The sequence below is a fragment of the Arachis hypogaea genome, chromosome 13 (assembly GCF_003086295.3).
Source record: "Arachis hypogaea cultivar Tifrunner chromosome 13, arahy.Tifrunner.gnm2.J5K5, whole genome shotgun sequence".
NCBI lineage: Eukaryota > Viridiplantae > Streptophyta > Magnoliopsida > Fabales > Fabaceae > Arachis > Arachis hypogaea.
In genome coordinates, this window is record NC_092048.1 from 86,739,815 (window position 1) to 86,805,813 (window position 65,999).

Genomic DNA, 65,999 nt, shown 5'->3' on the forward strand with positions numbered 1-65,999 from the left:
GGTTAAACTTGATGCTTAACTTAAACATGTTTGATGCCGGTAGACTAGATATCAATCATGTGTTTTTTGGTGCATTTATAAGCAGTCATTCCAACAAGTTAAAATCTATTTCTGATAATTTAGTACTTCATGTTTCAGGCTCGTAGAATTAGAAACTATTCACATCAAATACTCAAATTTATCCATCAATACATTATATTCTTAGAAGTATTACACAACAGAGTTAGTAATTAGAGAGATATACTTTTAATGGCTTCTAAAACATAGAAAACTATAAAATACATTGAAAGAGAGTGAATCTGTTATAAAAACAATGACTCATGTTATTGAGGATCAACTGAAAAGCATGCATTTAAAATAATAAGCATTCTAGAATTTTTTAGTTTGGGCACACAAACCATTATTCTTCAATATTATTTGTTCATACAAATATAAGCACCAAGAAATGAAAATAAATATTAAAAATTATCACACAGTTTCTTCAAAATCATTTTCATCAAGTCAACAAGATGCACCTTTTAGGACAGATATTAGACAGAAAATGAAGTGCTTTTCCTCAAATCAGTTTTCAAGATTCGTGCACTCACACAATCCACAGATTATGGTTTCTTTGTAGTATTTGTACTTGAAAGGAGATACTGACAAGTTTCAAAGATATAAAGACATGACAGAAATTTCAATACACAGAAAAGGGAGGCTTAATCCTTTGTATAAAACAAATATATGGCAATAGCGAACAACAGAAAATTTAAGCAACTTTCTTAAAGATATTCCTAACTAACAAGGGGCAAATTCAAAATGAAGCTCCTTTTGTACTCTATGCCTTCTTTCTTCTACTTCTTTTTTTATTATTACTGCAAGCAATTGGGTAAGAGTCCTAAAAATTGACCATCAATGATGATTCACAAGAGTGCTTCAAATGCAATCAAACTTGAACCGTGGAACAGAATGTGCTTTCTTTGCAATTTCATTACAAAAAAGTTTCACCAATTTCCATTTGATAATCACAAAAAGATTTATAAATAAAACAATAATCACACATTTCATAAAAAAAATTAAATAAAAAAGTTAATAAAGTTATAATAATCCCTCAACATAACAAAAAAAATTATAAAAAAAAAAGTTGAATAGAAATTTATCTCTGGTGGTGGGGGCAAGGCGGTGGTGAATAGGGTAGGGAGTAAAATCCGTTTCAGTAAAATAGGGTTTAGGGTTTTTTTTTTTTTTTTTTTGCAAAAAATAAACAAAATGGAAAAACTGCTTACCTCTGACGTGGTGTGGACCTCGGCGGCAACGACACAATGACGGTGGTAGGTGGAGACGCGGCAGAGTTAGGCTCCTAGACTCCCACAGCATTGCCGAACACCTTTTACAATGCGACAGCGACAGAAGAGGGTTTCAGCAACCACCAATGTGAGAGAGAGAGAGAGAGATATTGAGAGAGAGAGAGAGAATTTCCAAAATGCGGGGGAAGGAACTCATGTTTTAAATTTATCCCAAATTTACCATCGAATTTATTTGCGAAAAACTCCGACAGTAAAGATATGATGGTTACTAAAATGACGCATTTTATTTTTTGGCGTTACCATCGGATTTTTTCACTGGTAAATCTGACAAGGTATTGTTGGCGCCATAAAATTCTCCACTCGCGCCAAAATTTACGGTTGGATTTTGGACAGACGGTAATATTTTGGCTAGACAAAATATCATAGTAATCCCACATAAACTTCGATGTTAAATTAGCCAAAAACGTCCCACGCAAAATTTGACGGTAATCAGCAAGTTTCATGTAGTGTAAATTTTGCCCAAATTAGTTGCCTTCTTCCCTGGATGAATTCTTCATATATAACTTTTCAAACAGGGTTGATATCATCTTTAATGATATTCTTCTCATTATTGTTGTTTTACACAATACAAACTCACTAATTTGGTCATCCCTAATTTTTTCCAAAGATAGTAGGTTATATTTCATTAATTATTGAAAAATAAAATACAAAGATGTCCAAAAGTAGAACAGCATAATAAAAGGTGGAAATTTTTCAAAACAATACACTGAAGGTATTCATCCAACGGTGCATGGTCGAAAAACGAAGAAAAATATTAAAGAAGAAAGAATGATAAACCAAATTGAATGAAACTAAGAGATTGCCTCATGGAGATGACGATCTAAACTGGGAGTTCTTTGGATTTCACGGAGCAACTTGACAGAGCTTGCTAGAATGGCAGCGGCATTGAAGTAGAACCTTAAAAAATTAACTGGTTGCGAGCTTTCCAGCAGTTCCAGCAAATGATGGCAAGCAATTGAGGATTATGGTCAGCATTCTTCAACGGGTTAAGCATCTCTGTAGATGCAGTCCACCATGTCCAAAAGTCGTTACGGCTTTGAGGGGGAAGACAGTCACGAAGATAACGCGCAGACCATACTTCTTTGATTCTAGAGCAATCGATCAAACAATGAGTGATGGTTTCTATTGCTTCATGGCAGCAGGGGCATATTGGCGATATAGATGGGATGCGGTGGTGAATCTGAGCAAGCACCGGAAGCCGACCATGGAGAGCTTTCCAGATAAATAGCTTAATTTTGTGAGGCAAGTTCAACTTCCATAGATCAATCCACGGCTTTTTCTGCTGCATATAATTAGGGCAAAGCTTTGGAGATGGATGGTGAAATACATAGCCAATTCTAGAACCTGAAGCTATATCATATTACTTGGATTTGTTCAAATCTCATTGCAATTTATCGCTACTTTGCTGAATTTTAACTGACAAAATCTTGTCTGCAACATCTTGGAGAAATAATTCTTGAATGAGATTCTTATTCCAATTCCTATTTTCAGTAATTAGGTCTTTAACTCTTTGAACCAACTCAGAAATAGCCTGTCTGTTTGGCATGTCAGAAATCATTAAAGAATATGGAGGAGGCAGCCAAGGATCCTCAAAGGTTCAGATATTTTCTCCAGTACCCACAGCCCAGTTAAGACCTTTTTCAACAATCTTTTGGCCTTCCAATATGCTCCTCCATCCCCAAGAAGGTAAGACTCCAATTTCTGCAGTTATAGCATTACCATTGCTAAAGTATTTACCTCTTAAGATTTTGGATAATAGGGAAGTAGCCTGTATTACGAATCGCCAAAACTGTTTTCCTAAAATTGCTAGGTTTTTTATTTTGAGACCTTTAAATCTAAGGCCTCCTTCTCTTCATGGGTGAGTCATAGTGTCCCAGATAATCCAAGTCATACGCCTTTTAGAACCTGTTTGTCCCCACCAGAACTGAGAAAGTAGAGAGTAAATTTCTGAAATTAAACTATCAGACAACTTGAAGCAAAACAATGTATAAATAGGACTAGCTTTTCTCACTACTTTAGGCAATATCTGTCTACCACCCGATGATAGAAGATTGCGCTCCCACCCTTGGATTCTTTTTTGAACCTTCTCTTTGATCATACTAAAAGAAGCCTTTTAGATTTAGAGACTGTAGAAGGAAAATCAAGGTATCTATCCTGGGCCCAATATGATTAATATTCATAGAGTTAGTCAGTAGTGTACGAGTAATGGAGGAGTGTTGTGGCTAAATAATACAGCAGATTTATTAAGATTTACCCTCTGGCCACTGATGCTTTCATAAGAATTCAATAAATGTAGGATGTTTGAACATGCTTTAGGATTAGCCTTACATTGACTTAACAAAATATATATATATATATATATATATATATATATATATATATATATATATATATATATATATATATATATATAGGATTTTTCACTGAAATAAAAAAATGTATTATTTTCCAAAACTCTATTTTTTAACTTTAATTTTTCAAATACGATTTATTTTTTATCTAGAACAAGTTCGCCGCACCCCCGGCGAACTCTATATTTTTTATAGAGTTCGTCTCACCCCGGTGAACTTCACTTCAAAATTCAAAAAAAAAATAGCTAACTCAAATTCTTAAGCTTCACAACAGACAATGGTAACAATTATCATCGTCTCCAGAGTATATAAGAATACACAAGAGTACACAAGAATAAGTTATATTTTTATTGGAGAAATAATGGTTTTTTTAAATTTATAATGAGAAAAAATGCTTGTTAAATATGACTTATTTCTGTGTATCTAGGTATAATAATGGTTTCCATTTCCACCAACAATGTTGAAGAATTCGTAGTTGTTGTCTGTGTATTTTTGTATACTCCTATGTACTTTTAAAGACGATGATAATGGCTTAAAAATGTTTCGTGGATTTTGAAAAAAAATTGAAGTGAAGTTCACCAGGGGTTAGGCGAACTCTATAATTTTTATAGAGTTCGCCGACGGGTTAGGTGAACTCTATAAAAAATAAAGAGTTTGCCGGGGAATGTGGCTAACTCGCCCTAAATCCAAAGAAAAAAAACGTATTTGAAAAATTAAAGTTAAAAAATCAGGGATAGAAAAATAATTATTTTTGTTATTTTATTTCTGAAAAAAATTCTATTATATTGTGGTGGATCTAGGTCGAATATTGGTCTCAAAAAACTTTGAGAGGCAAGTTGATATCTCAAAAATAACTCTTGGAAGCCAACAACTTTTAGTATTTTGGCCATCATTTTGGCCAACCCAAAATTCTAAATTATCATTTTACTAATTTATGTGTGTAAATTCTTAAAAACGTGGATATAAATTGATTTATGGGTACAAACAGTATTGGTTCATATGTTCAAAATTCTAATAAATATATATATGTAAATTATATACTTTTTGTGTGCAAAATATTTGAAAATATAGGTGCAAATTATTACTAGCTAAGTGCTTGCCAAAAATGATAATATTTACTGGACATGTACCATTGCTTATCTCAAAATGTTTCAAAAACAAACCAACTTAAGTTGATGTAGTGGTTAGCTCACTAGCTCCTTTAAGCAAATGTTAAAAAATTTGAATCTCGCCTTATGTATAAAATTCCTCTAGGGGTGGCAATAGGGCAGGAAATGATGGATTTTTGCCCTACCCGATCTCGTCCCGCCCTATAATAATACGCATAGAACTCGCCCCGTTCTTATATGTGGATACTAAAAAATTGAATCCTAATCCGTCTCCGCGAGTACCCACCCTGCCCCTATCGGCCCCTATAACTGTTAAAATACAACAAATAAAATTAAATTTCATAATTTACATAACTATCATCAAATACATAATATAAATTAAAGTAAAACTTAAAAATGATACAATATTATTAATAATTTTATTAATTATTATATATATATTATATAAAATCCGACCCCACCCTGTAACACCCTTACCACACAGAACCCTACGCTCGAGTTGTAAAGCATAGGTGGTGAGGTATTACGACTTTTAAAAAATAAAATATATACATAGTAATAGTTGGAAGAAATTTTATAACAAGGAGCCTTTGAAGGAAAATTTAAAACAAAGGGCGCAACGCTCACGTAAACGGAAAACTTGCGTAAAAAAAATGTAATATATATATATATATATATATGAATAATAAAAAGAAAGTGTTAAAAGATACAAAATATTCAAGCTCCAGGCTCAATCTGCGAAGCCAAGGTTGGCCGAAGAATATTTGCATAAATATACATAACCCAAGACAGACAAAACAATAACCTGTTTCTCCACATCGACCTCTAAGAGGGACAAAGTACAATTAAACATACAGAAGAGAATCTAAGTATAGAATACTAAATGTAAGCTCAAAACACAGAGTCCCAAATATAACACTTCGCTTGCAGGATGAACTCCAGACGCTTACTGAGGTGCCTCTCGACCTTCATCTGAAAATAACAACATATATATGGTATGAGAACCAGAGGTTCTCAGCATGGTAACAATGCCCACATAACTAACATATAAGATCCCAGGAAAGCCGAAGGCAATCCTAAAACTTTCGACAAGGATTCAAACTTAAAACTATTCTTTACAACCATAAATAAGCCATAAACAAAGTGGGGTAGTTAAGGGTTCAAAAATTCTAACTCAACCAAACTTGATTCCTTAGCTTCACGCCTTCCTCCGTTCCTGCCTAACTCCAAAGCACAGACAACCAAAATACAGACAAAGCAAACACAAGTAGAATATAATTACAACAGGTAGCAAGTTTAGTGAGTAAGCATAATAATCACATAGGCAAGTCCAATTAATGCAAAATCAAACAAGACACACAAATGCATATGATGCAAGCCTGTCCTATGGATGATGATATCATCTGTCAGTTATATAGCTAACTCGACACATCCTGGTAGCTAACCATGGACAAAAACACCCATTGCAGAGTGGTGCACGAATCTCCACGCTTCGTACAACTGAACCAGCAAGTGCACTGGGTCATCCAAGTAATACCTGAGCGAGTCAGGGTCGATTCCACGAGGATTGTGGTTTGAAGCAAGCTATGGTTATCTTGCAGGTCTTAGTCAGGCGGATAGAAGAGTTGTTGGATTTGTTTAAATGCAGTTTGATTGTTTAAAGGTAAATAAAGAAAAAGCATAATCAAAACTCAGAAGTCATGTAAACTATGATAAGAAGGTGGTTAAGACTTGGAGATGCTTTGTCCTTCTGGATTAACTCTGGTATTAATGTCTTCTTCAAATGTGAATGAATGACAGGCTGTATGTGATTGACGCTGGTTTGAGTAGCCGCCAATACTCCTCCAGAGCTGAACACCAGGGTTAGTGCGCATCCAGTCTGATTGAGGGTGAAGTTTCGACAGTCCATTCTCCTTAATGATCCTACTCAAAATGCCACTGATGGGGGATTTTTGTCGGTATAGAATTTCACAATAAATTCTCGTTGCAAGTATAGTTCTAAACCAACAATGAATCCTCACATCAAATTTAATATGGTTGTCACTAGTTCAATTCCTAATAAAATAACCGAGAGTATTAATCACGGGTCATTCTCCCTAGGAATTACAATGAAGTACTTTATTATTGACTATGAAGGAATGTTTTGAGGTTTTTATAATAAGGGGAAAGAAATGTAAATAGCAAAAGAAATAAGCTAAATACTAAGAAAGCTCTTGGAAAGGAATGAGAATTATAAGTCCTATCCTCATTATCATCATCAATTGTGACAAGAATTGTCCATTGCTCCACTTAGTTAACCTCTAACTATGAAGGTAAGTCAAGTGGATATAATCAACTTGAGTCCACAAGTCCTAGTCAAATCCTAAGAAAAGACTAGCTTTAGTGGCATTCAAATCAACTAGCAACTTCCAATTATCAATCAACAAAAGAGTTTGATAACTCAAGAGTCTCCAATTACTCAACTCAAGCCAAGAGGAGAAAAATCTACTCTAAAATCTAACCAAGCATTTTATCAAACATTTGGAAGGCATAAAAGGGAAGCACAATAAAATGACAAGAAATATAAAATCTAACACTACCAAATGCAAGGAAATAACACTAACAAAGCAATTAAACAATAAAGGAACATAAAACATGAAATTGTATTAAAAGAAATTAAAATCAACAAAGTGCTCATAGATATGAAGGTAGCAAAATAGAAGAAATTAACAAGAAGAACTAAAAGAACAAAGATGTAGCAACAAGAAATTGAAAGGAAAAGTAGATGAAAACAAGAATTAAAATATAGATCTAAGAAGAAATTTAAATCTAATCTAACCTAATTCTAGAGAGAAGAGGGAGCTTCTCTCTCTAGAATCCTAACCTAAAACATAATGAAAAATTAAAAACTATCACTACTTGATTCATTCCCCTTCAATTCCTGGGTTCAATAGCATCAGAAATGAGTTGGATTGGGCCCAAAATGAGCTAGAAATTGCTAGCCACGAGTTGCTAAAAATGGCTCACGCTGATCCTGCGATGCGCACACATGGGCAACGCATGTGCGTCGCCTAAGGGCAAGGCAAATATGACAAAATGCATATTATTTTGAAGCCCCAGATGTTAGCTTTCCAACGCAACTAAAACCGCCTCATTTGGACCTCTGTAGCTCAAGTTATGATCATTTTAGTATGAAGAGGTCAGGATTGACAACTTCGCAATTCCTTCATTTCTTCATGAGTTCTCCATTTTTACATGCTTTTTCTTCATTCCTTCAATCCAATCTTTGCCTTCTAATCCTGAAATCACTTAACAAACATATCAAGGTATCGAATGGAATTAAAGTGAATTAAATTTATCAATTTTTGGGTCTAAAAAGCATGTTTTCACTCTAAAGCACAATTTAAGGAGAATTTAGAAAACCATACTATTTTAGTGAATAAATGTAGGAAAAGTTGATAAAATCCCCTAAATTAAGCACAAGATAAACCACAAAATTGGGGTTTATCAGCCACAAACAAGGTCGAATCTTCCGAATCAGAGAATGCTGCTCCTTTGGGTTCTAGCCTCTACCACAGAGACCCTATTCTCCCCATACCTCGGCTAAACTGGTGTCTCGAGAAGTCCCCAACAAAGTCGTGGATTAGTCGTCTGAGAGATGTATAATCAAGCTGGCGGTTCGACGCTTTCCAGTCATGTATTCACACGAACCCAAGTAGACACGGGTGGTTCTCAAGCACGCGGTCTTAGTATGAAGAACGGAGCTGATTGTCACGGATCATCCTATCCATCATGTTGAAGAACGAATATACATCTTAGAATTAAATCAAACACAGATTGAAGAGAAACAGTAATACTTTTATTAATTCATAGAACTCAGCAGAGCTCCTCCCTTCAACCTAGGAGGTTTAGAAACTCATACTGATAGGAAATACAATGATGGAATTCGAAATATGCTAGAAAAGATCCTAAACAAGTGTGATCTTCTCCCTTAAATATTAAACTAATGACTAATAAGGGTAAAATAGTCTTTTTAGTGTTAAAATCCACCTCTGGGGCCCACTTGGTGAACGTTTGGGCTAAGCTTTGATGAGATCCACATGCTAGGAGGCCTCTAGGGCGTTGAACGCTGGCTAGGGGGTCCTCTCTAGGCGTTTGGACGCTGGTCTCTTCTCCTTGGGCGCTGGACGCCTGAAAGGGGGCAGGAGGCTGGCGTTAGACGCCAGTTTTGGGCTTTCTAATCTAAAGCAAAGTATGGACTATTAAACATTGTTGAAAAGCTCTGGAAGTCATCTTTCCACGGCCATTAAGAACGCTCCATTTGGACTTCTAAAGCTCCAGAAAAGCTCTTCCGAGTGCAAGGAGGTCAGATCCGGACAGCATCTGCAGTGCTTTCTCTGTCTCTGAATCAGACTTTTACTCCAGTTCCTCAATTTCAGCCAGAAATTATCTAAAATTGCATAAAAACGTGCAAACTCAAAGTAGAATCCAAAAAATGTGAATTTAACACTAAAACCTATGAAAACTTAATGAAAACTAAACAAAACATGCTAAAAGCTATATAAAAATGATGCCAAAAAGCGTATAAAATATCCGCTCATCACAACACCAAACTTAAACTGTTGCTTGTCCCTAAGCAACTGAAAACACAGTAGGATAAAAAGAAGATTTAGATACAATAAATCTCAGAGTTTCTAATGAAGCTCAGTTTCAATTAGATGAGCGGGACTTAGTAGCTTTTTGCTTCTGAATAGTTTTGGCATCTCACTATCCATTGAAACTCAAAAATGTTGGTCTCTTTAGGAACTTAGAATCCAGATGATATTATTGACTCTCCTAGTTCAGTTCTTTTTTATTCTTGAACACATCTTTTAGAGTCTTGGCCGTAACCCTAAGCACTTTATTTTCCAGTATTACCACCGGATACATAAATGCCACAGACACTTTAACTAGGTGAACCCTTTCGGATTGTGATTAAGCTTTGTTAGAATCCCTAGATAGAGGTGTCCAGAGTTCTTAATCACACTCTGTTTGCTTTGGACCACGACTTTAACTGCTCAGTCTCAAACTTTTCACTTGACACCTTCACACCACAAGCACATGGTTAGGGACAGCTTGGTTGAGCCGCTTAGGCCAGAATTTTATTTCTTGTAGGCCCTCCTAATCACTAATGCTCAAAGCCTTAGATTCTTTTACCCTCATCTTTTGGTTTAAAGGGTTACTGGCTTTTTGCTCTTGCCTTTTAGTTTAAAGAGCTATTAGCTTTTTCTGCTTTTTATTTTTTTCATTTTTTTTGCCATTATTTTTTCTTTTTTTCTCTCTTTTTTTTGCACGCATATATTATTTTTTTCTTTTGCAATATGCTTTTTCTTTTTCTTTTTGCTGCTTTTTCTTACTTCAAGAATTAATTTTTTTTTTCAGATTACCAATAATACTTTTCCTTTTTCATCATTCTTTCAAGAGTCAACATTCTAAAATTCTAACTTCAAATATGCACTGTTTATTCATACATTCAGAAAACAAAAGCAATGCCACCACATTAAAATAATTGAACTACTCTTATTATAAACTTGAAGTTCATGTATCTCTTAATTCCTTTCAATTAAATTTTTTTTTTAAGCAAGGTGAGAGATATATGAAACATTTTATAGCCTTAAGACATAAATGCAAATGATCATGCAACAAGAACAAGAGAACAAACAATACAACATAACAGAAAATAGAAAAATACAAAAGAAAAAGAGATAAAGAGAACGAATCCACCTTTAATGGTGGCGGCTAGTGCTCCTCCTTGAGGATCCAATGTGGTGCTTGATCACTTTAATGTCACTCCTTTGCCTTTGTTGTTCTTCCCTCATAGCCCTTTGATCTTCTCTAATGGATCTTTGGTCTTCCCGTATTTCATTGAGGATAGTGAAATGCTCTTGATGCTCCATCCTCAACTGATTCATGTTGGAGCTCAATTCTCCTATAGAAGTATGCCATTGATTCCAATAGCTTTAAGGAGGAAAATACATCCCTTGAGGTATCTCAGGGATCTCATGATGAAGCAGCTGCACAGGCTCTTGTGCATGCTCTCTTGTTTGCTCCATCCTCTTCTTAGTGATGGGCTTGTCCTCCCCAATGGAGATATCTCCTTCTATGACAATTTCAGCTGAATTGCATAGATGACAGACGAGGTGTGGAAATGCCAACTTTGTATTGGTGGAAGGCTTCTCAGTTATCTTGTACAATTCTTGAGGAATCACCTCATGTACTTCCACCTCACTTCCAATCATGATGCAACGGATCATGATGGCTTTGTCAATGGTCACTTCTAACCAATTGCTAATAGGAATGATAGAGCATTGGATGAATTCCAACCATCTTCTAGCTATGGGCTTGAGGTCACGCCTTCTTAGTTGAATGGGCTTGCCTTGGGAATCCCTTTTCCACTGTGCTCCTTCCACACAGATGTCTGAGAGCACTTGATCCAGTCTCTGATCAAAGTTGACTCTTCTAGTGTAAGGATGTGGGTCTCCTTGCATCAGAGGCAAGTTGAATGCCAATCTCACACTTTCTGGGCTGAACTCTAAGATTCTCCCTCGGACCATGGTGCTCCAATTCTTTGGATTTGGGTTCACACTAGTGTCATAGTTTTTAGTAACCCATGCATTAGCATAGAACTCTTGCACCATTAAGATCTCAACCTCTTGGATGGGATTGGTTAGGACTTCCCAACCTCTTCTCCGGATCTCTCTTCGGATTTTCGGATACTCATTCTTCTTGAGCTTGAAAGGGACCTCAGAGATCACTTTCTTCTCTGCCATTACTTTATAGAAGTGGTCTTGGTGGGTTTTAGTGATGAATCTCTCCATCTCCCAAGATTCAGAGGTGGCAGCTACTGTCTTTCCTTTCCTCTTTCTCGAGGATTCTCCAACCTTGGATGCCATAAGTGGTAATGGAAAGCAAAAAGCAACACTTTTCCCACACTAAAGTTAAAAGCATTGCTCGTCCTCGAGCAAAAATAAAGAAAAGAGAAGAATGGAGTAGAAGAAGAAGAAAATAGAAGGAAATAGAGGGAGGGAGAGAGAGCTCGGCCAAATGGGTTTTGAGAGTGTATAAGAGGTGTGTGTATGAAGGGTGATGAAGAAGGGGTATTTATAGGTGGGGGTAGGGTTGGGTTCGGCCATTGGTGGGTAATTGGAAGGGAAATTTGATTTTGAAGTGGGTAGGGATTGGTGGGAGTTATGATGGTTTTGGAGAATTGATATGGATATGATTCGGCTAGGGTTTATAGGGAAGTGTGTATGGGAAAGTGTGAAAGAGAGAAAGAAAAAGTGGGGTAGGTAAAGATGTTGTGGGACCCACTAGTCCTGAGAGGCTAGGAAATTCAGATTTTCTACCCTCTGTACTGGCGTTTGAACGCCCAGGGTCTACTCCCTAGCTGGCGTTCAACGCCAGCTATGCTGCCCATTGTGAGCGTTGAACGCCCAGGGTCTGCTCCCGGGCTGGCGTTCAACTTCAACAACACTCCATCCAGAGTGTTCTGTTTCCACTACTTAACAGTTCTGTCTCTGTTCTGACTGCTGCACATGATCATGAACCTAAAATAACTTGAAAAAAAAACAAAATGAAAGAAAATAACAATAATTAATTAAGGTTGGGTTGCCTCCCAACAAGCACTTTTTTAACGTCATTAGCTTGACGGTTAGCTCCTTACGGAGGTGAGTATGGGCTCAGAATTTCACCCCTTACAGTGAATTTTCTTCCTGTCTTTTCATGAATGAGCTCCACATGCTCTAAAGACAGGACACGACTCACTGTATGTGGTATGACTGGCTTTTTGGTGAAGACAACTCTCATGCCAAGTGAGAGGTCTTTAGTGGGGACTTTCTTGTACCTCCAGCCTTTAGGTACTTTCTTCCGAGTACCTTTGTTTTCAGTGCTTGTTAATGGCTGCCCATCAGCAAACTTAGAATTGATGTTTGGGGGCTTAGTAAAGTGATAAACCACTATTTTATGGTTTATCTTGTGCTCAATTGAGTGAATTTTATCAACTCTTCACCCACTTATTCATACTATTTGCATGGTTTTACATTTGCCTTCCTAATTATGTGCTTTGATTGAAAACATGCTTCTTTACCATTAAGTTCCCTATGTTTAATCCTCTCCTATTACCATGCCTTGATATGTGTGTTAAGTGATCTCAGAGATTACAGGGCATGAATGGCTCAGAGGATAGAAAGGAAGCATGCAAAAGTGGAAGGAATACAATAAGTTGGAGAAATTGCCAAGCTATCCAACCTGACCTCTTCACACTCAAACAGCTATAACTTTAGCTACGAAGGTCCAAACGATGCGGTTCTAGTTGCGTTGGAAAGCTAACGTCCGGGGCTTCGATTTTATATATAATATACCATAGTTTCTCTGATTCTAAGTGATGCGAACGCGTCACCCATGCGGCCGCATCGCAGTGGCAAAAATCAGCGTGTTTGAATTCGCAACCAGCGAATTCTGGGCTGTTTCTGACCCAGTTCTCGACCCAGAAAACACAGATTAGACGCTATAAAGTGGGGGAATACATTCATACATGAATAGGCTTTCACATTCACAATTTTAGGAGTAGATGTAGTTTTTAGAGAGAGAGGTTCTCTCTTCTCTCTTAGGATTAGGATTTAGGACTTCTCTCAGTTTTAGGAGTGACTCTCAATCCCAGGTTCAATGTTCTTTTTATTTTTCCTAATTTAATTTATGAAAGTCCATGTCAGATTTAAGTTCTTTTGTGAATGCAATTTGAGGTATTTCAGTTTAATATTGCTTTCTTTTATTTACATGATTATTGCTTCCCATCTGAAGGCATTCTTATTCCAGTAGATTTACTTTTCCCTTTTGGTTTTGGTTAAGAAATCAGTAACTCAGGAGTTATCCAATTCAACAGCATAATTGATAATTGTTATCTTGCCAATTGAGTTAAACTTCAATAATCCCAATCTTTTCTTAGGAAATAAATAGGATTCGAAGATCAAACCAATTTATCCCTTGACTTTCCTTTGCTTTAGTAAAGGTCAACTAAGTGGAATTAAGATTCAACTTTCATTGTTATTGATAAGGATAACTAAGTCTGGACTTTCAATTTCTCATACTTTGCCCAAAAGTTTGCTTTGCAGTATTTATTTATTTTTAATTGCCATTTAAATTATTTGTCATATTTGTTCCTCATTCTTGAAACCTCGAATTTACAATCTCCATAACCAATAATAAGAACATACTTCCCTGCAATTCCTTGAGAAGACGACCCGAGGTTTAAATACTCGGTTATCAATTTCAAAGGGGTTTGTTACTTGTGACAACCAAAACGTTTGTATGAAAGGACTTTTGAAGGTTTAGAAACTATACTTGCAACGAGGATTTATCCGCAAATTTCTAGACCACGCAAAAGTTCCTCTCATCAAAATGGCGCCGTTGCCGGAGAATTGCAAACGTGTGCCTTATTGTTGGTTATTGTAAATATTTTATTTTTGCTTGTTTATTTGTTCTTATTTTCGTTTTTATTTTTTCTTTTTCTTAAGTTAAGATGTTATTGGTTTTTATTTTAAAATTTTTATCTTATCTTATCTTATTTCAAAAATCAAATTTCAAAATTCAAATTTAAAAATTTTCAAAATTCAAATTTCAAAATTTAATTTTCAAATTCAAAAATTTAAATAACCTTTTAATTTAAATTTGTTTTTATTTTGTTTTTAATTTTTATTTGCTACTATGAACTCTCACCCCTTTGGCTATGAGTCTGGTTACAATTATATTGCAGGAAGAAGAAATTACAATGAGAATAGGCATCAAGGTTGGAACAATCAAAGATGGGAGAAGCCACAAGGATTTGATCAACCCTCATGGCAACAACCACCTCTAATGGACTATCAACAACCACCACCATATGCCTATGAACCCTTTTCTCAACATGACTTTGGACCACCATACTCACAAGCCCCTTTCCACCATTCACTTCCATATGACCCTAACCCACATCCACCATACCAACCACCTTATGAGCCAAATGAACCATACACAGAACCACCACCTTTCCAACACAACTACTCTCATGAAGCACCACCTCAATATTCACCATCTCCATATCATTATCAAGATGAACCACCTTCCTATTATGAACCCTCTCTCCCAACCAATGAATCCTCACATCCACCCCAACCTCCAATGGATGACAGACTTCGTGTTATTCTTCAAAGGCAAGAAAGGATGAATAAGAGTGTGCAAAATTTCGCAGCCGCCTTCGGCAAGTTAGTAAATATAATAGCTTCCCAATATCTGAGCACTCAAAGAACTCCCATGGCTACATGTGGAGAATCAAAAGAAGAGCAAAGCATGAAGGAAACACTAGAAACTTCGGTGGACAATGAGGAACATGGCTTTGTATTGGAACAAGTGGAGGAAGCCATAATAGTTGCAGAGGAAAAAGTGGTTGTAGACTTAGGAGATGCAGAACCTCCATGGGAAAGTCCAGTCATAGAACCCCCTTTCAAGACGTTTGAAATTGATGCTGAGGAGGGTGTACAACCTCCAAGGCATATCACAGTTGAAGACTTGGAAGAGGTTGATAAAGAGATGGAGATTCAAGAAGAAGAAGCACAACCTCCCATGCCCTTGGAAAGCAATGAAGAGGTGATTGAATTGGAAGAAAGCTACCAAGAGGAAGATGTTGAAATTGAAGAAGCTTGCAAAGAGGTGGTAATTATCAGAGAAAAGCACAAGGGAGTGGGACTTGCAATTTCATTAAAAATACCTCTCCCTAAGTTGCCATCATCCTTCACAACATTCAAGTGGGTAAAATTCATATCCCTTAGCTTTCTAATTCCACTTGAATATAGGCTACTGGAGACGGATGGTCAACTTAGAACTCTTTGTGGCATTAAGAGTAAGAGGAAGATGGTCAGTGGTAAGAACTATCCTGCAAGGTTCATTATGGTTGGAAGCTTAAAGTCTAAACGCAAAGGTTGGTGTAAAGCTCAATTGAATGGGTCTAGGAAGTTGTTTGGACGCTTCAGTGAGAATTCTAAAGCTGAACCACCCGGATGGAATCATGATGATCAACTTGAAGACGGGTGCACAAGCAAGATTTGGGACCCCGAAATTCATTCCAACAATCAACACTCTTGGGGCCTTGTCACTTGCTTTAACTTACTTGAAGGCTTTCTGCGCCTAGTGATGAGCGGATAATTTATACGCTTTTTGACATTGTTTTTAGTATGTTTTTAGTAGGATCTAGTTACTTTTAGGGATGTTTTCATTAGTTTTTATGTTAAATTCATATTTCTAGACTTTACTATGAGTTTGTGTGTTTTTCTGTAATTTCAGGTATTTTCTGGCTGAAATTGAGGGACTTGAGCAAAAATCAGATTCAGAGGTTGAAGAAGGACTGCTGATGCTGTTGGATTCTGACCTCCCTGCACTCAAAGTGGATTTTCTGGAGCTACAGAACTCGAAATGGCGCGCTTCCAATTGCGTTGGAAGGTAGACATCCAGGGCTTTCCAGCAATATATAATAGTCCATACTTTGGCCAAGAATTGACGACGTAAACTGGCGTTCAACGCCAGCCTTCTGCCCAAATCTGGCGTCCAGCGCCAGAAAAGGATCCAAAACCAGAGTTGAACGCCCAAACTGGCACAGAAACTAGCGTTCAACTCCACAAATGGCCTCTGCACGTGCAACACTCAGGCTCAGCCCAAACACACACCAAGTGGGCCCCGGAAGTGGATTTATGCATCAATTACTTACTCATGTAAACCCTAGTAGCTAGTTTATTATAAATAGGACCTTTTACTATTGTATTAGGCATCTTTTGATTATCTTAGGATCTTAGGATCATCTTTGAATGCATTGTTCTTAGATCAAGGGGGCTGGCCATCTCGGCCATGCTTGGACCTTTCACTTATGTATTTTCAACGGTAGAGTTTCTGCACTCCATAGATTAAGGTGTGGAGCTCTGCTGTTCCTCAAAGATTAATGCAAAGTACTTCTGTTTTCTATTCAATTCATCTTATTTCGCTTCTAAGATATCCATTCGCACCAAAGAACGTGATGAAGGTGATGATTATGTGTGACGCTCATCATCCTTCTCCCTTATGAACGCGTGCCTGACAAACACTTCTGTTCTACATGAAATAAGCTAGAATGAGTATCTCTTAGATCTCCTAACCAGAATCTTCGTGGCGTAAGCTAGAATGATGGCGGCATTCAAGAGAATCCGAAAAGTCTAAACCTTGTCTGTGGTATTCCGAGTAGGATTCAATGATTGAATGACTGTGACGAGCTCCTAACTCGCGATTGCAGGGCGTTAGTGACAGACGCAAAAGGATAGTAAATCCTATTCCAGCATGATAGAGAACCGACAGATGAATAGCCGTGCCGTGACAGGGTGCATGAGCATATTATTCACTGAGAGGATAAGATGAAGCCATTGGCAAGGATGATGCCTCCAGACGATTAGCCGTGCCGTGACAGGGCATTGGATCATTTTCCCGTGAGATGACCGAAAGTAGCCGTTGACAGTGGTGATGTATCACATAAAGCCAGCCATGGAAAGGAGTAAGACTGATTGGATGAAGATAGCAGGAAAGCAGAGGTTCAGAGGAACGAAAAGCATCTCCATTCGCTTATCTGAAATTCCTACCAATGAATTACATAAGTATCTCTATCTCTACTTTTTATTAATTAATATTCGAAAACCACATAACTGTTTTATATCCGCCTAACTGAGATTTACAAGGTGACCATAGCTTGCTTCATACCAACAATCTCTGTGGGATTCGACCCTTACTCACGTAAGGTATTACTTGGACGACCCAGTGCACTTGCTGGTTAGTTGTATCGAAGTTGTGACATATTATGAATGTGTAATCACGATTACGCGTACCAAGTTGCTCACGTGCCAGGAATAGTTTGAGCCTGGACATCACAATTTCGTGCACCAAGTTTTTGGCGCCGTTGCCGGGGATTGTTTGAGTTTGGACAACTGACGGTTCATCTTGTTGCTCAGATTAGGTAATTTTCTTTTCGTTTTGTTTTCAAAAATTTTTCAAAAATATTTTCAAAAAAATTTTTCATCTATTTTCGAAAAAAATAAAAATGTTTTCAAAATTTTATTCAAAATTTTTAAGAATGAATTCTAGTGATTCATGAAGCATGTGAAGCCTGGCCGGTTGTAAAGCCATGTCTAAATTTATTTGGACTGAGGCTTGCAATTTGTTATCAAGAGCAAGCTAGTTGTTGCTAATCAACCTGTTGCTGATCCTCAATCACCTGCTGAAGCTTGGCTGGCCATTGGCCATGTCTAGTGTTTTGGACCGGAGCTTTCATTGAAAGCTTGGCTGGCTAGTGAGCCATGTCTAATTCCTGGACTGAAGCTTTAGACTAAGAATGCAAGATTCCTGGAATTCATATTAAAAATTTTGGAATCCTTATTTTCTCTTTTTCATATAGTTTTCAAAAAAAAATCCAAAAAAAATTAGAAAATCATAAAAATCAAAAATATTTTTCTGTTTCTTGTTTGAGTCTTGAGTCATATCATAAGTTTGGTGTTACTTGCATATGCATCTAGCATTTTTCGAAAATATCATGCATTCATAGTGTTCTTCATGATCTTCAAGTTGTTCTTGGTAAGTCTTCTTGTATGATCTTGATGATTTTTTGTTTTGTGTCTTTTCATGTTTATCATATGCATTCTTGAATTCTTAGTGCCTAAGCATTAAAGAATTCTAAGTTTGGTGTCTTGCATGTTTTCTTTGCATTACAAATTTTTCAAAAATATGTGTCTATGATGTTCATCTTGACATTCATAGTGTTCTTGGTGTTCATCTTGACATTCATAGCAATCTTGCATGCATTCATTGTTTTGATCAAAAAAATTTCATGCATTGCATAATTTTCATGTTTTTCATAAAAATTTCAAAAATCAAAAAAATATCTTTCCCTTTTTCTCTCATCAAATTCGAAAATTTGGATTGACTTTTTCAAAAATTTTTAAAACCAAGTTTTTTAAAATCAAGTTGTTTCTTATGAGTCAAATCAAATTTTCAATTTGAAAATCTTATCTTTTTCAAAATCTTTTTCAAAAATTAAATCTTTTTCAAAATTTTTGGTTATTTTCGAAAATTCCAAAAATATTTTTCAAAAATCTTTTTCTTAATTTTTTCACAAATTTTCGAAAATAACATAATCAATTAATGTTTTGATTCAAAACTTGGAAGTTTGTTACTTGCTTGTTAAGAAAGATTCAAACTTTAAGTTCTAGAATCATATCTTGTGATTTCTTATGAATCAAGTCATTAATTGAGATTTTAAAAATCAAATCTTTTTCAAAACTAATTTCTATCATATCTTTTCAAAAATATCTTCTTATCTTATCTTTTTCAAAAATATCTTTTCAAAATATCTTTTCTAACTTCCTAACTTCTTATCTTTTCAAAATTTGTTTCAACTAACTAACTAACTTTTTGTTTGTTTCTTAACTTTTTCAAAACCACCTAACTAACTCTCTCTCTCAATTTTCGAAAATATCTTCTCTCTTTCTCAAAAATTTCTTTTTATTAACTAATTATTCTTATTTTTATTTTTAATTTCAAAAAAATTTTCGAAAAAAAAAATACTAAACATTTTTCAAAAACCATTTTCAAAAATCACTAACTCCTTTTCAAAAATAATTTTCGAAAATTCCCTCCTTCTCTCTCATCTTATTCTATTTATTTATTCATCTACTAACATCTCTTCCTCATATCATCACCAAATTCGAACCCCCTCCTCTATCTGTGTTCGAATTTCTTCTTCTTTTCTTCTACTAACAATAAGGATCCTCTTTACTGTGACATAGAGGATTCCTCTTCTTTTCTTTTTCTCTCCTCTTTCTTATGAGCAGGGACAGAGAAAAAGGCATTCTTGTTGAAGCTGATCCAGAACCTGAAAAGACTCTGAAGAAAAAATTAAGAGAAGCTAAATTACAACAATCCAGAGATAACCTTTCAGAAATTTTCGAACAGGAAAAGGAGATGGCAGCCGAAAATAATAATAATGTAAGGAAGATGCTTGGTGACTTTACTGCACCTAATTCCAATTTACATGGAAGAAGCATCTCCATTCCTGCCATTGGAGCAAACAACTTTGAGCTGAAACCTCAATTAGTTTCTCTGATGCAGCAGAACTGCAAGTTTCATGGACTTCCATCTGAAGATCCTTTTCAGTTCTTAACTGAATTCATGCAGATATGTGATACTGTTAAGACTAATGGAGTAGATCCTGAAGTCTACAGGCTCATGCTTTTCCCTTTTGCTGTAAGAGACAGAGCTAGATTATGGTTGGATTATCAACCCAAAGACAGCCTGAACTCTTGGGATAAGCTGGTCATGGCTTTCTTAGCCAAGTACTTTCCTCCTCAAAAGCTGAGCAAGCTTAGAGCTGATGTTCAAACCTTCAGACAGAAAGAAGGTGAATCCCTCTATGAAGCTTGGGAAAGATACAAACAGTTGACCAAAAAGTGTCCTTCTGACATGCTTTCAGAATGGACCATCCTGGATATATTCTATGATGGTTTATCTGAGCTATCAAAGATGTCACTAGACACTTCTGCAGGTGGATCCATTCACCTAAAGAAAACGCCTGCAGAAGCTCAAGAACTCATTGACATGGTTGCTAATAACCAGTTCATGTACACTTCTGAAAGGAATCCTGTGAATAATGGGACGCCTATGAAGAAGGGAGTTCTTGAAGTTGATACTCTGAATGCCATATTGGCTCAGAATAAAATATTGACTCATCAAGTCAATATGATCTCTCAGAGTCTGCATGGAATGCAAGCTGCATCCAACAGTACTCAAGAGGCATCTTCTGAAGAAGAAGCCTATGATCCTGAGAACCCTGCAATAGCAGAGGTGAATTACTTAGGTGAACCTTATGGAAACACCTATAACTCAACATGGAGAAATCATCCAAATTTCTCATGGAAGGATCAAAAGCCCCAACAAGGCTTTAATAATGGTGGAAGAAACAGGTTTAGCAATAGCAAGCCTTTTCCATCATCAACTCAGCAACAGACAGAGAACTCTGAACAAAATGCTTCTAATTTAGCAAATCTAGTCTCTGATCTATCTAAGGCCACTGTAAGTTTCATGAATGAAACAAGATCTTCCATTAGAAATCTGGAAGCACAAGTGGGCCAGCTGAGTAAAAGGATCACTGAAATCCCTCCTAGTACTCTCCCAAGCAATACAGAAGAGAATCCAAAAGGAGAGTGCAAGGCCATTGACATAAGCGCCATGGCCGAACCTGTGAGGAGAGGAGAGGACGTGAATCCCAAGGAGGAATACCTCCAGGGACGTCCAGTGATCAATAAGGAGCTTCCCTCTGGGGAACCAAAGGACTCTGAGGCTCATCTAGAGACCATAGAGATTCCATTGAACCTCCTTATACCCTTCATGAGCTCTGATGAGTATTCCTCTTCAGAAGAGAATGAGGATGTTACTGAAGAGCAAACTGCCAAGTTTCTTGGTGCAATCATGAAGCTGAATGCCAAATTATTTGGCATTGATACTTGGGAAGTTGAACCTCCCTTGTTCATCAATGAACTAAGTGATCTGGATCAACTGACATTGCCTCAGAAGAGACAGGATCCTGGAAAGTTCATAATACCCTGTACCATAGGCACCATGATCTTTAAGGCTCTGTGTGACCTTGGTTCAGGAATAAACCTCATGCCTCTCTCTGTAATAGAGAAACTGGGAATCTATGGGGTGCAAGCTGCTAAAATCTCACTAGAGATGGCAGACAGCTCAAGAAAATAGGCTTATGGACAAGTAGAAGATGTATTAGTAAAGGTTGAAGGCCTTTACATTCCTGCTGATTTCATAGTCCTGGATACTGGAAAGGAAGAGGATGAATCCATCATCCTAGGAAGACCTTTCCTGGCCACAGCAAGAGCTGTGATTGATGTTGACAGAGGTGAAATATTCCTTCAATGGAATGAGGACTCCCTTGTGTTTAAAACTCAAGGATCTCCCTCTGCAACCATGGAGAGGAAGCAGAAAAAGCTTCTCTCCAAGCAGAGTCAACCAGAGCCCCCACAGTCAAACTCTAAGTTTGGTGTTGGGAGGCCACAACCAAACTCTAAGTTTGGTGTTGAACTCCCATATCCAAACTCTAAGTTTGGTGTTGGAGAGTCTCAACAAAGCTCTGCACATCTGTGAGGCTCCATGAGAGCCCACTGTCAAGCTATTGACATTAAAGAAGCGCTTGTTGGGAGGCAACCCAATGTTTATCTAATTCTTATTTTTATTGTTTTTCATGTTTTCTTAGGTTCATGATCATGTGGAGTCACAAAATAAATATAAAAATTGAAAACGGAATCAAAAACAGCAGAAGAAAAATTACACCCTGGAGGAGCATCTGTCTGGCGTTCAGCGCCAGAACAGAGCATGGTTCTGGCGCTGAACGCCCAAAATGGGCATCTTCTGGGCGCTGAACGCCAGAAATGGCACACAGATGGGCGTTGAACGCCCAAAATGGCCACCAACCTGGCGCTGAACTCCCAGAGTTGGATACAAAGGCATTTTTACATGCCTAATGGGTGCAGGGATGTAAATCCTTGAACACCTCAGGATCTGTGGACCCCACAGGATCCACTCAGGATCTATGGACCCCACAGGATCCCCACCTACCTCCACTCACTTCTTCTCACCACTCTCTTTCACACAACCCCATAAACACTCTTACCCAAAAACCCTTCACCAATCACCTCAAACTCTCTTCCCCATCACCTCTTCACCACTCACATCCACCCACTCCTCCCAATAAACCTACCTCATAAACTCCACCTACCTTCAAAATTCAAAACCAATTTCCCACCCAAACCCACCCATATGGCCGAACCTTAACCCCCCTCCATTCCCTATATAAAGACCTCCATTCTTCATCAAATTCACACAACACACCCCTCTACACTCTCCTTAGCCGAAACCACATCTCCCTCTCCCTCTCCATATTTCTTCTTCTTCTTCTTCTATTCTTTTGTATATTGCTCGAGGGCGAGCAATATTCTAAGTTTGGTGTGGTAAAAGCATAGCTTTTTTGTTTTTCCATTACCATTGATGGCACCTAAGACTGGAGAATCCTCTAGAAGAGGGAAAGGGAAGACAAAAGCTTCCAGATCCGAGTCATGGGAGATGGAAAGATTCATCTCTAAAGCCCATCAAGACCACTTCTATGATGTTGTGGCCAAGAAGAAGGTGATCCCTGAGGTCCCTTTTAAACTCAAAAGAAATGAGTATCCGGAGATCCGACATGAAATTCAAAGAAGAGGTTGGGAAGTTCTAACAAATCCCATCCAACAAGTCGGCATCCTAATGGTTCAAGAGTTCTATGCCAATGCATGGATCACCAAGAACCATGATCAAAGTAAGAACCCGGATCCAAAGAACTATGTTACAATGGTTCGGGGGAAATACTTAGATTTTAGTCCGGAGAATGTGAGGTTGGCGTTCAACTTGCCATACATGGAAGAGAACGCACGCCCCTACACAAGGAGAGTCAACTTTGATCAAAGGTTGGACCAAGTCCTTATGGACATATGTGTAGAAGGAGCTCAATGGAAGATTGACTCCAAAGGCAAGCCGGTTCAACTAAGAAGATTGGACCTCAAGCCTATTGCTAGAGGATGGTTGGAGTTTATTCAATGCTCAATCATTCCCACTAGCAACCGGTCTGAAGTTACTATAGACCGGGCCATCATGATCCATAGCATCATGATTGGAGAAGAGGTGGAAGTTCATGAGATTATACCTCAAGAACTCTACAAGGTGGCTGACAAGTCCTCCACTATGGCAAGGTTAGCCTTTCCTCACCTCATTTGCCACCTATGCAATTCAGCTGGGATTGACATAGAGGGAGATATCCTCATTAAAGAGGAAAAGCCCATCACTAAGAAAAAGATGGAGCAAGCAAGAGAGCCCAGTCATGGAGCTCAAGAGGCGCAAGAAGCTCATCACCATGAGATTCCGGAAATGCCTCAAATGCACTTTTCTCCACAAAACTATTGGGAGCACATCAACACCTCCCTAGAAGAATTGAGTTCCAATATGGGACAACTAAGGGTGGAACATCAAGAGCACTCCATCATGCTCCATGAAATAAGAGAAGATCAAAAAGCAATGAGGGAAGAGCAACAAAGACAAGGAAGAGACATAGAAGAGCTCAAGGACATCATTGGTTCCTCAAGAAGGAAACGCCACCATCACTAAGGTGGATTCATTCCTTGTTCTTATTTCCTCTGTTTTTCGTTTTCTATGTTATGTGCTTATCTATGTTTGTGTCTTCATTACATGATCATTAGTAGTTAGTAACTTTGTCTTAAAGTTATGAATGTCCTATGAATCCATCACCTCTCTTAAATGAAAAATGTTTTAATTCAAAAGAACAAGAAGTACATGAGTTTCAAATTTATCCTTGAACTTAGCTTAATTATATTGATGTGGTGACAATGCTTCTTGTTTTCTGAATGTATGCTTGAACAGTGCATATGTCTTTTGAAGTTGTTGTTTAAGAATGTTAAATATGTTGGCTCTTGAAAGAATGATGACTAGGAGACATGTTATTTGATAATCTGAAAAATCATAAAAACGATTCTTGAAGCAAGAAAAAGCAGCAAAGAACAAAGCTTGCAGAAAAAAAAAAGGGACGAAAAAAAATAGAAAAAAAAATAATAATAAAGAAAAAGAAAAAGCAAGCAGAAAAAGCCAATAACCCTTAAAACCAAAAGGCAAGGGCAAATAAAAAAGGGATCCCAAGGCTTTGAGCATCAGTGGATAGGAGGGCCTAAAGGAATAAAATCCTGGTCTAAGCGGCTAAACCAAGCTGTCCCTATCCATGTGCTTGTGGCGTGTAGGTGTCAAGTGAAAACTTGAGACTGAGCTGTTAAAGTCAAGGTCCAAAGCAAAAGAAGAGTGTGCTTAAGAACCCTAGACACCTCTAATTGGGAACTTTAGCAAAGCTGAGTCACAATCTGAAAAGGTTCACCCAATTATGTGTCTGTGGCATTTATGTATCCGGTGGTAATACTGGAAAACAAAGTGCTTAGGGCCACGGCCAAGACTCATGAAGAAGTTGTGTTCAAGAATCATCATACTGAACTAGGAGAGTCAATAACACTATTCGAAATCTGAAGTTCCTATAGATGCCAATCATTCTGAACCTCAATGGATAAAGTGAGATGCCAAAACTATTCAAGAGGCAAAAAGCTATAAGTCCCGCTCATATGATTGCAGCTATGTTTCATTGATAGTTTGGAATTTATAGTATATTCTCTTCTTTTTATCCTATTTGATTTTCAGTTGCTTGGGGACAAGCAACAATTTAAGTTTGGTGTTGTGATGAGCGGATAATTTATACGCTTTTTGACATTGTTTTTAGTATGTTTTTAGTAGGATCTAGTTACTTTTAGGGATGTTTTCATTAGTTTTTATGTTAAATTCACATTTCTGGACTTTACTATGAGTTTGTGTGTTTTTCTGTAATTTCAGGTATTTTCTGGCTGAAATTGAGGGACTTGAGCAAAAATCAGATTCAGAGGTTGAAGAAGGACTGCTGATGCTGTTGGATTCTGACCTCCCTGCACTCAAAGTGGATTTTCTGGAGCTACAGAACTCGAAATGGCGCGCTTCCAATTGCGTTGGAAAGTAGACATCCAGGGCTTTCCAGCAATATATAATAGTCCATACTTTGGCCAAGAATTGACGACGTAAACTGGCGTTCAACGCCAGCCTTCTGCCCAAATCTGGCGTCCAGTGCCAGAAAAGGATCCAAAACCAGAGTTGAACGCCCAAACTGGCACAGAAACTAGCGTTCAACTCCACAAATGGCCTCTGCACGTGCAACACTCAGGCTCAGCCCAAACACACACCAAGTGGGCCCCAGAAGTGGATTTATGCATCAATTACTTACTCATGTAAACCCTAGTAGCTAGTTTATTATAAATAGGACCTTTTACTATTGTATTAGGCATCTTTTGATCATCTTAGGATCTTAGGATCATCTTTGAACGCATTGTTCTTAGATCAAGGGGGCTGGCCATCTCGGCCATGCCTGGACCTTTCACTTATGTATTTTCAACGGTAGAGTTTCTGCACTCCATAGATTAAGGTGTGGAGCTCTGCTGTTCCTCAAAGATTAATGCAAAGTACTTCTGTTTTCTATTCAATTCATCTTATTTCGCTTCTAAGATATCCATTCGCACCAAAGAACGTGATGAAGGTGATGATTATGTGTGACGCTCATCATCCTTCTCCCTTATGAACGCGTGCCTGACAAACACTTCTGTTCTACATGAAATAAGCTAGAATGAGTATCTCTTAGATCTCCTAACCAGAATCTTCATGGCGTAAGCTAGAATGATGGCGGCATTCAAGAGAATCCGGAAAGTCTAAACCTTGTCTGTGGTATTCCGAGTAGGATTCAATGATTGAATGACTGTGACGAGCTCCTAACTCGCGATTGCAGGGCGTTAGTGACAGACGCAAAAGGATAGTAAATCCTATTCCAGCATGATAGAGAACCGACAGATGAATAGCCGTGCCGTGACAGGGTGCGTGAGCATATTATTCACTGAGAGGATAAGATGAAGCCATTGGCAAGGGTGATGCCTCCAGACGATTAGCCGTGCCGTGACAGGGCATTGGATCATTTTCCCGTGAGATGACCGAAAGTAGCCGTTGACAGTGGTGATGTATCACATAAAGCCAGCCATGGAAAGGAGTAAGACTGATTGGATGAAGATAGCAGGAAAGCAGAGGTTCAGAGGAACGAAAAGCATCTCCATTCGCTTATCTGAAATTCCTACCAATGAATTACATAAGTATCTCTATCTCTACTTTTTATTAATTAATATTCGAAAACCACATAACTGTTTTATATCCGCCTGACTGAGATTTACAAGGTGACCATAGCTTGCTTCATACCAACAATCTCCATGGGATTCGACCCTTACTCACGTAAGGTATTACTTTGACGACCCAGTGCACTTGCTGGTTAGTTGTATCGAAGTTGTGACATATTATGAATGTGTAATCACGATTACGCGTACCAAGTTGCTCACGTGCCAGGAATAGTTTGAGCCTGGACATCACAATTTCGTGCACCACCTAGTTTGGGACCCCGGAGGCCATTGGAATCACAAAAATTGGTGGAGATTCCTGGATGAATACAAGCATAAGCCACCATAACAGGAAGCTCACCAAATGTCCAACTTAAGGACTCTAACTGAAAGTGCTAGGTGGGAGACAACCCACCATAGTATGATCGTTTCTTTTTCAATTTTATTTCATGTTGTTTGTTTTTATTTTATTTTAATTGAAACTGGAAGTTTTGCATCACATTCATATTAACATTGTATTCTGCATTTTTTTCAGATTATCAAAAAAAAAGGGGATTTTCGCACGCGACGCGACAACGTCGCCGACGCGACAACGTCACCGACGCGACAACGTCGCCGACGCGTCCGCGTCGTATGTGCGTTGTGAAGAAAAGAAAGTAAACAGAAAGTCACGCAAAAGCGTGGCTGGAGGCGCGCTAATGGCACAAACTGATCCACGCGACCGCGTCACCGATGCGGCCGCGTCATTTGAAAAATAGCTTCCCCCCGCGTCCGCGTCACCCACGCGAACGCGTGGCTCTGTGGAATCGACGTAAATGGGTGTATGGCAGAAAGTTGAGCTGGAGTTGGGCTGGACTCGTGCTGGAAGCCCAAGCCTCACCACGCGAACGCGTGCCCCACGCGTCCGCGTCATATCCCCATGATGGCCACTCACGCGATCGCGTCGACCACGCGACCGCGTCACCCTGGATTTTGGCAAGACCAAGTTTCGAACAGAGAGTTGTGCGACCGCGAGGCTGCACTCGCGCCACTAGCACATATCAAGTCACGGGATCGCGTGCCCCACGCGTCCGCGTCGTATGACCTTATTGCGCACCATGCGACCGCGTCACCCACGCGACCGCGTCGCCAGCGTCACACAACCTATCCAGATTAGTGCCAATTTTCTTATCTTCTCTAATCCTAATTTCTTCTATCTTTTCTTCTTTCTTCTTTCTTTCTTACTTTATTTCTTTCCCTTCTCATTCTTCTTATCTTTTATTTCATTTTATTTATTTGCATACTTTCATTCATTGCATATTTTTATTTTTCTAAATTTATTATTTTACCATTGGTGTTCAAATGTTCTTATTCAACTGTTACATCTTTTCTGGTATTTTCTTGGTGCTTAATGACTTGTTTAATTCTGACGGAGTAATATTATTTAAATCAATGCCAATCTTTTATATCTGTATTACTTTTGCATTGACATGAATTTATATTATCTCTCCTTCCCCACTCTCTTTCCCATTGTTGTACATTTTGTACCACTGGCATGCCATGGCTTCTATTGTTTTCTCACTTGCATGTTGTAGCTACCATGTAATTGAGACCCTAATTATTTGGCATTATCCCACCTATACTGTATTTATTTTCCTATCTTTATTTCTGAGTTACTCTTCTTCCCTTTTTCTTTCAGGATGGCCACCCAGAAGAGAACCGGAAGACGTTTACATGGAGAGACAGGCAAGTCAATCTGTACAATCTATAGAGAAAAGCATCAGTTGAAGCCACCCGTCCACTTGCACATCTTAGCATGCACCGAGGACGGTGCAATCTTTAAGTGTGGGGAGGTCGATACCGATCTCCATGGGTTAGTACCTTTCTGTTTCAACACCAATGTTTAAATTTTCTTTGTTAAATTAGTTATTGCATTTGCATATTTGTTTGATTTTATGCATTTAGTTACTACTTTGTTAAAGTAATAAAATTCTTTTAAGACCCTATCTTTGAAAAATTTTACTAATTTAAATTGAAAAAATTTTTATGTTAAAATTTGTTTGAAGTTGTATTTGGAACATGGTTTTTGAGCCAAAGAACACACAACCTGTGAGATTTTGAGCTTATTTACATGGTTACATTATTTAACCATAAAATTTTTATTCTTGTGTATTTTCTTCTCTATAATTGCAATCCTTGCTTTGTTCCATTCTATATGTCCATTATTTAGTATATTTACATGCTTGCATATGATTGAGGCCATTGTTTGATTTTAGCTCACTTATCCCAAATAAAGCCTACCCTTTAAATCACCCTTGTCAGCCACTTTGAGCCTTTTAATCCCCATTTGTTCTATATTTTACCACATCACTAGCCTTAAAGCAGAAAAATAATTAAATATCCCAATTGAATCTTTTGTTAGCTTAAGATAGAGATTGTGTAACAACTAAGTGTGAGAAAATTGTGGGAACTTGGGTTAATAAGGGAATGTATCATGTTTCTAATTTATTTGAATATTGGGAATTTGGGAACTACTCATGAAAAACCAAAATAGAAAAATAATGAAAAATCCATGTGCATTGATAAGTTATGTTTGCTTTTATGATTCAAAAAAAAAAAAGAAAAGAAAAGAAAACGAGAAAAAAAAATATATATATATATAAATAAATAAGGGGACAAAATTACCCCAATGTTGAGTTAATGAAAAAATCAATGCACATGTGATAAATTAAAAAGAAAAAGTTGATACATGAGTATGTGATGTAAAAGTGGGAATTTTGGGTAGCTAGGCATGAATTAGAATTATATAGAGTATATGTATGTTAGGTGAAAGTTTAGGTTAATTAAAGATTCAATTTATAGCTCACTTAGCCATACATATATCCTTACCTTTACCTCAGCCCCATTACAATCCTAAAAAGACCTCATGATGTTTGCATTGATATGCTAAATATTTGTTGATTGGTTAGATGAAGAACAAAGTTTAGAAAGCATGATTAGAGAAGAGTAGAGTGAATCACCCTAGACACTTGAGAGACTAGAGTGATATACACTACCAGTGAGGGTTCAACGCTTGATTCTATGTTCCCTGCTTTCATAAGCTGTCTTCTTACAAGTTTACTTGCTTTTTATTGTACAATTTGAATTAGTGGAAATTGGCTTGTATTTGTCTTGAAGAGCTTATTTACTTTTGACCAAGTAGGTAGAAACATTTTGCATTTAGTTGCATTCATAGGTTGCATTTCATGCATTCTACCATTCCTCTTCATTCCTTTATAGTTTCTCTTGAGCTTAGCATGAGGACATGCTAATGTTTAAGTGTGGGGAGGTTGATAAACCACTATTTTATAGTTTATCTTGTGCTCAATTGAATGGATTTTATCAACTCTTCACCCACTTATTCATACTATTTGCATGGTTTTATATTTGCCTTCCTAATTATGTGCTTTGATTGAAAACATGCTTCTTTGCCCTTAAGTTTCCTATGTTTAATCCTCTCCTATTACCATTAGATGCCTTGATATGTGTGTTAAGTGATCTCAGAGATTACAGGGCATGAATGGCTCAGAGGATAAAAAGGAAGTATGCAAAAGTGGAAGGAATACAATAAGTTGGAGAAATTGCTAAGCTATCCAACCTGACCTCTTCGCACTCAAACGGCTATAACTTTAGCTACAGAGGTCCAAACGACACGGTTCCAGTTGCGTTGGAAAGCTAACGTCCGGGGCTTCGATTTTATATATAATATGCCATAGTTTCCCAGATGCTAGGCGATGCGAATGCGTCACCCACGCGGCCGCATCGCAGTGGCAAAAATCAGCGTGTTTGAATTCGCAACCAGCGAATTCTGGGCTGTTTCTGACCCAGTTCTCGGCCCAAAAAACACAGATTAGAGGCTATAAAGTGGGGAAATTCATCCATACATAAACAGGCTTTCACATTCACAATTTTAGGAGTAGATGTAGTTTTTAGAGAGAGAGGTTCTCTCCTCTCTCTTAGGATTAGGATTTAGGACTTCTCTTAGTTTTAGGAGTGACTCTCAATCCCAGGTTCAATGTTCTTTTTATTTTTCCTAATTTAATTTATGAAATTCCATGTCAGATTTAAGTTCTTTTGTGAATGCAATTTGAGGTATTTCAGTTTAATATTACTTTCTTTTTTTTACATGATTATTGCTTCCCATATGAAGACATTCTTATTCCAGTAGATTTACTTTTCCCTTTTGGTTTTGGTTAAGAAATCAGTAACTCAGGAATTATCCAATTCAACAGCATAATTGATAATTGTTATCTTGCCAATTGAGTTGAACTTCAATAATTCCAATCTTTTCTTAGGAAATAAATAGGATTCGAAGATCAAACCAATTTATCCCTTGACTTTCCTTTGCTTTAGTAAAGGTCAACTAAGTGGAATTAAGATTCAACTTTCATTGTTATTGATAAGGATAACTAAGTCTGGACTTCCAATTTCTCATACCTTGCCCAAAAGTTTGCTTTACAGTATTTATTTATTTTTAATTGCCATTTAAATTATTTGTCATATTTGTTCCTCATTCTTGAAACCCCGAATTTACAATCTCCATAACCAATAATAAGAACATACTTCCCTGCAATTCCTTGAGAAGACGACCCGAGGTTTAAATACTCGGTTATCAATTTCAAAGGGGTTTGTTACTTGTGACAACCAAAACGTTTGTATGAAAGGACTTTTGAAGGTTTAGAAACTATACTTGCAACGAGGATTTATCCGCAAATTTCTAGACCACGCAAAAGTTCCTCTGATCATAAAGCTCTGCACTGAAAGAGATGGTTGGAACACTAAGTGTTGCACAGTTATCTCAGAGGGAGAGTTGGGGTGAGGAATTTTAAACAAGATGTGATCCTCTCCTAGTTGTAGGATCAGTTCTCCCTTAGCTACATCAATGATAGCATTGGTAGTGGCTAGAAAAGGTCTTACAAGGATGATGGATTCATCCTCATCTTCCCCAGTATCCAAGACTATGAAGTTTGCAGGGATGTAGTGGTCTTCAACCTTTACCGAGACATCCTCTACTAAGCCATATGGCTTCTTCATTGACTTGTCTGCTATCTCTAGTGAGATATTTGCAGCTTGTACCTCAAAGATTCCTAACTTCTCCATTACAGAGAGTGGCATGAGATTTATACTTGATCCTAGGTCACATAGAGCCTTCTCAAAAGTCATGGTGCCTATGGTGCAAGGAATCAGGAAGCATCCGGGATTTGGAAGCTTCTGAGGTAGTTTCTGCTGACCCAAAGCATTTAGTTCTTTGGAAAGCAGTGGAGGTTCTTCCTCCAAAGGCTTTGTACCAAATAGTTTAGCATTCAGTTTCATGAGAGCTCCTAGGTACCGAGCAACTTGCTCTTCCCTAGTGTCTTCATCCTTATCAGAGGATGAGTATTCATCAGAACTCATGCATTGCAGAAGTGCATGCAAAGGAACCTCTATAGTCTCTATATGACCCTTGGCTTCCTTTAGTTCTTGAATAGGGATTTTTTGAGTAGATATTGAGCACTCAGAGGGTGTGTATTTACTGGCGTTCAATGCCAGCTCTGATGGATTTTTGGGTGTTGTACGCCCATGCTGTATATCCTTACTGGCGTTAAACGCTAGTTCCCTTACCACTTTGGGCGTTGAACGCCCAGCAGGGATGTCTTGGCTAGCGTTCAACGCCAGCTTCCCTGTCTGTTGGGGCGTTGAACGCCCAGTGAGGGCTTCCTCACTGGCGTTCAGCACCAGAGTTCCTGCTTGTTTGGGCGTTGAACGCCCAGCCATTGTTCCCTGGCTGGCGTTCAACGCCAGCTCTGCTGCTAGGATGGGCGTTGAATGCCCAGTGAGAGGTTCTTCACTGGCGTTCAACGCCAGGCTTGTTGCCAGGTTGGGCGTTGAATGCCTAGTGAGGGCTTCCTTACTAGCGTTTAGCACCAACTCTTGTGCCAGGATGGGCGTTGAACGCCCAGTGGTATCTTCTTCACTGGCGTTCAATGCCTTCCCAGTCTCTCCAGATTCATCCTCAGCCTCATTGGTGATGGCCTTGCACTCTTCTCTTGGGTTTACTTCAGTGTTACCAGGAAGAGTGTCCGGAGGAGTCTCGGGGATCCTCTTGCTCAGTTGACCAACTTGTACCTCCAAATTTCTAATGGAGGACTTTGTTTCAGTTATGAAACTATGAGTGGTCTTAGAGAAGTTGGAGACTATAGTGACTAAGTCAGAAAGGCTCTGCTTAGGAGTCTCCATGATCCCTTGAGAAGATGGGAATGGTAGTCTGTTGTTGAACCTATTCTGGTTCCTTCCACCTTGATTATTATTGAAACCTTACTGAGGTTTCTGTATGTTGATCCTTCGATGAGAGGTTAGGATTATTCCTCCATGAAGGATTGTAGGTGTTTCTATAGGGTTCTCTCATATAATTTACCTCCTCCATGGTGGGTTGATCAGGATTATAGGCTTCTATTTCATAAGAAGTTTCCTGAGTGCTGTTAGCTGCAGCTTACATTCCAATCAAATGTTGAGAGATCATATTGACTTATTAGGTCAAGATCTTATTCTGGTGGATATTGTTATTTTGCCAACTCTTAGGCGTCTTTCTTTTCGGACCTTCCTCTTTGGTGGATGGTATACATTCAACACCAAACTTACGTTTGGTCTTAGGAGAAATTGAGTTCGTTTCGATATGTCGACATTATTGTGATTTAAGACATTAAACTCGATAAGATATGTCAACATTATCGTGATTGTTATAGTACTTAAATTCTTATCTTTTATAGCAATAAATCCTATTATAACATGCAAATGATCAAGTGATCTATGCTTAATAATTTCTCTCTTTTTTTCCTATTTCTTCCTTTCAAGAAAGTTAATGACATACAAGAAAATGCTTAATGGTAGAAATAGAAGAGTGTATGTTTTTCTTTGATAAAAGATTATCCATAAACTATCATTTTAGTAGTTTAAAAATTTTAATTTTGACGAAATATACTTTAAAGAAATAAATAATAACATTTTGATTTATGAGACTATTTCTATTTGACAAAATGCACCATATATATACGAGATGACATACTCTAAAAAATATTTAGAGATCAATTTTTTCAATAATTTTTTACAAATTTATTTAAAAAAATAAAATATTTTCATACTCAAAATTTGATAATTTTATGCTAAGTGAATATTTTAGTGATTTCTCTTATGAGTGAATAGCAAAATGAAAAATAAAATAATAAATATTCTGTAGATAAATTTTTTTTTATTTTTTTTATATATATCTTTTAAATAACTATAGAAATATTTTCATAAAAAAATTAATCAAATATATAACATATTTATCACTTATAAGAAAAATCACATTTTGTCGTATTCAAATAATTTGGGAGGCGGATGTGGTTGACATTGTATTTTTAACACTTTATCAAAAATTGAATCTCGTGCGTAGTTTTTTTTTTTTGTTTTTTTACGATATTTCCTAACCTAGTATGCATGTCAAAAACTAATGGATTATTGCATATTTAAAACGATCAGATTCATTAGACCATCTCTAGTAGAGAACTCATCCCAATTCTTGTTTATGGCCCACCTGTCATAAAAAGTAATTCCACATCAGTTTTTGCGTCATAAACAATAAATAGGAACTAACTTTAGTCCCTATTGTGGTCCCACTTAATTAATTAATAAAAATACTTAAAATTAATATAATTAATTTTTTCAATAATATTATTTAAATTTATAAATTTAAAAATAATTCATTATTAAAAGATATTAATATTAAATAAATTCATATATAATAATAATACACAATATATAATTCGAGATTATACTAATTTATAGTTTTGTGTTTACAACTGCTAATTTTAATAATATCATTAGCATTTTAAATTTTAAAAATAAAAATAACCAACTCAACTAAAAATTATTTTATAAGGTATAAAAATTAAATTTATTTTTTAATGTAAGTAAATTTAATTAATTATAATTTAATATAATAATATAAATAATATTCAATATTAATTATAATATAAATAATTAATTAAATAAAAATAATTTTTATTATAATTATTACTAATTTAATTATTATTTAATTATTTAATTATTTCAGATTTTATATTATTATTTTTTTATAATAACTTGCCAAATAACAAGTTGTTATTGGTTAATTTGAGTCCCTGCTTAGAGGGACTCCCTTACCTTAATCCTTGTGCGGGAACTCACTCCTTCTCTCCTTCAATGGTTAGAGTTCCTATATGTCAAAAAAAAGTCAAAGAGAAACTCACCATTGGAGGTGCTCTTAGTACTCTAATATTTATTTAAATAGACTAGTAAATAGTTTAATCTTTTGAGTAGTTTACTTGATATATTGCTAATTACTTAACTAGTCATAGATAACAATTATATGAATTCCGGTGTCAGATAATAAACAAAAAATAAATGGATCATTAAAATATGGAAAAGTATATGGAATTAAGAGGTGATTAGGCAAAAAGTAAATAATTTAACTAATTTATAATTATATTTAATTAATTTTATTTATTTTTAATTTATAATATTTGATATTAATTACTTCTCACCCCAAATTAAAATTTTGAATGATACGTTAGAGAAATAGGGACGAGGATCACAGAACTTCCAACAATCCCGATTCTTAGTATATAAAAAAATTTATAAAATATATAAAAGAACATTCATTTAGTATGAAAAAGAAATATTTTAATTAATGCCTAGTATAAGTACCCTCTTGGTTCCTAGCATTGTTGTTAAAATATTATGTTGTTCGCTATAACTTCGGCCAGTTTCACCAAGTATGCCTTGTATAGAGAAAAAAAAAAAGATAAAAAAAAAAAAGAAAAGAAGAAAAATCCACATGTCTACCCAATTTGTTTAATTTCTTTGATGTATGGGGTTATAATATGAGAAGGAGAAACCATTGATAATAATAAGAAATTATTGAATTCCCTTTGACCAAGTTTCATGGTTGAAAACCAAGTCAAAAGAGAAATATGCGAGAAGTCGAGAAAACAAATTGTGTGGTTTTAGTGATGAAGCTCTCAATATATGTATTGTACGTTGTTAGAAAAAGGAATATTGAATTCTTCAATTGGTTATCCCACAACGGTCATTTTTAAGTGCAATAATATGTCTTACTTCGGTCTCAACAAATTTACCTTTTTCACTATCTTGTTATTGTCCCATTTGTTGCTAACTTCAGCCAATGAGGCACACAAAGGAGAGTTATTGAATGCACAAACCACTTTGGTCGATCATGATGTTGGTGACCAAGCTAAATTATTAGAAGAGGAGAAGCCATCAATGGCTAAACACAGTCACTTCTTTAGTTACAATAGAAAGCTTGGTGAAGGCATTTCAACGGAAAAGAAAAAGAAGAAAAAATGGAAAAAGATGAAATCATCAGCAACTCAGATTGAAATGTCAATGTTCCATGCTGGCTCAATTTTTCTTGCATCTATTTTATTTGGTTTCCTTCTTGTTTGATTATTATATTTGTTATGTTAGTTTGTTTCATGCACTTCTCTGAAGATTGTTTTTGAAGAGTAGATACTAGAAAGAAACGAATTATGTGTAGGATACAATAATTAGCTCGAATAGTCAAAAGTTATTTTGTCTAGTGGTAACTAATTATCGCTAGAATAATTGTATAATTTTAGATATAATAAATATATAATTATGAATATTATATACATTAAATTATAGATACTAAATTAAATAAAATAAATTTAGTTATTTTTTTTCTACTATTGTTTTAAAATATACATATATTGATTCATTGTATATTTAAATTCATAAACATCATTATTAAATTAAAAAATGCTACTTGTATAATAAAATTTAGTTTTTGGTCAATCTTTAATATTATTTAATTATTTTTTAATTAAAATATATTCTTATTTTTTAGATACACATTGGTAATTAAGATTAATTTAAATTTTAAATTTTAAAATTTCTCTAACTTCCTACTCACTTCAAAGATCAGAGTTAATTTCTTCTTTTATATTCCTATTCTCACCAACAATTAGATATCCAAAACTAACATTCATCACGCCACCCTTAGCCAATCCGTTAGCCTAAAACTCGTAGTTCACTTTCCGAACTCTTCTCCTCCTCAAGCTTCTCCAGCGTAAGAGGACCCAGCTTCGTGAGGTCGATGCGGTGAAAGTCTCTTCAAGTCAATTCAAAGACAAGATGCTCTATTTTTTTCAGTAAATATACTAATTTAAAATTATATTTTATTATGATTATTATTATTATTTATCCCATTGTTTATGTGATTATCTATCTTTTATTTTTTAATTATTTTATTCTAGTATGTTAAAAAGTATCAAGATCAACATCTTTAATTATTATGTTTAAAAATAAACATAATAATTTATTTTATTTAATTGGAACTAGGTTGATCTTATTTGAATTTAATAATAGAGTTGGTACAAAAAAAGTAATTCATACTTAATTTGTTTGATTAAAGATACACAAAAAATTAAAAATTTAAATAAAAAGATGTAGATGGTATGTTCATAAATTTTTTTTTTCAATTATAACACATCTAAAAATATGATGTTATATATAAATTATTTTTGAAACATATCCAAAATTTAAAAGTTTAAGTAAGAAGATGTAGATGGTATGTTCATATTTTTTTTTTCAATTATAACCCATCTAAAAATATAATGTTATATATAAATTATTTTTGAAACACATACAAAATTTAAAAGTTTAAGTAAGAAGATGCAGATGGTATGTTTATTAAATTTTTTTCTAATTATAACACATCTAAAAATATGATGTTATATATAAATTATTTTTGAAACACATCCAAAATCATAAATTCTAGCATTTAAATATAAATGCTAAAAATATAATTAATCTCTTTTATGATTGTAATATTATTTTATTATTAGTTAGATTTATTCGTTACTTATTTGAACATTAACATTTTTTAAAATTATTAAAATCAATAATTAAGTTAAATGTGGGTTTTCAATGTGCACCGCTGAGTTTTCGACGTGAGCCTTAGGATTTTGGATGGAGTAAATGTGACTTCTCTGCTTCTATGAGTGTTTTGTATGTGCTTAGTTAATAATTAGATGGTTTAAAGTTTATTTTAGAATTTTAAAATCAAAATTTTGAATTTTGAATAATTTATTTTTTAGATGTGTATTTAAATTATAATGTATTAATAATTAAATATATTAAATCTGAAACAGAAATTTAAAATTTAAATTTAAAATTTCAGTTTTATTTAGTTTATATTTTAAATGAGTATTTAATTTTAAAAAGACACTAAATCTATTCATAATTTTTAGATGTGTTTGTTTTATTTTTTTTTAAATTATTGTAATAAAAAGTTGAATATTGTACTATTTTTAAAGGATAACTAGTTGAACTGATATATAAAACACAAAACATGTAAAAAAAAAACTTGCAAAACCATTTTCAATTTGTTATTAAATGACTTTTAAAATTTAAAGTAAAGGACATTTTCGTTCCTAACCTTTTTTTTCGCGGACATTTTTGTCCCTGACCATTGAAAAATATTTTTAAGTCCCTAACGTTCTTAAAAGTTGGACGGATCAGTCCCTCCGTCCAAATGCCTCCGTTAAACCCAATGAAAAAAGCTGACGTGGTTTCCGTAATGCTTGTCACGCACGCGTACGCGTGGGTCACGCAAACGCGTTGTATGACAAACTTCTCACTCACGCGTACGCGTACGTGTCGCCATAAATTCTGCACTTCACTATACATTTTCCACTTTACATACTTTTTTCCATTTCTTTCAAACCATTATCGCCTTCGAAACTTTAAATCACTCAAACAAACATATTAAGGTATCGAATGCGAGAAAAGTAAATTAAATTTAGCAATTTAGGGTGTGTTTGGCTTAGCGTTTAAAGCATTAAACGTAGGTTTAGTTGTTTTGAAAGTTTCACTCTTTAGTATGGCTATTTTTTCTTCTTCTGAACATAAAGGTGACTCTATTCTTCAACCCAAGTTTAGCCAGAGCTAAAAATGATAGTTTTTGCGTTTACATTTTTACGTTAAATTGAAATTTATTTTCTATCTCTCAATTTTGTCCTTTGTTCATATGATTAATTTTGTTGCTTTTTTTTATAATATTTTTTCTCTAATACTCTCTCATCGATATTATTATTCTTTATGAAATTCTTATTTTTTTGTTTATATACATTTTTTACCTATTATTTTTTTGTATAGAATAATAACAGTAAAATTATAGCGTACTAAAAAAGAGTACTAAGAGTACTAAAAATATCTATATAAAAATATTATAAAAATCTTTTAGATTTATTTCCATCATTGTCAAGATAAATATTTAATTTTTATTATTTTTAGTACACTCTCTTATAATTGTAATTTTCGTGTACTATATTTTAGTGTAATTTATTTATAATATAAATTATGATCTCATTAAAAAAGACAAATTAAATAAAAAAATTAATCACAGGTAATAATATAATCATAAACGTTGGATACCAAAATAATATTAAGAATAAGATTATTGAGAGTACTGGAATAAGAGTATGATATAAAAGAATACTAAATTAAAAGTATGCAAAGTGAAAAATTCATGGTGAAGTGGAGAATTCATGGCGACGCATACGCGTGGGTCACGCGTACGCGTGAGGGGAAAATTTGTCATACGACACGTACGCGTGGGACTCAGGCGTACGCGTGATAAGCATTACGGGAGTTACGTCAGCTTTTTCCGTTGGGTTTAACGGAGGCATTTGGACGGAGAGACTGAAGACGTCAAGAACTTAAAAATATTTTTCAATTGTCAAGAACGAAAATGTCCGCGAAAAAAAAGTACGAAAATGTCCTTTAGTCTAAAATTTAAAAGAGAAACTTCGCGCGTGTAAAAGTACTTCAAATTTCTCGATTTCAAAAATCATAAAATGAGACAATGTATTGTATTCTTTTTTTGGACATTAGACAATGTTTCGTTGGACAAAACGACTGAGTCCTTGGCTTGGGCTTTCCCTCTCTCCTATCGATCATTGCCTCATAAATGCTTCCTGGAGAAGTTAAAAAAGGGCCCTTACTTTTCCGTTACATTTGCTTTAATTTCCAGATTGACATCATTGATGTGCTTTGGTAAGCAATTATTTTGTAAGTGAAAAAAACGAAAACAAAAATGAAAACAAAATAAAACCTTAAAAAAAACTGATAAAGATAATAAGGATGTGAATACCAAAAAAAAAAAAAAAAGATAATAAGGATGTGAAATATTTCATAACAAATTTGAAATATATATATTGTATGTACTGTCATGATTAAGAAAGGGAACAATTTATAATTTTATATGTATCAAATAATACATGACCACGGACAAGATAATTGATAGTTGCAACTTGCAACAGATACTAAAACTAAATTTATGATCTATTCGATCCATATATAAGTACAACAAATAACAATCTCTCCAAAAAAAAAAACCCACAAATAACAAGCATGATTACAGAGAGGAAGACACGAATAAATGAATGAGCAATATGTAAATTGCAAAGACATTTATGTAATTTTGTACTAGGCCAGCAGGAAGAAACCAATTAACAGCGAAGTACAAAGAATTAAGCTAGCTTGAGACACAGATGATCGAACCCTGATGGCTGAAGATTTTTTCCCAGTGCCGCGTGTTCCCATCCCGCCTCCTCTTCTTCTGGCGCCAAGTACTGCAAGCTTTCTGTTGTTGTTGAAAAAGAGGCTCGCCCTATGGTATGGAAACAGGGTCTTGTGTTGGCTAATAACTTGAGTTGTTTGTGAATCTAAGGTTGCAGCATCATGTTCCCCAAGAGCTTTATGGGTCATTAAGAAGAGAGTGAGAAGAGAAGCACACAGAATCCTTCTTCTATCGATCATCATACTGACGCAAACTAAATGCTTAGTGTTGAGTAAAGCAATTAAGAATCAACAGAAAGACAGGAATCGATATGCAGAGTCGTGGGGTTGGAGGATTATCATTTATCAATCGTGTTGGATCTAGATTCTAGACTTAGTCCTCACATGTGGTGGTAGTTGTTGTAGTGGGATCAGGTTAACACATCACGGCCTAACTTTTTGTTTTTAAAATAATTGAAGCGGTTCATTTTTTTTTAATTATTGCAAAAGATTTGATATAATGGCTTAATATTGGAAGTGAGGGTGTTTTGTAAAATTCTGGCGGCAGTACAATAGTAGATTCTGGCCGACACATTTATGAAGACAATATGCAAAGGGCGGATTCTATTTTTTTAATATTTATATAATAATATGCAGAAGGCGTATTGTGTTATTTAATATTAAAGTGACAATACACAGTTTGCGTATTATCAATACACAGATTGCAAATTGTAAAAACACAGACTATGTATTGTAAATTCACAGATTGCGTATTGTCGTTTTCTAAATAAAAAATTATAATTGAAGTCTATAAAAGGAGGAACGGTATTAGGTTGATTGAGTGTGAGAGTGTTTTATTTTTTTGAGAATGTAAGAGTATAAAAATGGAGAGAGGTATTAGTTTGAAAATATATTATAATGGTCAAATCTTTTCCCAAACATCTGAGGGTGTGAGTTTTGTTTGTGAGAATCCACGTGATATTGTTATTCCTTTTGCAATAACATATGATGAATTTAAGAGTATACTTTGTCAATGTGGTGATAATCAAGTATTAAAGGGAGTCGTAAATATTTTTTATAGACAACCTGTTTTAGTGTTTGGTGGTTTCGTTCAGTTTCAAATAATGCATGTGGTTGACGAAGGAAGTATGTAATGGATGTTTTCGATCTACCAACAAACACAGGCACAAGTGTCCGTTCTCGAGTTGTATGTTGAGTTTGAAGAATTAGTTGAGGTTGATTTACCGGAGGCTAACATCGACTGGACAGTTTAAAACACTGAAAGCGAAGAGGAATTTGAGGGCACTTACCATATTGTTGGTCCAACTGAAGAAGTGGGTGAAGATGATATAATAGTTGAGTCTAACGTAGCAGATATGGCAAATACACTGGCGAGCCAACATCCATCTAGAGAGCCTTTTTTTCTTAGTGCTTTGGATGTAGACGCTATGAATGCACCAGAATTTTCTGAGTATATCAATTCAAGTAAGTAGTTATTATTATTATTATTATTATTATTGAATCGTAAAGCAATAGTTAGAATTATTTCTTGTTGTTATTGTTGTAGATCTTGTTGTTGTTACGAAAAGTGAATTTGTTGTTGGCATGAAATTTAGTTCTAGAGAGACTGTTATTGCAGCAATTAAAGATTATACCATTTTCAGGGGAGTGGATTACCGGGTGTGTGAATTTGAACCAACCACTTTTTATGCTAAGTGTGTACAATACGGCACAAGTTGCGACTGGCTTATTAGGGCTAGTCTTATTAAGAGAAAGTTTTGTTGGGTTATAAGACGATACAATGGTAGTCACACATGTACCAGAACTAGAATTTCTCAATATCATGCCAAGCTAAATTCAAACATGATTGTAGAGGTGATAAAGCCATTGGTTGAAGCTGATCCATCTTTGAAAGTGAAATCTGTGATTGCTGAAGTACAGTCAAAATTCAATTATACGACAAGTTACCGCAAAGCATGGCTCGCCAAGCAAAAGGCAATTGCGAACCTTTTTGGTGGTTGGAAAGCTTCTTATGAAGCTTTGCCATCATGGTTTGAAGCAATGGTACAAAAAGATTCATCAGCAGCAGTCGAGATCGAAATTGCACCAGCATACCAAGGGGATGAGGTAGTCCAGGATGTTAGGATACTGACGTGGGTATTTTGGAGCTTTTATCCTTGCATCAGAGCATTTAGAAGCTGCAAGTCAATCGTACAGGTAGATGGGACATATCTGTATGAAATATAAAGTAGCTCTATTAGTTGCAGTTTCTCAGGATGGCAATGGTAATATTGTGCCTCTTGCATTTGCCGAAGTTAAGGGTGAGACTTCTGACGCATGGCACTTCTTTCTTACTCATTTGCGCACACATGTGGTGACTCGAGATGGTGTTGGGCTTATCTCTGATCGTCACGACTCTATTACCTCAGCAATACCTCATAGTAATGGATCATGGGAACCTCCAAGAGCTATCCGAATGTTTTGTGTTAGGCACATAGCATCCAACTTTTTGAGAAATTTCAAGGCACCGTATTTACAGAAGCTGATAGTCAACATGGGAACCTCTAGGCTCAGTGTACGGTTGTGTTTATGGGTACTGGTATAGGTGCATGATGGGTTGTGACTGTGGCTGTGGCTGTGGAACATAACCAGTTAAACGCAGGTGAGCTCCATATTCGTCATTATACCATTGCATATACGCTTCAGATGCTTGATAGTGCACTACAGGATCACCAACCAGAACGGAGGTCAAACATTTTTTCCATCTCATAATGTATGCATAATGCTCATCTCTCTAATCTTTGTTCTTTGGTCCAGTCAGGACCACGTTGTGAGCTTCTGCAAGCATCATAGGTTCACTAGGAACTTCTTGCTGTAAACCAAATTGTCTTTTGACCCTACCTGATGCATGTCATTCAATGCACTCAAATGATATCAGTAGCACAGTTGCACTCCATGTTAAGCGATGTTGCAAGATTTCATTAGGAACTACAATGTTTCCCATACGTTCATGGCTGTACGGGTTCCACACAAACTACAAGCGCATAACAAAACGAACATATAAACATAACTACAAAACAATGCACAATAATAATAAAACTAATAAATGTAATAAAAAAACTTACCCCATCTGCAGAAATATCATCTGTTAACTGCCTAATATGCGAGATGGTCCACTTTTTGTAGCCATGAAATTGCGAGCACCAAGAAATCCAACTAAAATAAAATGAAACTATATTATACTAAATCGATATATTTAAATAATATATTTGAACAATACATACTAAATAATTCATAGTAACATGTTATATTAAGATTAGTAACTTTACCTGCACGCAAGCGGAAAGCTTGGTTGCGATCGCACAGGTGCTAGGAACGATAATCATTCCCAAGCCCATACACAAAGCAGTGCCAATGGACCATCCACATCTTTACAATTATAATGGAATGCTCGACATAATGTCCTATACAAATGTGCCAGGCAAGCGGAACCCCAACTAAAGTCCCTAATCTTAGCAAAATTACGGAGTAGAGGCAAGAACTTTCAGTGGACTGTCATTCCAGACTTGTCACAAAATAAATTTGTGTCGAACAACAATAATATATGAATCTTTACGTACATTTGTCTTCCCAGGGCGGTATCTAACTGCATGCACCGCTTTAGGGTGCGAAGCCATGCAAGTTTGACACCACTTCCTTTGTGATCAGCTGCAGTAGGTATTGTCGCAAATTGTATCATGAATTCATTTTCGAGGCTACTACTACTGCTATCTGTAAATCCTGACACCGGTAAACCATCCGTGGGGAGTCCAAAAATTATTGCAACATCTTCCAAGATAATCATGCATTCACTGTGTGGAAGGTGGAATGTGTGAGTTTCGGGTGCCACCGCTCAATCAAGGCATTGATAAGTCCATTGTGCAAAGTGAGTCTTCCTAGTATCTGAGATATGTGATAAAATCTACTATCCCGTAACTCGATTTCAATTCGGGGATCATACACATCTTGGTGGAGATATTTTGATCCCAAATCTCTTGAATTCTGAAACAAATTGAAAAATACAATGAGTATCAACAACAACAACAACAACAACAACAACAACAACAACAACAACAACAACAACAACAATAATAATAATAAATGAACAAAGATAAAAAATAATTACATATGGTGGACGATCAAGATATTCAACAATATGATCTTCAGAACGCGTAATGTCACGATTCACGAACTTTATTCTGCGTTTATTTTTTCCTGAAAAAAATATATTATATAAACTTTATTACATCTGAATTTAAACATTCATATTTAAATTAAATTTGAATTTAAAAAATTAACTCTTATTTAAATTTATTACATTTAGATATTTATAAAAAATATCAAATATGTTTAATATTTTAAAATATATTTAAATTCAAAAGTATTTGAAATCAAACATAAGTATATATTCAAATATATATTAATTCAAACTTAGATGTATAGTTAAATTAAAAACATGTTTAATTTATATCTAAATTCAAATTATAAATATATATTTATTCAAATTTAAATAAATACCGGAAACCAAAATGTAATTAAAGACATTTAAATATGTATTTTTATGTATTTAAATTTTATTTAAATTTAAATTTAAATATTTAATTAAAACCAAAATATATTTAAAGTCAGATTTGAAGTCAGATTTAAATATAGATTTAAATTTAAAATATATTTAAATTTAAATTTAAATTTATAATTAAAACCAAAGTAAATTTAAAGTCAAATTTAAATACATATTTAATTTAAAATATATTTAAATTTAAATTTAATTTTATAAACAAACTTGAAATATAGTAACGTCAAATTTACTTATATATATTCGAAATATATTTAAATTCAAATATCAATATAAAATTAAAACTGAAATATATTTAAATATCTATTTAAATTTGAAATTTTTAAAATATAAATTAAAATCACAATTATATTTTATTTTTAAATTTAAATAACTTAAATAAAAAATTCTATTTAAATTTAAAATATATTTAATACTAATCACTAATTAACATCATCATCATTCATCTAAATATATAATAAAGGTATAATTTTTACTTATGTATTTTTTTATTACTAATAAATAAATACTATTCAATTTAAATAACAACTATATATATTATTATCACATTATTTCTATTTCAGATTAAAAAAATGTACAATTAGTACTAATTATATTAGTAATATTAAAATAACTTACTTGTTAATTTTTGAAGAAAAAAAAAGGCTTGGCAAATAAAGATAGAAGTCTCATGCAGGAGGAAGTATGGAAGGATAGAACTAAGGAAGCATTGAAGAGTAGAAAGAAAGAAAACTGAGTGTGTGAAACTGTGGTTGTGTCTCTGTGAGTGTATGCAAATTGGAGAAGCTCTGTGCAAATTGGAGAGAGAGAGAGATATATAGTAATTATTCACCTTATTCACGAGCTTGCAGGGATTCGACGCGTGTTGACCATGCACACAATACGCGTTTTGCGTATTGTGCTTCCTGAAGAACACGCCCCCATACCCCCGTTAAACACCATTTTTTCTAATATCTTTGTAAATCTCACTTTCTTCATCAATAATGAAATAAAAAACCCGCTATTTGGACGCCAAACGAGTTTGATTTTTGACAAAATTTGCCAAAATTTTATTGATCTTTTGGTACATACGAGGTTTTTTTAAAATTTATTATTTTTAGCCAATAGTTAGTTATTAATATTTAAAAATATAAGTTAAAATATGTTGTCGGATTACTAGATTAAAAAAATTGGGTTGATAAATAAAAGTGATGGTCGAAAACAATAAATTATTATAACAATATTTTTCTTTTTTTATATAGCCTATTTATATTAGAATATTTCGAATGTCAAAATAATAGTTTACTTTATTCCTTTTATGAAAAATAACTTTTGGTCCTTATTATGAAATATTTATTTTTTAGTTCTGATCTTTATATATTTTTTTATGTAATCATATTAAATGTATATTAAAATAAGTCATCAAAATCAGATATCAGTATAAAATATATGTTAGAATATAAAATATATTAAAAATAAGTTAAATAATATATATATTTATACACAAATATATAGTGACTAATTTTAATCTACAAATAATATTTTTTATTTAATTTATATCACTAATTCATTCTATTAATTACTAATATGATATGTTAAATACTAACATAATAAAATAAAATATTAATGTGATAATATATGACATAACGGCAAGGTTCTGAAAATCGGACCGGACCAGCCAGTTCAATTAGGTTAATTGGAAACTGGTCACTTGGCCGGTCCGGTTGACCTTCAGAACCATCCTGCAAAAAATTGATGAAAAATCGGTTGAACCGGTGGTTAGCCAGTGAACCGGTCGAACTGACCAGATTTTTTATTGCACTGGTTTTTTATTTTTGGTCTGAAACTGTGTCGTTTTGACGCGTAGAAAAAAAAAAGCAAAATGAAAACCCATTACTAAACGTCTGAACCCACATAGCCCCAACCCCTTTTGTTCAGTCCCTCACCTCACCACACCTTAACCCTATTTTCCTCTTCCATTCTTCCTCCAACTCCAACGAAGAGCAGCCGCCACCCAGCCACCATCACCGCTATCCACTCCTCATCGTGGGTCGTCGGTGCTTCTCTCCTCCTTGCCTTGCTCCTCATCGTTTCTAGCTGTCATCTCTTCTCTGCTTCCGGTCAGTCTTTCTGTTGCTGCCTCTTTGCTTCGCACCGTGTCTCGTCGTCGTTGCAAATGTTGCTTCTCCTTGCCGTTGTCGCCTCTCAAATATTTGCTTGGAGTTGTGGGTGTCGCAGTCTCCGTTGTGGTCGTCATCCTCGTCATTTTCGAGCCCCCTCTCTCTCTTTGTCTTTCTGTCCAAGCTGAATTTCTTTCCTCCCTCGCCGTCACTTCCCTTCCTCCCTCGTTGCCGGTAACCACTGCTACTTCAATTTATGATGTTGCTAATTTTCTAAAATAATGGTTGATTTGAACAAGGTTCTGAAAATCAGACCAGACAGACCGGTTCAACTGGGTTAATCAGGAATCTGTCACCTGGCTGGTCCGGTTGACCCTCAGAACCATCTTGCAAAAAAAATTATGTCGTCCATACTTAACATAACAGAATAACAAAAAAATTAAATATTTTTAACTTTATTAGAACAAAAGTATACTTAAAATTTTAAATGGATTAAACTTAAAAAAAAATACTTTATAGAAGTCAAAAACTCATTTGATCCTTTTTTAAGTGTCTAAATGATAAATAAAATCATTAATCAACAGTTAAACATAAAATAAAAATATGAAAAATTAGAGTCGCCCACTTTGAGAATTTGGGATAAATTAAATCAATTCAATGACTAGTGAAGATGAGATAGTTGATTTAATTGGTAATTTTGTTATGGGTTTACAAGACGAAGACTTAGGTTTCTGAAGTATTATGGATGGACTAGTTGGGTAAATTGGTGGAGTACTATATTGGTTATAAAATTGAGAACTATGAGACTTAGGTTTCTGAAGTATTATGGATGGACTAGTCGTGTTATTTTTTCCTTCTAAATATATTTATTATATACGCTTTAGAACTGTCATGACACATTATTATCCTTTGCTTTGCGGCATGAGATAAGGCTTATGGTGATAGGGTGTTACATATGGCTTCGTACTCTACTTGATTGTTAGAGGCTGGAAACTCAAATTTTAAGGATAGTTCTGTGCGAGTTTCTTTTTTATTCTCTAAAATGATTCTGCTCCACTACTAGCTTTATTGGATGGTCCATCCACATATAACTTCCAAGTTGTTGGACTTTCGTGGATGTCAGTGTATTCAGCCACAAAGTCGATCAGATATTGGGATTTGATTGCTGCCCAAGTTTCATACTTTAAGTCAAACTCTAATAACTCTATTGCCCATTGTAGAATCTGGTCTGTAGTATCTGTTTTTTGTAAGATGTGCTTCATAGGATAGTTAGTTTGGACCTTTATAGTATGGGCTTGAATATAAGGTTGGAGTCTTTTGGAAGTGATAACAAGGGCATATGCGAACTTTTCTATCTTTTGATAGTTTAGCTCTACCCCCTGTTGAGCCTTGCTGACAAAATAGATTGGTTATTGTCTCATATTCTCAGACTAAAGCTAAGGTTGTGGCTCTATTTGCAACTGTTAAGTACAAGACGAGCTTTTCCCCTGGAATAGGTCAGTGAGTATTGAGAATAGGGGTAGAGACTTCAAAGCTGATTTTACTCAGAAATTTTTTGAAGTCTTGAAAGGCATATTCACATTCTTGAGTTCACTCAAATTGGCTTCCTTTCTTGAGTATTGAGAACAGGGGTAGAGACTTCAAAGCTGATCTTACCAAGAATTTGGATAAGGTTACCAACCTTCCATGTAATTGTTGGACTTCTTTGAGACAGGTCGGGCTTTTCATTTCCAATATTGCCCTGTATTTGTCCGGGTTGGCTTCAATACCCTTTGAGGTGAGCATAAAGCCTAAGAACTTCCCATCTTCCACTATGAAGGTACATTTTGAGGGATTTTAATCTCATCCCATACTTTTTTATTGTGCTGAATACTTTGGTTAAGTCAAACAAGATATCAGCCTCTTCTTTAGTCTTGACAAGCATGTCATCCACGTATACTTCTGTTTACTTTCCAATGTGAGGTGAGAACACCTTGTTCATTAATCGTTGATACGTGACTCCCACATTCTTTAATTCAAAAGGCATAATCACATAATAACAATTAGCCTTTGGAGTGATGAAAGAGGTCTTCCCTTAGTCCGGCTTGTACACCGAGATTTCATTGTAACCATGAAGGAAAGGTACTTATATCTTGAAGCTGAATCAACCAAGGCATCAATGCTTGGGAGGGGATATGGATCCTTGGAACAAGCTTTGTCGACGTCAGTGTAATCAACACACATCCTCCATTTTCTGTTGCTTTTTCACAAGGACCACATTAGCCAATCACAAAGGGTATTTTACCTCCCTTAAGAATCCGGCTTCTAGTAAAGCTTGACCTTATTCTTCTACAACTTATGCTCTTTCAGGGCCGAGCTCCCATCGCTTTTGTTGAACAAGGCAGAAGCATGGGTAAACGGCGAGCTTGTGACACAGGAGGTCAGGGTTTATCAGGCATATCGGAGGCTTTCCAGGTGAAGAGATCGAAGTTTCTTTGTAAGAGCTCAACAAGACTTGCCTTTAATTTTTTTCCAAGTTGGCCCCCTATGCTTATTGTCTTTTCTGCCTGATTTCCAATTTGAATATTTTCGACCTTTCCTTTGGGTCGTGGACGTAGTTCTTCCCGTGCTCGGATACCACCGAGCTCAATAGTGTTGACTTTCTTACCTTTTGAATTGCCCCTTAGGTTGAGACTTTCATTGTAACACTTTCTTGCTAACTTTTGATCTCCTTTTATAGTGGCAATTCCCTCTACAGTTGGAAATATCATACATAGATGAGGTGTAAAAATGACTGCAGCTAGTTGGTTTAAGATAGTCCAAACTATGAAGGCATTGTAAGTTGATGTCATGTCGACCACAATATAGTCAATGCTTAAGGTTATTGATTTCATGCCCTTACCACCAAAAGTGGTATATAACGAGATGAAACCAAGAGGTTGGATCGGCGTATCTCTTAATCCAAAAAGGTTGTTTGGATAAGCCTTCAGTTCCTTTTCTTCTAACCCAAACTTATCAAAAGCGGGTTTGAATAATATGTCAGCTGCGCTTCCCTAATCTACCAAAGTTCTATGGAGGTTTGCATTAGCAAGGATCTTTGTGATTACCACAGGGTTGTTGATGAGAGGAACTTTTGCGTGGTCTAGAAATTTGCGGATAAATCCTCGTTGCAAGTATAGTTTCTAAACCTTCAAAAGTCCTTTCATACAAACGTTTTGGGTGTCACAAGTAACAAACCCCTTTAAAAATTGTTAATCGAGTATTCAAACCTCGGGTCGTCTTCTCAAGGAACTGCAAGGAAGTATGTTCTTATTATTGGCTATAAAGGTTGTAATCAGGGTTTAGAAGGTGAGAAGCAAGTGATTTAAATGACAAGTAAAGTAGAGGGTAATTAAAATAAATAAATACTGTAAAGCAAACTTCTGGGAAGGTAAGAGAAATTGGAAGTCCAACTTAGTTATCTCTCTCAACAATAATGAAAGTTGAATCTAAATTCCACTTAGTTAACCTTTGCTAAAACAAAGGAAAGTCAAGGGACTAATTAGTTTGACCTTCGAATCCTATTTATTTCCTAAGAAAAAGTTAGGATTATTAAAGTTCAGTTCAATTAGCAAGATAGCGATTATCAGTTATGTTGAGTTGGATAACTCCTGAGTTACTGATTTCTTAACCAAAACCAAAAGAAAAAGAGTAAATCTACTAGAATAAAAATGTCTTCAGATGGGAAGCAGTAATCATGTAAATAAAAGAAAGCAGTCATGAATTGAAATACCTCCAATAACATTAATTAAGAAAATTATATATAACATGGAAGAGTTCATAAATTATATAAAAATAAAGAACCTGGGATTGAGAGTCACTCCTAAAACTAAGAGAAGTCCTAAATCCTAATCCTAAGAGAGAGGAGAGAACCTCTCTCTTTAAAAACTACATCTACTCCTAAAATTGTGAATATGAGAGCCTCCTCATGAATGGATGCATTCCTCCACTTTATAGCCTCTAATCTGTGTGTTCTGGGCTGAAAACTGGGTCAAAAGCAGCCCAGAAATCGCCCCCTGCGATTTCTGTTACGTTCAGGTCGCGGAAAGGTGACGCGGCCGCGTCGTCCATGCGGCCGCGCGGATTGGGTGTTGGCCAGGTCAGGCGTCCGCGTGACCCACGCGTTTGAGTCACCTGGCGTCGGGGCAACTATGACAAATTATATATCAAATCGAAGCCTCGGACGTTAGCTTTCCAACGCAACTAGAACCGCGTCATTTGGACCTCTGAAGCTAAAGTTATAGCTGTTTGAGTACGAAGAGGCAGGCTGGACAGCTTAGCAATTTCTCCAACTTATTGTATTCCTTCCACTTTTGCATGCTTCTTTTTCATCCTCTGAGCCATTCCTGCCCTATAATCTCTTAAAACACTTAACACATATATCCAGGCATCTAATGATAATAAGAGAGGATTAATATTAGCAAATATAAGTCCAAAGAAACATGTTTTCAATCAAAGCACATAATTAGGAAGGCAAATGTAAAACCATGCAAATAGTATGAATAAGTGGGTAAAGAGTAGATAAAAACCACTCAATTGAGCACAAGATAAACCATAAAATAGTGGTTTATCAACCTCCCCACACTTAAACACTAGCATGTCCTCATGCTAAGCTCAAGAGAAACTATAAAGATGAAGAGCATTGGTAGAATGTATGAAATGCAACCTATCTATATGAATGCAACTACATGCAAAATATTTCTACCTACTTAGTTAAAAATAAACAAATCTTTTAAGAACAAATATGAATTGGATTTCACTAATTCAAATCATGAAAATGAAGTACAAATAGACTCGTAGAAGAAAATAGCTCATGAAAGCAGGGAACAAGGAATTGAGCATCGAACCCTCACTGGTAGTGTATACACTCCAATCACTCAAGTGTTTTAGGTTCGATTCTCTCAATTCTCTACTAACCTTGCTTTCTAAGGCTTGCTCTTCATCTAACAATCAACATAAATTTAATGCACAAATACACAAATCAAGAGGTCTTTTAAGGGTTGTAATGGGGTTAGGGTCAAGGTAGGATTGTATTTGGTCAAGTGGACTAAAATCTGAATCCTTAATTAATTTAAACTTTTCCCACCTAACTTTAAGACAATCCATGTAATTACAATGCAAAATCTAACTACCCATTAACTATGTTTTCCACATTATTCATGCATTCTAATTCTAAGTACCGTACATATGCATTGCTTTCACCACTTACTTTGGGGCATTTTATCCCCTTTCTCTTATTTGCACTTTTTCTTTTCTTTTTCTCTCTTTTTTTCTTTTCTTTTCCTTTTATATATATATATATATATATTTTTTTTTCTTTTTTTTTCTTTTGTTTTTCTCAATGCATATGATTAATTTATTGAATGCATGAACATGTCCTAAACATTTCTTTCACATTTTTAGAAAATTCTAACATACTCAATTCTCAAACCAAATATTTCCAAACCCAATTTCCCACACTTAAATCATAAGCACTCTCACTAGTCTAAGCTAACTAAGAATTCAAATTAAGGACATTATTGTTTTCCGCTTAGAGTTAATGATGTGCTAAAGTAAAGAACAAAAGGGTAAAATAGGCTCAAAATTGGTTTGCAATGGATAATGAAAAGGTTAAGGCCATATGGGTATGTAAGCTAAGTGAAACAAAGGCCTCAATCATATAAGTGCATGTATACATCAAATAATGGAAATATAGAATTAAGCAAGACAAAGATCATAATTTTAGAGAGAAAAATACACACTAAAACAGAATTTTGGTTAATAAAATGCAACCAATTCAAATAGGCTCAAAAATCTCACAGGTTTTGTGTGTTCGAGTTCTAAACCATGTTCCAGTATAATATCTCTTCAAACAAGTGTAACATTAAATTTTATTCAAATTAGTGAAATACTCTTAAAAGCTTTTTTTGAAAAAGAAAATATTACTTCAACCAAGTTATAAAATATGCAAAAAATCAAATAAATATGCAATCAAACATGCAAATGAGACAATGAACTAACAAATAAAATAAAAAATTTGGTGTTTGAGAAGGAAATACTAACCCACGGAGATCGATATCGACCTCCCCACACTTAAAGATTGCACCGTCCTCGGTGCATGCTGAGATTTGCAAGTGGACGGGGGTTGTGGTTCCTCTGCTGGGGCTCTTTCTGTTCCTTTCCTTGCCGGTAGTTTGGGAGTAGCTTTCTCTTTACCCTTCTTGGTGGCCATCCTGAAAAGGGAAAAAGAAAGTAACTTATAAAGCTAAGGGTTAGAGCAAGGAAGAGAGCGGGAAAGGTGGTAATCAATGCACAATAAAGAAGAATGACATTAACACACGCTCATGAGTACATGTGAAAAGTCATCAATGGAAAATAGCTAGTGCATATGATAACAATTGAATGCAAGGTGTTTATTGGCATGCAGGCAAAGGCATGAGTAGCATAGATCAAGCATTCAATGTCCAAGTTAGATTACCAAGTCTTTCAAACTAGCAACATGTTTGTAATGACAATTATATTGAATGAATATGATATGAAAAAGGATTTTGTGAAAAGCAGGCATTCAGAGTACTAGGATAAAAGATACTGAAAAGCAGTGCACAATGCCATACGGGCGTTTTCACAAACACATAGCATGCATGGTAAATAATCTAATGAAAATAATAAATTGAACATGCAAGCAACCCTTTAAAAATAAATATATATAATTGTCAAATAATTCCTCTAATAATCCACAAGTAAAATATAGAAATAATGACCCAAATAAATTTCTAACACCAATGAAAATAATGCAATGAATGAAAGTATGCAAATAAATTAAAATAAAATAAAAAGAAAAATAAGAAGAATGAGAAGGGAAAGAAGATAAGAAAGGAAGAAGAAAGAAATAAGAAAAGATAAGAAAAATAAGGATTAGAGAAGAAAAGATAAGAAAATTGGCTGATCTGGATGTTCTGTGCGCCGCTTATGACGCGGACGCGTGAGTGATGCGGTCGCGTGGTGCGTGACAAGGTCAGGTGACGCGGACGCGTGGGTCACGCGATTGTGTGGCCTGTTTTGTGCGATTGGCGCGAGTGCGGCCTCGCGGTCGCACAACTCTCTGTTCAAAACTCAGTATTGCCAAAATCCAGGGTGACGCGGTCGCGTGGTCGACGCGATCGCGCGGGTGGCCTTATTTCCAATATGACGCGGACGCGTGGGTAACGCGTTCGCATGGCAGGGCTTGTGCTACTAGCATAGGTCCAGCCCAATTCCAGCTCAACTTTCGGCCATGCACCCTTTTGACGTCGAAATCCTGGTCACGCGGCCGCGTGGGGCACGCGGCCGCGTGGGGCACGCGGCCGCGTGGGGCACGCGGTCGCGTGGGAGGCCATTATTCCCATATGACGTGGTCGCATCAGCAACGCGGTCGTGTAGGGTAATTTGTGCCATTGGCACGCCTCTAGCCCTGCTCCTGCGTAACTTTCTGTTCATTTTCTTTTCTTCCCATTGCACTGGTGACGCGGACGCATCAGCGACGCTGCCGCGTTGCGTGCGTTTTTTTTTTTTTTTGATAATCTGAAAAAAATGCAGAATGCAGTATTAATATGAATGTGATGCAAAACTCCAGGTTCAATATAATAAAATAAAATGAAACTCAAAAACAAATAAAACTAAATAAAAATGAAAAAGGAACGATCATACCATGGTGGGTTGTCTCCCACCTAGCACTTTTAGTTAGAGTCCTTAAGTTGGACATTTGATGAGCTTCCTGTTATGGTGGCTTATGCTTGTATTCATCCGGGAATCTCCACCAATGTTTGTATCTCCAGTAACCTCCGGGGTCCCAAACTAGGCGCAGAAAGCCTTCAAGTAAGTTAAAGCAAGTGACCAGGCCCCAAGAGTGGTGATTGATAGAATGGATTCCGGGGTCCCAGACCTTGCCTTTGCACCCGTCTTTTGGTTGAGCTATATTGTTCCATCCGGGTGGCAAGCAGTCTGAATTCTCACGTAAGCGGCCAAACAACTTCCTAGACCCATTCAGTTGAGCTTTACACCAACCTTTGCATTTAAACTTAAAGCTTCCAACCATGATGAACCTTGCAGGACAATTCTTATCTTCCTCTTACTCTTAATGCCACAAAGAGCTCTAAGTTGACCATCCGTCTCCAGTAGCCCATATTCAAGTGGGATTAGAAAGCTAAGGGATATGAAATTTACCCACTTGAATGTTGTGAAGGATGATGGCAACTTAGGGGGAGGTATTTTCAATGAAATTGCAAGCTCCACTCCCTTGTGCTCTTTTCTGATAACTACCACCTCCTTGCAAGCTTCTTCAATTTCAACCTTTTCCTCTTGGAAGGGGGTTCTATGACTGAACTTTCCCATGGAGGTTCTGTATCTCCTAAGTCTTCAACCAACTCTTCTTCTTGAATAATGACAGCTTCTTCTACTTGTTCTAGTACGAATTCATTCTCTGTCTTGTCCACTGGAGTTTCTGGTATCTCCTTCATGCTACGCTCTTCGTTAGACTGTTCATATGGGGCTGTGGCTGATCCTTGTGTATTTGAGCACCTAGAAACCCATTGAATTACTGCTTGCTCCAGTTGTCGAATGGTTGCCTGAAATCGATCCACTGTTTCCTTGAAACGATCCTTTGTCTCTTGATGCACTCGGCTTTCATAAATAGGATCATAGTGCTCTTGGATTGATGGATATGGAGATGATGAATATTGAAGTGGTGGTTCTTGTGAGTAATTGGGTTGGAATTGGGGTGGTTCTATATATGGTTCATATGGCTCATAAGGTGGTTGGTATGGTGGTTGAGGGTTAGGGTCATATGGAGGTGAATGGCGGAAAGGGGCTTGTGAGTTTGGTGGTCCAAAGTTATGTTGAGGAGATGGTTCATAGGCATATGGTGGTGGTTGTTGATAGTCTATTGGAGGTGATTGTTGCCATGAGGGTTGATCAAATCCTTGTGGCTCCTCCCATCTTTGATTGTTCCAACCTTGATGCCTGTTCTCATTGTAATTTCTTTTTCCTGCAACATAATTGTAACCAGACTCATAGCCAAAGGAGTGAGAGTTCATAGTAGCAAAATAAAAATTAAAAATAAATTTAAATTTAAATTAAAAGGTTATTTAAATTTTGAATTTGAAAATTAAATTTTAAAATTTAAAATTTTGAAACTTGAATTTTGAAATTTGAATTTTTGAAATTTGAAATTTGAAATTTGAAAATTTTTAAATTTAAATTTTGAAAATTTTTAAATTTGAATTTTGAAATTTGATTTTTGAAATAAGATAAGATAAGATAAAAATTTTAAAAATAAAAAACTGAAAATTTTTTTTTTCGAAAAAATTAATTAAAAATATTTTTGAATTTAATGAGAAAAGAGAAAAACAATAAAATGACACCAAATTTCAAATTTTTAGATCAAAACGAAGAAAACAACTAAGAACAGCTTGAAGGTCAAGATGAACGTGAAGAACAAATTTTTGAAAAATTTTTTTTAATAACTAAATAAAAACAAATAACCTCTTAATTTATGGAAAAGCAAAAATAAAAACAAAAATAAAAACAAATAAACAAGCAAAAATAAAAAAATATTTACAATAACCAATAATAAGGCACACGTTTGCAATTTCCCGGCAACGGCGCCATTTTGATGAGAGGAACTTTTGAGTGGTCTAGAAATTTGCGGATAAATTCTCGTTGCAAGTATAGTTTCTAAATCTTCAAAAGTCCTTTCATACAAACGTTTTGGGTGTCACAAGTAACAAACCCCTTTAAAAATTGTTAACCGAGTATTCAAACCTCGGGTCGTCTTCTCAAGGAACTGCAAGGAAGTATGTTCTTATTATTGGCTATAAAGGTTGTAATCGGGGTTTAGAAGGTGAGAAGCAAGTGATTTAAATGACAAGTAAAGTAGAGGGTAATTAAAATAAATAAATACTGTAAAGCAAACTTCTGGCAAGGTAAGAGAAATTGGAAGTCCAACTTAGTTATCTCTCTCAACAATAATGAAAGTTGAATCTAAATTCCACTTAGTTAACCTTTGCTAAAACAAAGGAAAGCCAAGGGACTAATTAGTTTGACCTTCGAATCCTATTTATTTCCTAAGAAAAAGTTGGGATTATTGAAGTTCAGTTCAATTAGCAAGATAGCGATTATCAGTTATGTTGAGTTGGATAACTCCTGAGTTACTGATTTCTTAACCAAAACCAAAAGAAAAAGAGTAAATCTACTGGAATAAAAATGTCTTCAGATGGGAAGCAGTAATCATGTAAATAAAGGAAAGCAGTCATGAATTGAAATACCTCAAATAACATTAATTAAGAAAATTATATGTAACATGGAAGAGTTCATAAATTATATAAAAATAAAGAACCTGGAATTGAGAGTCACTCCTAAAACTAAGAGAAGTCCTAAATCCTAATCCTAAGAGAGAGGAGAGAACCTCTCTCTCTAAAAACTATATCTACTCCTAAAATTGTGAATATGAGAGCCTCCTCATGAATGGATGCATTCCCCCACTTTATAACCTCTAATCTGTGTGTTCTGGGCTGAAAACTGGGTCAAAAGCAGCCCAGAAATCGCCCCCTACGATTTCTATTACGTTCAGGTCGCGAAAAGGTGACGCGGCCGCGTCGTCCATGCGGCCGCATGGATTGGGTGTTGGCCACGTCACGCGTCCGCGTGACCCACTTGTTCGCGTCACCTGGCGTCGGGGTAACTATGGCAAATTATATATCAAATCGAAGCACCGGACGTTAGCTTTCCAACGCAACTGGAACCGTGTCATTTGGACCTCTGTAGCTAAAGTTATAGCTGTTTGAGTGCGAAAAGATCAGGCTGGACAACTTAGCAATTTCTCCAACTTATTGTATTCCTTCCACTTTTGCATGCTTCCTTTTCATCCTCTGAGCCATTCCTGCCCTATAATCTCTGAAAACACTTAACACACATATCAAGGCATCTAATGGTAATAAGAGAGGATTAATATTAGCAAATATAAGTCCAAAGAAACATGTTTTCAATCAAAGCATATAATTAGGAAGGCAAATGTAAAACCATGCAAATAGTATGAATAAGTGGGTAAAGAGTAGATAAAAACCACTCAATTGAGCACAAGATAAACCATAAAATAGTGGTTTATCAGTTGTCTTGACCAAGTGTCACCCCTGAGCATATTCTTTGGTGAATGAGATGGTAGGTAAGTCAGACACTTCGTTTTCCTTACCGACTTGGTAGACTTCTTTTAGTTCCTTTTTCCGATAAGACTTCGTTATGCCTCCAACTGCAAACCCTCTATCAATCATATTCATGTGTTTTTCAGGAGTTTGTGGTGGCCGATCTCATTGATTTTTCCTTCATCTCCTCTCTTCCTTTTCTCTGGATCGTTGGGCCTATCTGCAAGGTATCTGTCTAACCGACCTTCTCTAGCCAGTTTGTCTATCACATTTTTCAAATTATAGCAATCATTAGTGGAATGTCGATATAGTTTGTGGTACTCGTAATACTCCGTCTGACTTCCAGCTTTCTTGTGCTTAATAGGACGAGGAGATAGAAGGTTTTCAGTGTAGCAGATTTTCCTGTAGATGTCGATGAGAGAAACTAGGAGTGGGGTGTAGTTATGGTATCTTCGTTGCTTCTTTTAGCTGTATTCCTCTTTTTTCTTTGCTTCTTTATCTTTATCCCAAGCTTGAAAGGGAGGGTTTTGCCCTGGAACTAGCTCTCTAAGTCAAGAATTCTCCTCATGTTAATGTACTTCTCCGCCCATTCTCGTACTTCATCCAGAGAGGTCGGGCGTTGCTTGGATATAGATTGGGAAAATGGCCCTTCTCTAAGGCCGTTAACCAACCCTATTATCACTGCTTCTGGAGGTAAGTTTTGTATCTCCAAGCAAGATTTGTTAAATCTTTCTATATAATCTTGGAGAGTTTCTCCGGCTTCTTCTTTAACCCTTAGGAGACTTGGAGCATGCTTGACCTTATCCTTCTAGATCGAACTATGTCGTCGAAGCAAGTTACCGACATAGGAGGCAGACTATCAAACCACTTCATCGCCACTTCAGCTAATGTAGTCGGGAAAGCATTCCAGCGAGTTGCATCAGACACGTCAGCTAGGTACATCCGATTTTAAAATTGCTAAGGTGGTGTCTTGGGTTGGTCATTCCATCATAGAGATCTATTTTAGGGCTTTTGAAGTTACTAGGAACCTAGCTCGCATGATCTCTTCAATGAACGTACTTCTTTATGCAAATCTCTTTCCGTTTCTCTTTGTCACTCGATCTCCTGCTCAAGTTGATCTAATCGGCCATGGTACCCATGTACAAGCCCCATGATCTCTGTTGGATGAGAGGCTTTTCGTCCTCGAGTGGATGAACTTCTGAATGGATTCGCAGCAGTGGTGGATTTTTTGATGTACCCTCTCCGTGGGGGCCACTCTCTCTTTCATGTGGTGGAGGTAACACAAGTGCTCAATCATCATTGTGAGGCTCTGGTTCTGATTCAGATGCTGTATAGTCGTCCTCAAATTGATTGTCAACCATGAGTGGGTGTAAACTTCCAGGTCCCGAACAATGGTGCCAACAGATAGATTTGGGCTTGAACATGAAGTCTAGATTCTTTTTAGGGTAGCGTCTAACTTCCACTGGTGTCAAGGTGCCACCATTCAAGTTACTTGCAAGGAGGTGTGGGTGGTACCTGCAAGGAACTCCGATGCTTAAGTTAACATGGGTTTTAGGCAAGTTTTTAGTAGAGTGGGTTTTGAATATACCTAAAGGTGTTATTGTATTTATAGTAGAGTAGATAACTACCTTTTTAGAGTAGTTCTACCTTTGATGGTGGATAACTCTTCCTATTTTCTAGGAAAGTTGCTGAGATCTCCCTTCTAGATAAGTAGGAGATATCTTAGGAGTTAGTTACTTATTTGAATAAGTAGGGCTAAATTGTCGTCTTCGCATCCGACCTTTAACAAGTCGGGTAGTTATAAGTGATACGAGATCTCTTTGTTTGGACCTTCATTCATTCGGTCCTGGCTCTGTTTTTAGGCATGGATATGAACTGATAATTTTTCTAAAAACCTTAGAAAGACAATTTAAAGCCGAGAACCTAAAGGTTCTCTTTATAAAAGACCTAAGGTGAGATAGAGGAGAGTATAAAGATTAATTAGGACATTAAAAGAAAACAAAGAAAAGGGAAAAGCCATCTAATAAATAGAAAATAGAGATTGAGAACCGATAACTAAAAGGAGTGGCTAAGGAAGAAAAACAGAGAAAGAAACTAAAAAAGGTTTATAAAAAAGGAGAAATAAAATGTATAGTGGGATGCCTACAAGTGAGAACTGTTATCTAGGGGTACGCATATTAAAGTCAACTGATGTGGCTTCAGGCATTAGAATGGTATGCAACTGATACAATGGGAGAACTGTTTTCCAGGGGTATGCATATTAAAGGCAACTGATATGGCTTTGGCCATTCGACTGGTATGCAAATAATACAACAAGAAAGCCGTATCTAGGATTTGTTCCTAGGTAATTTTGGTTGCAGGTAATCAACCGACACATGAGCTTATAGCATGCATAGGACTAGACACGCATCATCCTTGTTTGCACATATTCCTCTATTTTGTATTCTGTGTGAATGTGTGTGTTCTTTATATTCTCTTTCTGTGTGATATTTTTCTGTATTCTCTTTCTGTTTACTATTTTTCTAAATTCTTCTATTTGTCTGTTAAGCACAAAGATTTAATAAACCTAACTGGTAACCTTGACCTTATTAAGAAGCTCCAAGTTCTTACCCTAACTCTTCCCCTTAGATGGAGACGAGAGTTCTTTTCCATGAGCTACCAGAGGTGCAGAGGATGATGTTTGCATTTTGATGATGTCAACTTGGCTCAAATTTTGAAGACCTAGAATGTCCTTCCCACACTTTTGTGGCCTAGAGGGAGTAGAAGAGTATAGAGTTTAAGTTAGTCCGGGTGCCAACTTAAAGACTTCTTCAATAGGTCAAAGCTTGGGAGGTGTCATAACCAAGTTCCATATGCTACTAAGGTCTAGAGGTATGATAACCGAGTTCCGTATGCTACTAAGGTCTGGATGACCGAGTACTATTAACTACTTTGAGATATACGTATGTGTATAGTTGCTTTTAACTGCTTTATTTGTTATTACTTATGACTTCATCTGTAAATGTTTTTATTGGTCAACCCAAATATTTTTAGAAAAAAAATTACCCAGCAAGTAATCATGTTTTAACAACGAATTAGGCTCATATAATAAATAATAGTTAATAATTATGGAGGCAAGTTAGTAATGCTTAGCTTTTAGTATGATCATGACATGCTAGGAGTTGGGTCGTTACATCTTGCTCTACAAGGTTCATAGACAAGACTTCCTAAGCAAGAACATTAAAAACATCAAGTTCCTCCATGGTTTCCTAAGCAAGAATAGTAAAATACTCAAGATTACCTTTTGAAATTTGATATGAAAATGAAGAGGAGGAAGAGAGAAACACTTTAATCAGTTTAGATTTTTGAGTGGAGTTCTAGAAGGCTAAGGAACCGAGCTTGATAGCATGGAGATCATGGAGTTTTTCTAACTTTTTCTTTCTAGAGTTTCAGCTGGAAGAAGAAGAAATGAAGCTGGTGGTGTCAAGCAAGGTGAAGCCCTGGCACTTAAGGTTCTTAGTCACCTAAAATTAAAGATAAAATAATATTAAGGAGATAATTACTAAGGTTAGATGTAAATCCTTCCAAATATAAGATTGGATTTAGTTTTTGAATTTGAATTCTAGTTAAGACTTAGGATATAAATAAGTGAACAAAGTTCACATCTAGGATCATTTGGGAGAGGATCTTCGGATCCCAACCATGCACACACACGGATCATACACCATCCGCCACCACCTCTCTCTCTAATTTAGTTGTTTTCTTCTCTACCATGAGCAACTAAACCTTTCCTGTTAAAGGTTAGGGGCTTTGTTTTTTTTATGGATTAATAATGCAAGTGTTTTCTTTATTTTGATTCATGCTTCTTTACTTTTTCTAGATTCATTTTCATTTTTCATCAATAATGGTTAGAAGTATTGAGAGATATTCTAATTCTATCTTCGCTCCATTATTACTTTAAGAGATTTAATATCAGAAGTAGTTTGAAACTCATCTCATAATCTTCAATTATTTTAGAACTAGTTCTTGAATATGCGACATCTAATTCATCTAAGGATAGTATTTGAATATTGTGTGGCTTAAAATGAAAACCATTCTTAACCTCTTATCTTGATTAATTGACCAAGACATTAGCGATTAATTAAGTTAAGAGAAATTAGATTGCCATGACATTGGAATTTAATTATAAACGATTTTCTGTGAAAAGATTTTTGCATGAATCAATATGAGAAAACACAAGTATTGTTCTTCCTAAAGGATTTAGCATCCCTGAAACCTTTAACATTCCATATCTTGATTTCTTTATAATTCTTTAAGCTTTCTCTCATCTCTCAAATTTCTTCTTTAATATTCTTGCTTCTAATTAAAGATCCACAATCCTCTTTCCAAGATTTGATTGATCTAATTAGAGATCAAATTAGACGTTGCTTGCCTGATGCAGAATTTTACAACACCACAACTCGGCAAGTACATCAAATCGTATCGTATCAAGTAATATCACGATGAGTAAGTTATCATTCCCATGAGGATTAAAGGACTAAGCAACAATGATTAATTAACTATTCTAATTAGACAAATCAAGAAACAGAAGAATGATTAAGGAATTAAAGCTAACGTTTGAACCAAGAATAAAAATAGTAAACAGTGAGTAAATGAAGACAATGATGGTGAAGATGTTAAAGTTTTAGAGATATTCACTCTTTAGGAAAATAATCCTTGTGTTCATTTAATTGAGGCATGCAAAGATCAATCACGATAAATCATAGATAATCAAATTTCAATTCCTTGGCAATTTAATTTCTCTTTAACCTAATTAATCGCTAATTCCTTGGTCAATTATTTAAGAAAAAAGACGAAGCACAATTATGATTTAATTTCAAATAAGATTAAAAAATATTCCTAAACAATTGAAACTTACAAGAAAGAATGGTTTCCAAAAGTTTTCTAATCCGAATTTTATGCCTCTTATTCAAACTAGAGCAATTGAAAATCACAAAGTGTCGCACACTCTTTTTGAAACACTATTCCTAGTTAAATAAAAAAGTTGCGAGAAAGAGTTTTCAAACTAATTCCAATATTATTTTTTTCAAAACCATATTTAGAATCCAAAATGGAGTTAGAATATTTTCAACAATTCTAAATCTTTAGAGATGAAGAATGAAAACTCAATCATGAAATAGATCAAAGCATAAACCTCAAATAAAGTAAAACAGTTAGATTAATAATCCATAAATAGATGAACATAGCTCCTAGACTTAATAAAGGAGATTAGTTGCTCATGATGTAAAGAAAAACCCAAAAAAACTACCAACTCCAAACGACTGGAAGAAAGAGAGGAGCCACGTGAAGGTCTCTCCTTTTTAAATACTAACCCTAATTTAAGATTCAAAACAAATCAAAATTAAAACAGAATAAAATCTAAACTAATTAATATTTTTTAAAATGTTTTTCCTCTAAAGTCAAACTATAGATAATTCTTCATAATTTCCAATCAATGCTTTAAATCATGGGCCTTGTGCTCTGGCTTCAATAACCAATTCAAGTGCTCTAAAGGATTGGAGATTAGTGAGAACTTAAGGAAGATAATTGAAGGATTCACAAGCCTTGGGAGTGGCCCATGAGTGGTGCATGAGGCGCAACGTAGGAGGAATAAAGCGCAAGCGCAACAAAAGAAGAATTGGAGGCCTCTATCATGCTACGTAAGGCGCATTACTAGCCACTTGAAGCACATCCAAGGCTGCGTAAAGTGCAGGAGATGTGGTGTGAGGCGTAGGCAAGAAGAGTAGTGATGCGTGTGGAAATTTGACCAATTAAAAAATCAATATAGGAAATACGTTGCGAGTATAGCTCTTAACCAGCAAAAATCTGCCTCATCAATTTAGAAAGGTTGTCACAAAAGTTTAGAATAAAAATATTGGGAGTATGAGTCCCAAGTTGTCTCCCAACGAGTTGACAAAAGGGTGCTATCTTATTAATCAGGAGTTTTCTGGGTAATTTTGAGTTTGGGTAATGGGCAAATAAATAATTATAAATTAAAGTAATGAAAATTAAAAGAGATTTATAATATTCTAAATAAAAGGCCTTGACTGGGGGAATGATTAATTGGAAGTTCTATCCTTGTTGGAATTTTCTCAAGTGTAGTGTAAAGAGGTTGTTATTTTCACTTAGTTAACCCTTACTAAATAAAGGAAAGTCAAGTGATTGAGCTAACTCTTATTCGCAAATCCTAGTCCTCTTCCTTGGGAAGGTCTAGCGTTAGTAAATACAGAATTAACCAACAACTTCCAATTTAACTAATCACTTTAGTATTCCAACTCAAGTGTCTCCTTTTAATCAACCCCCATGTCAAGTTGTGAATCTACTCCATTGACATGAGAATTACTTGCATAGAATTAAAAAGGGAATAAAAGGAAGACATGATAAACAATAACTATAATTTAATTAAAAGTAAAAGTAATCTTTTGCATTAATAAATTCTAAAAATAATCCAATTGTAACTCTAAACAAGAATTAAGAATATGGAATAATAAAAGAGTAAGAAAACAAACTAGAATAGTATCTTCAACGGAGGTGATGATTCTTCAATATCCAAAGCAAAAGCAATAAACTATGAAACTATGAACGTAAAGAAAACCTAGAAGAAGAGTAATTTTTAATCTAGATTCAGATATAAAAACTAAAACTATGCTAATGAGAATGTGTGTTGAGTCTCTGCATGTTCCCTGGCTCTAGTCTGTGTTTCTGGGCCGAAAACTGGGTCAAAACTCGGCCCGAAATTGCCCCCAATATTTTCTGTTATTTCTGTAGATCGCGCATGTCATGTGTACACGTCAGTCACGCGTGCGCGTCGCTGGTCATTTTGGCGTGTGATGACCGGATAATTTATACGCTTTTTGGCACTGTTTTTAGGTAGTTTTTAGTATGACTTAGCTACTTTTTAGTATATAATTATTAGTTTTTAAATAAAAATTATATTTATGGACCTTAATATAAGTTTTTGTGTTTTTCTGTGATTTCAGGTATTTTCTGGCTGAAATTGAGGGACTTGAGCAAAAATCTGATTCAGAGGCTGAAAAATGACTACAGATGCTGTTGGATTCTGACCTCCCTGCACTCGAAATAGATTTTCTGGAGTTACAGAAGCTTAATTGGCACACTCTCAATTGCGTTGGAAAGTAGACATCCTGGGCTTTCCAAAAATATATAATAGTCTATACTTTGCCCGAGATTTGATGGCCCAAACTGGCGTTCAAAGTCAGCCCAAGGAATCCTGGCGTAAAACGCCCAAACTAGCACCAGAATTGGAGTTAAACGCCCAAACTGGCACCAAAGCTGGCATTTAACTCCAAGAATAGCCTATGTACGTGAAATCTTCAATGCTCAGCCCAAGCATACACCAAGTGGGCCCCGGAAGTGGATTTCTGCATCATTTACTTATTTCTGTAAACCCTAGGCTACTAGTTCATTATAAATAGGACCTTTTACTATTGTATTTTCATCTTTAGATCATTTTTGAGACTATCTTTGGATCACTTTTGATCCCTTGATCATGTTTTGGGGCTGGCCATTCGGCCATGCCTGAACCTTCATCACTTTTGTATTTTCAACGGTGGAGTTTCTACACCCCATAGATTAAGGTGTGGAGCTCTGCTGTTCCTCATAAATTAATGCAAAGTACTATTGTTTTTCTATTCAATTCAAGCTTATTCTTATTCTAAGATATTCACTCGCACTTCAACCTGATGAATGTGATGATCCGTGACACTCATCATCATTCTCACCTATGAACGCGTGCCTGACAACCACTTCCGTTCTATCTGCAATAGCT

The 65,999-nt window shown here is 35.8% G+C and overlaps 1 protein-coding gene and 1 non-coding gene across 2 annotated transcripts; one reads left to right on the top strand and one right to left on the bottom strand.

Annotated features, from left to right (window-relative positions):
- Positions 1-20,220: 20,220 nt before the first annotated feature.
- On the bottom strand, positions 20,221-20,328 carry LOC112738838 (small nucleolar RNA R71). Its single transcript, XR_003169793.1, has one exon. It is a non-coding gene; the product is annotated as a small nucleolar RNA R71 (small nucleolar RNA).
- A 21,355-nt stretch (positions 20,329-41,683) lies between these two features.
- On the top strand, positions 41,684-43,079 carry LOC112735092 (uncharacterized). The gene is made up of 4 exons (XM_025784662.1): positions 41,684-41,792; positions 41,875-42,464; positions 42,583-42,906; positions 43,014-43,079. Exons 1-4 carry the CDS (start codon positions 41,684-41,686, stop codon positions 43,077-43,079), a joined length of 1,089 nt encoding a protein of 362 aa, XP_025640447.1.
- The last annotated feature ends 22,920 nt before the right edge of the window (positions 43,080-65,999 follow it).

Coding starts and splice junctions, on each gene's coding strand:
- LOC112735092 (XM_025784662.1), top strand. CDS start 41,684: ATGGCAAATACACTGGCGAGCCAACATCCATCTAGAGAGCCTTTTTTT. Junction 41,793..41,874: donor TTCTGAGTATATCAATTCAA/GTAAGTAGTTAT, acceptor TTATTGTTGTAG/ATCTTGTTGTTGTTACGAAA. Junction 42,907..43,013: donor GGTTGTGTTTATGGGTACTG/GTATAGGTGCAT, acceptor TATACGCTTCAG/ATGCTTGATAGTGCACTACA.